Genomic DNA, 72,089 nt, shown 5'->3' with positions numbered 1-72,089 from the left:
GCTTTTTTAAGTTGTTATGGTAACAATGGAATAAGTGTTTAATTCGATTTTTTAAAGAACGTGCTTTATCCCCATCAATCGAATAAATCTGGTCTTGCGGGTATTGTGGTCCACTTAAAAGCCATTACCTCAATATTCCACTGTAAATACAACTAGATTATAGACTATAATCAGTATTTTAGTGTTACCCATTCAAAGAAATAAAATTAGGACATAATATATTAGACTTAAATGTAATATTTAATAGAATCACAACTAAAATATGTTAATAGAAAGATTATTATGAAATCCTGATCAGACACTGACCGACAAAGGCAGTAGGCGGGAGAGTGAAAAATAAAAAGTGAAAAGTAGGCCATGTCCATTTGCCTTGTTTACCTGCCTCATTTCCTACTCCGATATTTCACATTCTAGAAAATCGTGCTCGAGAGTATAGTTCTAATAATTAAAACAAATTTCAAGTAAAAACAAATTTCAAGTAAAAATGACCAATCCTGACTGGCCTAACTTTAATAAACCGGGAAACGGCAAGTTTAAAAAATTTGCCCAAAAACTGAAGGTTCCAAAGATGGCCTTAGATTGGCGCCAAAGTGGAAGGATGCACCAAAATGTGCTAAATTGAATGCGGAAAAAGTTAAACCTAAGATCCAAGCGAAAAAGGCGGTAATTTCCCCTAATACGGAAGTAATGGTGATGGCTCCTTTTGGCCACGTTTCCCGTGAGGTGCGCCCACTCACTAGAAGTCCGACTTCCAAACCAAGGAGTATCAAGAAAAAACATCGTGTGGCCGATAACGTGAAAAAAATGGCGGTCAAAATCCTGAAGTCAGATGGTAAAGAAGTACAAAAAATAAGAAAAAAAAAAGAATGGCTTAAGGCCGCAACTAAGGTCGATCAACTGGAAAAGTTCAAGAAAATCGTTAATAAACATCCCCGAGAGCTGGCCATACGAAAAGGACACACCAAGATAAATATCGCTAAAAATGACCAAAAAGATTTGGTTAAAGTGAAGAAAGAAGAGGACAAAGCAAATAAAAGAAAATAAGGCTTATGTATATATTGAATTTTTTTTGCATTAGAAATGACAACGATTCTACAAATTTTTTAAAATTTCTGTAATGACTTTTTTCAACCCATATTTGTATTAGAAAATAAGTAAAAATCTGGATTGTTATTTTATATCTTTTGCTCTTTACAATGGGGAAATTTGGTTGCTTGGTAGTTCGATTGGGCGTCCCGAGGAGCTCATCTTATTTTGGACCGGAATTCATCCAATTTTATATCTTTTGCTCTTTACAATGGGGAAATTTGGTTGCTTGGTAGTTCGATTGGGCGTCCCGAGGAGCTCATCTTATTTTGGACCGGAATTCATCCAATTAGCTATTGCTTTCAGAGAGCTAAAAACAGGCGGACATGGCCAATTTTTCTAGCTAGCAGACTGATGTACATTTTTACATTTGAGCAGTGACAGAAATCGATATGTATAATTGATTATAAGTTTAAGTCATATTTTTTTACTTGATAGTTTGAATAAGAAGTAGATGCACGAATATCCAAGTAAATGGTGGAAAGGTTTATCTTGAATAGACCCAAATATGTAATAATTAGGAAGTAACCCCAAAAGCTTTCCTAAGTTGTAACAATATAAAAAGTGTTTAATACGATTTTTTAAAGAACGTGCTTTATCCTCATCAATCGAATAAATCTGGTCTTGCGGGTATTGTGGAGCCACTTAAAAGCCATTAACTCAATATTCCACTGTAAATACAACTAGTTTATAGACTAAAATCAGTTCTTTACCGACAAAGGCAGTAGGCGGGAGAGTGAAAAATAAAAAGTGAAAAGTAGGCCATGTCCATTTGCCTAGTTTACCTGCCTCATTTCCTACTTCTATATTTCACATTCTAGAAAATCGTGCTCGAGAGTATAGTTCTAATAATTAAAACAAATTTAAAGTAAAAATAAATTTCAAATAAAAATGCCCAATCCCTATTGGCCTAACTTTAACAAAAACGGCAAGTTTAAAAAATTTGCCCAAAAACTGAAGGTTCCCAAAAAAATGGCTACAGATTGGCGCAGACAAATTATGAAGCCCAAGCCAAAGTGGAAGGATGCACCAAAATGTGCTAAATTTAATGCTCGTCCAAAATTCAAAGGTTTTAAAGCGGATAAAGTTAAACCTAGAACCAAAACGGAGAAGGCGGTATTTTCGCCTAATACGAAAGTAGCAGTGATTGCCCCTTTTGGCCACGTTTCCCGTGAGTCCTACTCCCAAACCAAGAAGTATCAAGAAAAAACATCGTGTGGCCGATAACGTAAAAAAAATGGCGGTCAAAAGCCTGAAGTCAGATGGTAAAGAAGTACAAAAAATAAGAAATGAAAAAGAATGGCTTAAGGCCGCAACTAAGGTCGAACAACTGGAAAAGTTCAAGAAAATCGTTAATAAACATCCCCGAGAGCTGGCCATACGAAAAGGACACACCAAGATAAATATCACTGGAAATGACCAAAAAGTTTTGGTTAAGGTGAAGAAAGATGAGGACAGAGCAAATAAAAGAAAATAAGGCTTACGTATATATTGAATTTTTTTGCATTAGAATTGACAACGATTCTATAAATTTTTTTAAATTTCTATAATGACTTTTTTCGACCCAAATTTGTATTTAAAAATAAGTAAACATCTGGATTGTTAATGCAATTTTATATCTTTTGCACTTTACAATGGGGAAATTTGGTTGCTTGGTAGTTCGATTGGGCGTCCCGAGGAGCTCATCTTATTTTGGAACGGAATTCATCCAATTAGCTATTGCTTTCAGAGAGCTAAAAACAGGCGGACATGGCCAATTTTTCTATCTAGCAGACTGATGTACATTTTTACATTTGAGCAGTGACAGAAATCGATATGTATAATTGATTATAAGTTTAAGTCATATTTTTTTACTTGATAGTTTGAATAAGAAGTAGATGCACGAATATCCAAGTAAATGGTGGAAAGGTTTATCTTGAATAGACCCAAATATGTAATAATTAGGAAGTAACCCCAAAAGCTTTCCTAAGTTGTTATGGTAACAATATAAAAAGTGTTTAATACGATTTTTTAAAGAACGTGCTTTATCCTCATCAATCGAATAAATCTGGTCTTGCGGGTATTGTGGAGCCACTTAAAAGCCATTAACTCAATATTCCACTGTAAATACAACTAGATTATAGACTAAAATCAGTTCTTTACCGACAAAGGCAGTAGGCGGGAGAGTGAAAAATAAAAAGTGAAAAGTAGGCCATGTCCATTTGCCTAGTTTACCTGCCTCTTTTCCTACTTCCATACTTCACATTCTAGAAAATCGTGCTCGAGAGTATAGTTCTAATAATTAAAACAAATTTAAAGTAAAAACCAGAGGGCCGGGGCTAACTTCGACCGCGTCAAAGTTTGTATACCCTTGCAACTTTTTTGGTAACTGTTTCCTTACCTATAGCCATCAGAGTGGAAAAACGTTTAAGCTAAAAGGGCTAATGTGTCCGAAAGAACGGCCTACAACCTTAGCATAGGAAATAACGAAGATATTGATCAAAGTCACTGTTTTCCACCGATCGTTCCTATGGGTGCTATATGATATAGTAACACGATCTTTATCAAATTCGGCACAGTCATTAACAGATATATTAAACTAACAAATGTTTAATTTGAAAGCAATCGCGTCAAAAGTAACGAAGTTATTGACAAAAGTCACTGTTTTCGAAAGATCGTTCCTATGGGAGCTATATGATATAGTCACCCGATCTTGATCAAATTTGGCATGGTCGTTTATATGTGTAATTAACTTACCAATATTAAATTTCACGACAATACTTCAGAAAATAACAAAGTTATTGAGAAAAGTCACTGTTCGTGACTTTGTCATTTGTATGGGAGCTATATGATGCAGTGATCCGATCCGGCTGAATCCGAGATATACAACGCCTGCAGTATATACAAGCCTACATGCAAAATTTCAGCTCTGTAGCTCTTACGGTCTAGGAGGAGTTTGCGTTGATCCAGACGGACGGACAGACGGACAGACGGACGGACGGACGGACGGACGGACGGACGGACGGACGGACATGGCTATTTCAACTCGTCTCGTCGTGCTGATCAAGAATATATATACTTTATATGGTCGGAAATGCTTCCTTCTATGCGTTGCACACTTCTGACCAAAATTAATATACCCTTTTTGCAAGGGTATAATAAATTTCAAATAAAAATGCCCAATCCCTATAGGCCTAACTTTAACAAAAACGGCAAGTTTAAAAAATTTGCCCAAAAACTGAAGGTTCCCAAAAAAATGGCTACAGATTGGCGCAGACAAATTATGAAGCCCAAGCCAAAGTGGAAGGATGCACCAAAATGTGCTAAATTTAATGCTCGTCCAAAATTCAAAGGTTTTAAAGCGGATAAAGTTAAACCTAGAACCAAAACGGAGAAGGCGGTATTTTCGCCTAATACGAAAGTAGCAGTGATTGCCCCTTTTGGCCACGTTTCCCGTGAGGTACGCCCACTCACTAGAAGTCCTACTCCCAAACCAAGAAGTATCAAGAAAAAACATCGTGTGGCCGATAACGTAAAAAAAATGGCGGTCAAAAGCCTGAAGTCAGATGGTAAAGAAGTACAAAAAATAAGAAATAAAAAAGAATGGCTTAAGGCCGCAACTAAGGTCGAACAACTGGAAAAGTTCAAGAAAATCGTTAATAAACATCCCCGAGAGCTGGCCATACGAAAAGGACACACCAAGATAAATATCGCTAAAAATGACCAAAAAGTTTTGGTTAAAGTGAAGAAAGAAGAGGACAAAGCAAATAAAAGAAAATAAGGCTTATGTATATATTGAATTTTTTTGCATTAGAAATGACAACGATTCTACAAATTTTTTAAAATTTCTGTAATAACTTTTTTCAACCCATATTTGTATTTGAAAATAAGTAAACATCTGGATTGTTAATGCAATTTTATATCTTTTGCTCTTTACAATGGGGAAATTTGGTTGTTTGGTAGTTCGATTGGGCGTCCCGAGGAGCTTATATTATTTAGGACCGGATTTCATCCAATTAGCTATTGCTTTACTGCGGACATGGCAGCTTGACAATCTTACTAGAGAATACATTTCAAAATGCTTTCTCCTCTCCTTGATCCGACCAATTTTGTGATACCCTCCGGATATTTCTTAGTTTTGGCCCATGTGGAAAGAGTATCAAAACAACGACATTGACGAAGGTCTTTTCTTCGTATTTGTTTGTGGATTTATTTTATATAATTTGTTATGGGCCAAATAATTGATAAACAACAATACAGCTGTTATCGATGGGGCTGGCTCGTTAGCTAGAAAATTAGCTGGGAATTTGGCGCGAAAAAACCAAGAGAACCGAGCTTGTTCTGGGAGCGGTTCCGGTTCCGGGAACAAAATTTGAATTTTTTGGAATCTAAGAGAGTGGAGGAGTTGAGTCTTTTTTGGAAAAAAAGAGGAAGAGGACGAAGAAAAAAAAAGAGGAGTTAAGTTCTAGAAGGCACGTGGAGTTGTTAAGTTGTGCAAGAAGAAAAAAAAACTGAAAAGTGCGTGTGCCTAGAAGGAGCATCCCACCCATCCTTGAAGACCAAGAATTGCATGCAAGACGCAGGACGGACACACACAGGAGCCTTCGGACAGCCAATTCGACGGGATCCAATCGGACACCCAGGTCCGGGTGCTCCAGGTTTTTTTTCTCCATTTAACCTCAACATTAGGCTGTTAGAATAAGTAATTGTATTTTGTTTATTTATATAATTTATTTAATTTATATTTGTATACGTCCCAGTGGTACCCTGGTTAGGCTCAGTCAATATTGTAAAAAAAATGTGAAATTGTTTAATATAATATATGTGTAATGAAAAAAGGAGAAATGTCTGAGTAGAGTATGACGACGGGATAGTCCACAGAACATGGGGGCTGCCAGGGAGTACGGGGCCCAAGGTAGGGTGGGTAGATCCTAGTTAATATACCAGCTAATTGTTAATTCCATAGTCCATCTTCCCGTCCGAGTGTAACGTTTTTTGTATAATTTTTTGTTACCCGATTAATCCATCCATCGAGGTCGAATCCATTTCTGAGCCATGCGAGTTAGCCGGTGATCGATGATGGATTGCAGAAGAAAAATAATCGGATTATAACAAATTCGGTTAACTAAGCACCTGCTCACCCAGTTTAAATAAACGTTTGAAAAATAAGTGCAACAGTTTGAAGTGCATTTGCACTCTGTGTGTCAGAGTGTTTGAGTGTGTTTGTGTGTGTGTGTGTTACATTTACCCAGTTTGTTGAGTTTGTTTTGACTGCCCACCCGAAAATCCACTTTAATTACAGCTACAGTTTTACTGTCACTGGTCTGAGCAGGTTGCATACAATAATGCAAATAATAAAGGAAAGATATTCGAACCAGTTTTAAAAGCGTTTATTTTTGATTTCGTTTGCTATCTGGTTTTTGGATTTTGCCAACATATTCAAACGAGTCATTCCGACATGATACAAATATGATATCCGCCTTTTGGCCAAGAAATATTTATGCTAATCAATCATTTAAATTTTGTTGTTTTGTTTTTTTGTGTACAAGGACACCTTGGCCCGACAATTAGAATCCGCAAAACTGATTTATATAGAACGTGGCCAACACCCGCACAAGAGGAAATGGAATGCCGTTGGCCAAATCAAACAACATTCTAAACTGAAGAAACCCGTTTATGAGTTGTATGTTACGTTTTGTCGTTGTTTGGCAATTATTTTTCCGTAATTGTATTTAATTTGCCCAGCACTTCACAGCATTAAGAGAAGGGCTGGAACAAGAGTGCTGTAAAGGGGGTGTTTGGCGTTGTCTGTATTTGTATCAATAATAAATTGACACTTGACTTAAACATTGTGGGTGTGGATAACCACGGTCTATGTTCGTGTCCACAAACCTCATAAACTGCATTCCTTAGAATCGCCACACTTCACTTTACTTCCTAGATTTTACTCTTGATATAGAGTTTGACATTTTAATGATGGATTAATTTTGTGCCGAGCCCCATGAACAAATGGGTTAGAAATACACGAAAAAAACTTATATTTCTGGTTCATCCCTTTTCCTTTTAAAAACAACTAATCAATAAAGTATAACTAATCCATGTTATTTTACACTTAATTGTATTCTTATCATAATGCTTTATATTTTAAATTTATATTTCTAACTAGCAATCCTCCGTATATGAGTTGTCTAAGTGGCCCAGTCATTTAGTCAACTGAACAACGAGGATCCGGGTTCGAACTTCTTCTGGGGAATAAAAGTCTTTATAAAATAGGCTTAGTAAGAAATATCGAATGATATAGAAAAATCGTATGAAATACAGAAATCTTTGAGAAACGTAACTTATGCAAAAAAATAAAGATTTTAAAAAGGATCGCACTGCAAGGGTATATAAACTTCGTTGCAGTCAAAGTTAGCTTATTTTTTATTTGTTTTTCAATCTCATCCTTAAAACTTTATAGAACAAAAGTGTACTGTACTTTTTGTATTTTTCTTTTAACCACTTAAAGTTCAAATAAAATCTTCTGAAATTAATAAATACACAAACAAGTTGCCTCGCATGATGTTTGCCAATTATCTAGCATCATCAAATCATACGATTTCCAAGATTAAAGATAATTGTTTCTTGTTTAAGATGCAACTCAATAATTTGAGGTTTTCCAAAAAAGAAAAAAAAAACTTTCGAAGCGAAGAATGCCAACGAATAGAGTTCACCATTTAGCAACAAATTAATATAAATTATAGAAAGCTAATTTGCTGTACACTCAGTTATTGACGTTCGGCACACATGCATACATACATACATGCATACACGAATCGCTGTATGCCACCTAATTGGTAGCACTTTTCTGTTTTGTTGGCACATGTAAAGCTTTTAGTGGAGTAGTAGACAAACTTTGCGCATTTTGCTCCTACATGCATAAATGTTTGCATATGTATATCACTCTCAACCACCAGCTCGAGCTCCAGCACCGTCACCACCGCCCCATATTTGTTTAAACAATGGCCAACACACGCACACACACACAAAGCGGGCGAAGCAAGTTAAAAAAAACCAGCTGGAGAGCTTTGGCGCAATAGTTTTATTTTTTTTCTTTCTGTTTGTTTCTATGTTTTCTTTGTTTTGGTTTCTGTGTTGCTCGCTTTTCGGTTTGTTTTGTGTAACAAGTTTGCATATGTAATTAACCAACAGCTAACGTATTAGTAAATATAATTAAAACTAAAATTGGAATGTAATCGTCTATTATTTCTCCCTCACTGTATGAGTTGTGTGCATTTCATTTATAAATGATGCAACAAAAAATTCTTCAATAAAAATCAAAAGACTTAGGCCACAAACTTGCCGACTAAAAGAATTTCTTTCAACTCAATTTTTTTTTAGCTGATTCATTAAACTTCTACATAACTTACCTTTCTCTATCTTTGTCTCTCTTTCTGAATATCTCGCTTGACATTGACCTTCATCGGTGTATTATTTTCTAATTAACAACTCCCCCGGGCTAGAGAATATACCAAAGAGGAAGCGAATTCGTGCCCAATTCTTGAAAGATTTTTTCGATATACCCTAACGATAAGTGGGTATAGTGCTTATATTGCAGAGATATCACGTCTATATATTTGCTCGATTTGTTGCTATGCTTTAATGTCATCTTAACAAAATTCAAAAGGTATGAAAATATCGTATGCAGTTAACAAGACATTAACTGCCTCATTACTTTTTCATGTGCCGAAATCGATTCAGCATCATTATATCAAAATTCTTGCGACTTTTATCACTCATCAAAGACCTAGCCAAACCCTCCTTTGGTTGCCCTTCTTTTGATTGCCCTTCTTTTGATTGCCCTTGATTTGATTGCCCTTCTTTTGATTGCCCTTCTTTGGTTTGAGTAACATCAGATTTTGGACTTCCGCAATCTTGCGTCTTACCATAAGGATATAGTGCATGCGTTTAGGTGGCGGCAGATTATACCAGGCCAGACGTGACAGACGACCAATTTGTCGCTTGCTGAGTCTAGCCACTTGACGAGCATCCATGGCAGTGACATAGTCCTTGTGGAAAAACTTATAGGGATGCAAACTTTTTATGTATTTTTTCATGTCTTCTATTGTTGGTGCCACGGGCTGCTTTGCAGGTAGCACGGGATGCTTTGTAGGGCGTCTTGGAAACATCGTGCGTGAGAGTGGGACTCCTTTCTTCTTGTTAATATTATAAATACTAAAAATTTAGTTAAAACGTTGATAACAAATTTAGAAAAATACTTTTTTTAAGGGATTTTTCAACCGATTTGTTTGTTTCTATCTTTCAGACTGAAATGAATTTGAAGTTACATTTTTACATTTGAGCAGTGACAGAAATCGATATGTATAATTGATTATAAGTTTAAGTCATATTTTTTTACTTGATAGTTTGAATAAGAGGTAGATGCACGAATATCCAAGTAAATGGTGGAAAGGTTTATCTTGAATAGACCCAAATATGTAATAATTAGGAAGTAACCCCAAAAGCTTTCCTAAGTTGTTATGGTAACAATATAAAAAGTGTTTAATACGATTTTTTAAAGAACGTGCTTTATCCTCATCAATCGAATAAATCTGGTTTTGCGGGTATTGTGGAGCCACTTAAAAGCCATTAACTCAATATTCCACTGTAAATACAACTAGATTATAGACTAAAATCAGTTCTTTACCGACAAAGGCAGTAGGCGGGAGAGTGAAAAATAAAAAGTGAAAAGTAGGCCATGTCCATTTGCCTAGTTTACCTGCCTCATTTCCTACTTCCATATTTCACATTCTAGAAAATCGTGCTCGAGAGTATAGTTCTAATAATTAAAACAAATTTAAAGTGAAAATAAATTTCAAATAAAAATGCCCAATCCCTATTGGCTTTAAGGCCGCAACTAAGGTCGATCAACTGGAAAAGTTCAAGAAAATCGTTAATAAACATCCCAGAGAGCTGGCCATACGAAAAGGACACACCAAGATAAATATTGCTAAAAATTACCAAAAAGTTTTGGTTAAAGTGAAGAAAGAATAGGACAAAGCAAATAAAAGAAAACAAGGCTTATGTATATATTGAATTTTTTTGCATTAGAAATGACAACGATTCTACAAATTTTTTAAAATTTCTGTAATGACTTTTTTCAAGCCATATTTGTATTTGAAAATAAGTAAACATCTGGATTGTTAATGCAATTTTATATCTTTTGCTCTTTACAATGGGGAAATTTGGTTGTTTGGTAGTTCGATTGGGCGTCCCGAGGAGCTTATATTATTTAGGACCGGATTTCATCCAATTAGCTATTGCTTTACTGCGGACATGGCAGCTTGACAATCTTACTAGAGAATACATTTCAAAATGCTTTCTCCTCTCCTTGATCCGACCAATTTTGTGATACCCTCCGGATACTTCTTAGTTTTGGCCCATGTGGAAAGAGTATCAAAACAACGACATTGACGAAGGTCTTTTCTTCGTATTTGTTTGTGGATTTATTTTATATAATTTGTTATGGGCCAAATAATTGATAAACAACAATACAGCTGTTATCGATGGGGCTGGCTCGTTAGCTAGAAAATTAGCTGGGAATTTGGCGCGAAAAAACCAAGAGAACCGCGCTAGTTCTGGGAGCGGTTCCGGTTCCGGGAACAAAATTTGAATTTTTAGGAATCTAAGAGAGTGGAGGAGTTGAGTCTTTTTTGGAAAAAAAGAGGAAGAGGACGAAGAAAAAAAAAGAGGAGTTAAGTTCTAGAAGGCACGTGGAGTTGTTAAGTTGTGCAAGAAGAAAAAAAAACTGAAAACTGATCGATGATGGATTGCAGAAGAAAAATAATCGGATTATAACAAATTCGGTTAACTAAGCACCTGCTCACCCAGTTTAAATAAACGTTTGAAAAATAAGTGCAACTGTTTGCACTCTGTGTGTCAGAGTGTTTGAGTGTGTTTGTGTGTGTTACATTTACCCAGTTTGTTGAGTTTGTTTTGACTGCCCACCCGAAAATCCACTTTAATTACAGCTACAGTTTTACTGTCACTGGTCTGAGCAGGTTGCATACAATAATGCAAATAATAAAAGAAAGATATTCGAACCAGTTTTAAAAGCGTTTATTTTTGATTTCGTTTGCTATCTGGTTTTTGGATTTTGCCAACATATTCAAACGAGTCATTCCGACATGATACAAATATGATATCCGCCTTTCGGCCAAGAAATATTTATGCTAATCAATCATTTAAATTTTGTTGTTTTGTTTTTTTGTGTACAAGGACACCTTGGCCCGACAATTAGAATCCGCAAAACTGATTTATATAGAACGTGGCCAACACCCGCACAAGAGGAAATGGAATGCCGTTGGCCAAATCAAACAACATTCTAAACTGAAGAAACCCGTTTATGAGTTGTTTGTTACGTTTTGTCGTTGGTTGGCAATTATATTGCCGTAAATGTATTTAATTTGCCCAGCACTTCACAGCATTAAGAGAAGGGCTGGAACAAGAGTGCTGTAAAGGGGGTGTTTGGCGTTGTCTGTATTTGTATCAATAATAAAGTGACACTTGACTTAAACATTGTGGGTGTGGATAACCACGGTCTATGTTCGTGTCCACAAACCTCATAAACTGCATTCCTTAGAATCGCCACACTTCACTTTACTTTCTAGATTGTACTCTTGATATGAATATAGAGGTTTGACATTTTAATGATGGATTAATTTTGTGCCGAGCCCCATGAACAAATGGGTTAGAAATACACGAAAAAAACTTATATTTCTGGTTCATCCCTTTTCCTTTTAAAAACAACTAATCAATAAAGTATAACTAATACATGTTATTTTACACTTTATTGTATTCTTATCATAATGCTTTATATTTTAAATTTATATTTCTAACTAGCAATCCTCGGTAGATGAGTTGTCTAAGTGGCCCACTCATTTAGTCAACTGAACAACGAGGATCCGGGTTCGAACTTCTTCTGGGGAATAAAAGTCTTTTTAAAATAGGCTTAGTAAGAAATTTCGATTGATATAGAAAAATCGTATGAAATACAGAAATCTTTGAGAAACGTAACTTATGCAAAAAAATAAAGATTTTAAAAAGGGTCGCACTGCAAGGGTATATAAACTTCGTTGCAGTCAAAGTTAGCTTATTTTTTATTTGTTTTTCAATCTCATCCTTAAAACTTTATAGAACAAAAGTGTACTGTACTTTTTGTATTTTTCTTTTAACCACTTAAAGTTCAAATAAAATCTTCTGAAATTAATAAATACACAAACAAGTTGCCTCGCATGATGTTTGCCAATTATCTAGCATCATCAAATCATACGATTTCCAAGATTAAGATATTTGTTTCTTGTTTAAAATGCAACTCAATAATTTGATGTTTTCCAAAAAACAAAAAAAAAACTTTCGAAGCGAAGAATGCCAACGAATAGAGTTTACCATTTAGCAACAAATTAATATAAATTATAGAAAGCTAATTTGCTGTACACTCAGTTATTGACGTTCGGCACACATGCATACATACATACATGCATACACGAATCGCTGTATGCCACCTAATTGGTAGCACTTTTCTGTTTTGTTGGCACATGTAAAGCTTTTAGTGGAGTAGTAGACAAACTTTGCGCATTTTGCTCCTACATGCATAAATGTTTGCATATGTATATCTCTCTCAACCACCAGCTCGAGCTCCAGCACCGTCACCACCGCCCCATATTTGTTTAGACAATGGCCAACACACACACACACACACACAAAGCGGGCGAAGCAAGTTAAAAAAAAACCAGCTGGAGAGCTTTGGCGCAATAGTTTTATTTTTTTTTGTTTCTGTTTGTTTCTATGTTTTCTTTGTTTTGGTTTCTGTGTTGCTCGCTTTTCGGTTTGTTTTGTGTAACAAGTTTGCATATGTAATTAACCAACAGCTAACGTATTAGTAAATATAATTAAAACTAAAATTGGAATGTAATCGTCTATTATTTCTCCCTCACTGTATGAGTTGTGTGCATTTCATTTATAAATGATGCAACAAAAAATTCTTCAATAAAAATCAAAAGACTTAGGCCACAAACTTGCCGACTAATAGAATTTCTTTCAACTCAATTTTTTTTAGCTGATTCATTAAAACTTCTACATAACTTCCCTTTCTCTATCTTTATGTCTCTCTATCTGAATATCTCGCTTGACATTGACCTTCATCGGTGTATTATTTTCTAATTAACAACTCCCCCGGGCTAGAAGCAATAGAGAATATACCAAAGAGGAAGAGAATTCGTGCCCAATTCTTGAAAGATTTTTTCGATATACCCTAACGATAAGTGGGTATAGTGCTTATATTGCAGAGATATCACGTCTATATATTTGCTCGATTTGTTGCTATGCTTTAATGTCATCTTAACAAAATTCAAAAGGTATGAAAATATCGTATGCAGTTAACAAGACATTAACTGCCTCATTACTTTTTCATGTGCCCAAATCGATTCAGCATCATTATGTCAAAATTCTTGCGACTTTTATCACTCATCAAAGACCTAGCCAAACCCTTCTTTTGATTGCCCTTCTTTTGAATGCCCTTGATTTGATTGCCCTTCTTTGGTTTGAGTAACATCAGATTTTGGACTTCCGCAATCTTGCGTCTTACCATAAGGATATAGTGCATGCGTTTAGGTGGCGGTAGATTATACCAGGCCAGACGTGAGAGACGACCAATTTGTCGCTTGCTGAGTCTAGCCACTTGACGAGCATCCATGGCAGCGACATAGTCCTTGTGGAAAAACTTATAGGGATGCAAACTTTTTATGTATTTTTTCATGTCTTCTATTGTTAGTGCCACGGGCTGCTTTGCAGGTAGCACGGGATGCTTTGTAGGGCGTCTTGGAAACATGGTGCGTGAGAGTGGGACTCCTTTCTTCTTGTTAATATTATAAATACTAAAAATTTAGTTAAAACGTTGATAACAAATTTACAAAAATACTTTTTTTTAGGGATTTTTCAACCAATTTGTTTGTTTCTATCTTTCAGACTGAAATGAATTTGTAGTTACATTTTTACATTTGAGCAGTGACAGAAATCGATATGTATAATTGGTTATAAGTTTAAGTCATATTTTTTTACTTGATAGTTTGAATAAGAACTAGATGCACGAATATACAAGTAAATGGTGGAAAGGTATATCTTGACTAGGCCCAAATATGTAATAATTAGGAAGTAACCCAAAAAGCTTTCCTAAGTTGTTATGGTAACAATATAAAAAGTGTTTAATACGATTTTTTAAAGAACGTGCTTTATCCTCATCAATCGAATAAATCTGGTCTTGCGGGTATTGTGGAGCCACTTAAAAGCCATTAACTCAATATTCCACTGTAAATACAACTAGATTATAGACTAAAATCAGTTCTTTACCGACAAAGGCAGTAGGCGGGAGAGTGAAAAATAAAAAGTGAAAAGTAGGCCATGTCCATTTGCCTAGTTTACCTGCCTCATTTCCTACTTCCATATTTCACATTCTAGAAAATCGTGCTCGAGAGTATAGTTCTAATAATTAAAACAAATTTAAAGTAAAAATAAATTTCAAATAAAAATGCCCAATCCCTATTGGCTTTACAAAACTTTAACAAAAACGGCAAGTTTAAACAATTTGCCCAAAAACTGAAGGTTCCCAAAAAAATGGCTACAGATTGGCGCAGACAAATTATGAAGCCCAAGCCAAAGTGGAAGGATGCACCAAAATGTGCTAAATTTAATGCTCGTCCAAAATTCAAAGGTTTTAAAGCGGATAAAGTTAAACCTAGAACCAAAACGGAGAAGGCGGTATTTTCGCCTAATACGAAAGTAGCAGTGATTGCCCCTTTTGGCCACGTTTCCCGTGAGGTACGCCCACTCACTAGAAGTCCTACTCCCAAACCAAGGAGTATCAAGAAAAAACATCGTGTGGCCGATAACGTGAAAAAATGGCGGTCAAAAGCCTGAAGTCAGATGGTAAAGAAGTACAAAAAATAAGAATAAAAAAGAATGGCTTAAGGCCGCAACTAAGGTCGATCAACTGGAAAAGTTCAAGAAATCGTTAATAAACATCCCGAGAGCTGGCCATACGAAAAGGACACACCAAGATAAATATTGCTAAAAATGACCAAAAAGTTTTGGTTAAAGTGAAGAAAGAATAGGACAAAGCAAATAAAAGAAAATAAGGCTTATGTATATATTGAATTTTTTTGCATTAGAAAAGACAACGATTCTACAAATTTTTTAAAATTTCTGTAATGACTTTTTTCAACCCATATTTGTATTTGAAAATAAGTAAACATCTGGATTGTTAATGCAATTTTATATCTTTTGCTCTTTACAATGGGGAAATTTGGTTGTTTGGTAGTTCGATTGGGCGTCCCGAGGAGCTTATATTATTTAGGACCGGATTTCATCCAATTAGCTATTGCTTTACTGCGGACATGGCAGCTTGACAATCTTACTAGAGAATACATTTCAAAATGCTTTCTCCTCTCCTTGATCCGACCAATTTTGTGATACCCTCCGGATACTTCTTAGTTTTGGCCCATGTGGAAAGAGTATCAAAACAACGACATTGACGAAGGTCTTTTCTTCGTATTTGTTTGTGGATTTATTTTATATAATTTGTTATGGGCCAAATAATTGATAAACAACAATACAGCTGGTATCGAATTCTTCAATAAAAATCAAAAGACTTAGGCCACAAACTTGCCGACTAATAGAATTTCTTTCAACTCAATTTTTTTTAGCTGATTCATTAAAACTTCTACATAACTTCCCTTTCTCTATCTTTATGTCTCTCTTTCTGAATATCTCGCTTGACATTGACCTTCATCGGTGTATTATTTTCTAATTAACAACTTCCCCGGGCTAGAAGCAGTAGAGAATATACCAAAGAGGAAGAGAATTCGTGCCAAATTCTTGAAAGATTTTTTCGATATACCCTAACGATAAGTGGGTATAGTGCTTATATTGCAGAGATATATTTATTTGCTCGATTTGTTGCTATGCTTTAATGTCATCTTAACAAAATTCAAAAGGTATGAAAATATCGTATGCAGTTAACAAGACATTAACTGCCTCATTACTTTTTCATGTGCCCAAATCGATTCAGCATCATTATGTCAAAATTCTTGCGACTTTTATCACTCATCAAAGACCTAGCCAAACCCTTCTTTTGATTGCCCTTCTTTTGATTGCCCTTCTTTTGATTGCCCTTGATTTGATTGCCCTTCTTTTGATTGCCCTTCTTTGGTTTGAGTAACATCAGATTTTGGACATCCGCAATCTTGCGTCTTACCATAAGGATATAGTGCATGCGTTTAGGTGGCGGTAGATTATACCAGGCCAGACGTGAGAGACGACCAATTTGTCGCTTGCTGAGTCTAGCCACTTGACGAGCATCCATGGCAGCGACATAGTCCTTGTGGAAAAACTTATAGGGATGCAAACTTTTTATGTATTTTTTTATGTCTTCTATTGTTGGTGCCACGGGCTGCTTTGCAGGTAGCACGGGATGCTTTGTAGGGCGTCTTGGAAACATGGTGCGTGAGAGTGGGACTCCTTTCTTCTTGTTAATATTATAAATACTAAAAATTTAGTTAAAACGTTGATAACAAATTTACAAAAATACTTTTTTTTTAGGGATTTTTCAACCAATTTGTTTGTTTCTATCTTTCAGACTGAAATGAATTTGTAGTTACATTTTTACATTTGAGCAGTGACAGAAATCGATATGTATAATTGGTTATAAGTTTAAGTCATATTTTTTTACTTGATAGTTTGAATAAGTAAATGGTGGAAAGGTTTATCTTGAATAGACCCAAATATGTAATAATTAGGAAGTAACCCTAAAGCTTTCCTAAGTTGTTATGGTAACAATATAAAAAGTGTTTAATACGATTTTTTAAGGAACGTGCTTTATCCTCATCAATCGAATAAATCTGGTCTTGCGGGTATTGTGGAGCCACTTAAAAGCCATTAACTCAATATTCCACTGTAAATGCAACTAGATTATAGACTAAAATCAGTTCTTTACCGACAAAGGCAGTAGGCGGGAGAGTGAAAAATAAAAAGTGAAAAGTAGGCCATGTCCATGTCCTAGTTTACCTGCCTCATTTCCTACTTCCATATTTCACATTCTAGAAAATCGTGCTCGAGAGTATAGTTCTAATAATTAAAACAAATTTAAAGTAAAAATAAATTTCAAATAAAAATGCCCAATCCCTATTGGCCTAACTTTAACAAAAACGGCAAGTTTAAACAATTTGCTCTAAAGCTGAAGGTTCCCAAAAAAATGGCTACAGATTGGCGCAGACAAATTATGAAGCCCAAGCCAAAGTGGAAGGATGCACCAAAATGTGCTAAATTTAATGCTCGTCCAAAATTCAAAGGTTTTAAAGCGGATAAAGTTAAACCTAGAACCAAAACGGAGAAGGCGGTATTTTCGCCTAATACGAAAGTAGCAGTGATTGCCCCTTTTGGCCACGTTTCCCGTGAGGTACGCCCACTCACTAGAAGTCCTACTCCCAAACCAAGAGTATCAAGAAAAAACATCGTGTGGCCGATAACGTGAAAAAAATGGCGGTCAAAAGCCTGAAGTCAGATGGTAAAGAAGTACAAAAAATAAGAAATAAAAAAGAATGGCTTAAGGCCGCAACTAAGGTCGATCAACTGGAAAAGTTCAAGAAAATCGTTAATAAATATCCCCGAGAGCTGGCCATACGAAAAGGACACACCAAGATAAATATTGCTAAAAATGACCAAAAAGTTTTGGTTAAAGTGAAGAAAGAATAGGACAAAGCAAATAAAAGAAAATAAGGCTTATGTATATATTGAATTTTTTTGCATTAGAAATGACAACGATTCTACAAATGTTTTAAAATTTCTGTAATGACTTTTTTCAACCCATATTTGTATTTGAAAATAAGTAAACATCTGGATTGTTAATGCAATTTTATATCTTTTGCTCTTTACAATGGGGAAATTTGGTTGTTTGGTAGTTCGATTGGGCGTCCCGAGGAGCTTATATTATTTAGGACCGGATTTCATCGAATTAGCTATTGCTTTACTGCGGACATGGCAGCTTGATAATCTTACTAGAGAATACATTTCAAAATGCTTTCTCCTCTCCTTGATCCGACCAATTTTGTGATACCCTCCGGATACTTCTTAGTTTTGGCCCATGTGGAAAGAGTATCAAAACAACGACATTGACGAAGGTCTTTTCTTCGTATTTGTTTGTGGATTTATTTATATAATTTGTTATGGGCCAAATAATTGATAAACAACAATACAGCTGTTATCGATGGGGCTGGCTCGTTAGCTAGAAAATTAGCTGGGAATTTGGCGCGAAAAAACCAAGAGAACCGAGCTAGTTCTGGGAGCGGTTCCGGTTCCGGGAACAAAATTTGAATTTTTAGGAATCTAAGAGAGTGGAGGAGTTGAGTCTTTTTTGGAAAAAAAGAGGAAGAGGACGAAGGAAAAAAAGAGGAGTTAAGTTTAGAAGGCACGTGGAGTTGTTAAGTTGTGCAAGAAGAAAAAAAAGCTGAAAAGTGCGTGTGCCTAGAAGGAGCATCCCACCCATCCTTGAAGACCAAGAATTGCATGCGAGACGCAGGACGGACACACACAGGAGCCTTCGGACAGCCAATTCGACGGGATCCAATCGGCCACCCAGATCCGGGTGCTCCAGGTTTTTTTTCTCCATTTAACCTCAACATTAGGCTGTTAGAATAAGTAATTGTATTTTGTTTATTTATATAATTTATTTAATTTATATTTGTATACGTCCCAGTGGTACCCTGGTTAGGCTCAGTCAATATTGTAAAAAAAATGTGAAATTGTTTAATATAATATATGTGTAATGAAAAAAGGAGAAATGTCTGAGTAGAGTATGACGACGGGATAGTCCACAGAACATGGGGGCTGCCAGGGAGTACGGGGCCCAAGGTAGGGTGGGTAGATCCTAGTTAATATACCAGCTAATTGTTAATTCCATAGTCCATCTTCCCGTCCGAGTGTAATGTTTTTGTATAATTTTTTGTTACCCGATTAATCCATCCATCGAGGTCGAATCAATTCCTGAGCCATGCGAGTTAGCCGGTGATCGATAATGCATTGCAGAAGAAAATAATCGGATTATAACAAATTCGGTTAACTAAGCACCTGCTCACCCAGTTTAAATAAACGTTTGAAAAATAAGTGCAACAGTTTGAAGTGCATTTGCACTCTGTGTGTCAGAGTGTTTGAGTGTTTTTTTTTTTTTTTTTTTTATTCCTTTATTGATAGGTATAGATAGTATAGATAGATATATACAGAGGAAAAAGAAAAATATGCCATAAAGGGAGCTTGATCCTAGGGGACGTCCTCGTGGGAATTGCTTCCTAGGGTCGGTGGCTCTCTCTACGACGCTTCAGCTCTCATGCGTTCGGATTGTCGCAGATCCCGCATTACATATGCTGCAAAGCTGTTGACCGCTTCCCATGTTTGTGGGCTGCCAACCATTGAATCCACGAGGTTGTTCACCGTTAATCCAGCCCCTGCAGTGAGTTCTAGGTGCCTTCTTTGGGACTCATAGCGCCGACACCTGAAAAGAATATGTTGTGCGTCTTCTACGCTGTTATCGCTGCAGACTGTGCACATAGGCGATTCTTCGTGACCAAAGCGATGGAGATATTGCCTAAAGCATCCATGACCGCTTAGTATCTGGGTTAGGTAGAAATTTACTGACCCATGCTTTCTGCCTAACCACTTCTCTATATTTGGGATCAGCAGGTGGGTCCATCTGCCCTTCTGTGACGCATCCCATCTTCTCTGCCATGTTATTAGGCTTCTGCCTCTAGCCTGTGCGCGTGCCAGTTTCTTCGAGGGCTCATCACTAGGTGCTGCAGCTACGACTGTGTCTTCATCCGCCTGAATGTCAAGTGGCAGCATCCCAGCTAACACTAATACTGCGTCGTCAGATACCGTTCTAAACGCGCAGCAGACTCTGAGTGCACAAAGTCTGTGGGTTGACCGTACGCCCCTGCTGTAGCTTTCTACTAATAAAGCCGATTTCCAGATCCGAGCCGCATAAAGTACAATGGAGCTGTGAACTGTCGTCAGCAGCTTTCTCGTCTCTTGTTTTGGGCCCCTCGTGTTTAAGAGGATCCTTGACAACGAACGCACGCATACCGATGCCTTCTCCTGAATGTTGGCTAGGTGTTCTCGAAAGGTTAGTCGAGTGTCTATCCACACGCCAAGATAGCGGATAGCTCTTTTGGACTGGACCGTAGTCCCCTCAACAGTAATTTGTGCTGTCTCAACAAGTTTCCTGCTTGAAATTAGAACGGCCTCTGTTTTTGCGCCGCTAATTTGAGTCCTACGGAGCCCAGCCATTCTACTATCTTTGCGATGGCCATGTTTGCTGCAGCCTCTGCTTGCTTAATCTCTTTTTAACAACGACTAGTGCAACATCATCTGCATAGATGATGAGAGAGTGTTTGAGTGTGTTTGTGTGTGTGTGTGTTACATTTACCCAGTTTGTTGACTTTGTTTTGACTGCCCACCCGAAAATCCACTTTAATTACAGCTACAGTTTTACTGTCACGGGTCTGAGCAGGTTGCATACAATAATGCAAATAATAAAAGAAAGGTATTCGAACCAGTTTTAAAAGCGTTTATTTTTGATTTCGTTTGCTATCGGTTTTTTGGATTTTGCCAACATATTCAAACGAGTCATTCCGACATGATACAAATATGATATCCGCCTTTCGGCCAAGAAATATTTATGCTAATCAATCATTTCAATTTTTTTGTTTTGTTTTTTTGTGTACAAGGACACCTTGGCCCGACAATTAGAATGAGCAAAAATGATTTATATAGAACGTGGCCAACACCCGCACAAGAGGAAATGGAATGCCGTTGGCCAAATCAAACAACATTCTAAACCGAAGAAACCCGTTTATGAGTTGTTTGTTACGTTTTGTCGTTGGTTGGCAATTATTTTGCCGTAATTGTATTTAATTTGCCCAGCACTTCACAGCATTAAGAGAAGGGCTGGAACAAGAGTGCTGTAAAGGGGGTGTTTGGCGTTGTCTGTATTTGTATCAATAATAAATTGACACTTGACTTAAACATTGTGGGTGTGGATAACCACGGTCTATGTTCGTGTCCACAAACCTCATAAACTGCATTCCTTAGAATCGCCACACTTCACTTTACTTTCTAGATTATGCTCTTGATATGAATATAGAGGTTTGACATTTTAATGATGGATTAATTTGGGTTAGAAATACACGAAAAACACTTATATTTCTGGTTCATCCCTTTTCCTTTTAAAAACAACTAATCAATAAAGTATAACTAATCCATGTTATTTTACACTATATTGTATTCTTATCATAATGCTTTATATTTTAAATTTATATTTCTAACTAGCAATCCTCGGTATATGAGTTGTCTAAGTGGCCCAGTCATTTAGTCAACTGAACAACGAGGATCCGGGTTCGAACTTCTTCTGGGGAATAAAAGTCTTTATAAAATAGGCTTAGTAAGAAATATCGAATGATATAGAAAAATCGTATGAAATACAGAAATCTTTGAGAAACGTAACTTATGCAAAAAAATAAAGATTTTAAAAAGGATCGCACTGCAAGGGTATATAAACTTCGTTGCAGTCAAAGTTAGCTTATTTTTATTTGTTTTTCAATCTCATCCTTAAAACTTTATAGAACAAAAGTGTACTGTACTTTTTGTATTTTTCTTTTAACCACTTAAAGTACAAATAAAATCTTCTGAAATTAATAAATACACAAACAAGTTGCCTCGCATGATGTTTGCCAATTGGCAACGATAATTATCTAGCATCATCAAATCATACGATTTCCAAGATTAAAGATAATTGTTTCTTGTTTAAGATGCAACTCAATAATTTGATGTTTTCCAAAAAAGAAAAAAAAACTTTCGAAGCGAAGAATGCCAACGAATAGAGTTTACCATTTAGCAACAAATTATTATAAATTATAGAAGGCTAATTTGCTGTACACTCAGTTATTGACGTTCGGCACACATGCATACATACATACATGCATACACGAATCGCTGTATGCCACCTAATTGGTAGCACTTTTCTGTTTTGTTGGCACATGTAAAGTTTTTAGTGGAGTAGTAGACCAACTTTGCGCATTTTGCTCCTACATGCATAAATGTTTGCATATGTATATCTCTCTCAACCACCAGCTCGAGCTCCAGCACCGTCACCACCGCCCCATATTTGTTTAGACAATGGCCAACACACACACACACACACACAAAGCGGGCGAAGCAAGTTAAAAAAAAACCAGCTGGAGAGCTTTGGCGCAATAGTTTTATTTTTTTTTGTTTCTGTTTGTTTCTATGTTTTCTTTGTTTTGGTTTCTGTGTTGCTCGCTTTTCGGTTTGTTTTGTGTAACAAGTTTGCATATGTAAATAGAAAATATAATTAAAACTAAAATTGGAATGTAATCGTCTATTATTTCTCCCTCACTGTATGAGTTGTGTGCATTTCATTTATAAATTATGCAACAAAAAATTCTTCAATAAAAATCAAAAGACTTAGGCCACAAACTTGCCGACTAATAGAATTTCTTTCAACTCAATTTTTTTTAGCTGATTCATTAAAACTTCTACATAACTTCCCTTTCTCTATCTTTATGTCTCTCTTTCTGAATATCTCGCTTGACATTGACCTTCATCGGTGTATTATTTTCTAATTAACAACTTCCCCGGGCTAGAAGCAGTAGAGAATATACCAAAGAGGAAGAGAATTCGTGCCCAATTCTTGAAAGATTTTTTCAATATACCCTAACGATAAGTGGGTATAGTGCTTATATTGCAGAGATATCACGTCTATATATTTGCTCGATTTGTTGCTGCTTTAATATCATCTTAACAAAATTCAAAAGGTATGAAAATATCGTATGCAGTTAACAAGACATTAACTGTCTCATTACTTTTTCATGTGGCCAAATCGATTCAGCATCATTATGTCAAAATTCTTGCGACTTTTATCACTCATCAAAGACCTAGCCAAACCCTTCTTTTGATTGCCCTTCTTTTGATTGCCCTTGATTTGATTGCCCTTCTTTTGGTTGCCCTTCTTTGGTTTGAGTAACATCAGATTTTGGACTTCCGCAATCTTGCGGACATAGTCCTTGTGGAAAAACTTATAGGGATGCAAACTTTTTATGTATTTTTTTATGTCTTCTATTGTTGGTGCCACGGGCTGCTTTGCAGGTAGCACGGGATGCTTTGTAGGGCGTCGTGGAAACATGGTGCGTGAGAGTGGGACTCCTTTCTTCTTGTTAATATTATAAATACTAAAATTTAGTTAAAACGTTGATAACAAATTTAGAAAAATACTTTTTTTTTTAAGGGATTTTTCAACCGATTTGTTTGTTTCTATCTTTCAGACTGAAATGAATTTGTAGTTACATTTTTACATTTGAGCAGTGACAGAAATCGATATGTATAATTGATTATAAGTTTAAGTCATATTTTTTTACTTGATAGTTTGAATAAGAAGTAGATGCACGAATATCCAAGTAAATGGTGGAGAGGTTTATCTTGAATAGACCCAAATATGTAATAATTAGGAAGTAACCCAAAAGCTTTCCTAAGTTGTTATGGTAACAATATAAAAAGTGTTTAATACGATTTTTTAAAGAACGTGCTTTATCCTCATCAATCGAATAAATCTGGTCTTGCGGGTATTGTGGAGCCACTTAAAAGCCATTAACTCAATATTCCACTGTAAATACAACTAGATTATAGACTAAAATCAGTTGTTTAATAATTAATAATTATCTAATATCTAATAATTAAAACAAATCTCCAGTTAAGACAAATTTCAAGTTAAAATGCCCAATCCCGATTGGGCTTGCCAAAAACGGCAAGTTTAAAAAATTTGCCCAAAAACTGAAGGTTCCCAAAAAAATGGCTACAGATTGGCGCAGACAAATTATGAAGCCCAAGCCAAAATTTAATTTAAATTTAATGCTCGTCCAAAATTCAAAGGTTTAAAGCGGATAAAGTTAAACCTAGAACCAAAACGGAGAAGGCGGTATTTTCGCCTAATACGAAAGTGGCAGTGATTGCCCCTTTTGGCGGCAACGTGAACAAAATGGCGGTCAAAAGCCTGAAGTCAGATGGTAAAGAAGTACAAAAAATAAGAAATAAAAAAGAATGGCTTAAGGCCGCAGCTAAGGTCGATCAACTGGAAAAGTTCAAGAAAATCGTTAATAAACATCCCCGAGAGCTGGCCACACGAAAAGGACACACCAAGATAAATATCACTGGAAATGACCAAAAAGTTTTGGTTAAGGTGAAGAAAGATGAGGACAAAGCAAATAAAAGAAAATAAGGCTTACGTATATATTGAATTTTTTTGCATTAGAATTGACAACGATTCTATAAATTTTTTAAAATTTCTATATTTACTTTTTTCAACCCATATTTGTATTTGAAAATAAGTAAACATCTGGATTGTTAATGCAATTTTATATCTTTTGCTCTTTACAATGGGGAAATTTGGTTGCTTGGTAGTTTGATTGGGAGTCCCGAGGAGCTCATCTTATTTTGGACCGGAATTCATCCAATTAGGTATTGCTTTCAGAGAGCTAAAAACAGGCGAACATTGCCAATTTTTCTAGCTAGCAGACTGATGTACATTTTTACATTTGAGCAGTGACAGAAATCGATATGTACTTATAATTGATTATAAGTTTAAGTCATATTTTTTTACTTGATAGTTTGAATAAGAAGTAGATGCACGAATATCCAAGTAAATGGTGGAAAGGTTTATCTTGAATAGACCCAAATATGTAATAATTAGGAAGTAACCCCAAAAGCTTTCCTAAGTTGTTATGGTAACAATATAAAAAGTGTTTAATACGATTTTTTAAAGAACGTGCTTTATCCTCATCAATCGAATAAATCTGGTCTTGCGGGTATTGTGGAGCCACTTAAAAGCCATTAACTCAATATTCCACTGTAAATACAACTAGATTATAGACTAAAATCAGTTCTTTACCGACAAAGGCAGTAGGCGGGAGAGTGAAAAATAAAAAGTGAAAAGTAGGCCATGTCCATTTGCCTAGTTTACCTGCCTCATTTCCTACTTCCATATTTCACATTCTAGAAAATCGTGCTCGAGAGTATAGTTCTAATAATTAAAACAAATTTAAAGTAAAAATAAATTTCAAATAAAAATGCCCAATCCCTATTGGCCTAACTTTAACAAAAACGGCAAGTTTAAACAATTTGCCCAAAAACTGAAGGTTCCCAAAAAAATGGCTACAGATTGGCGCAGACAAATTATAAAGCCCAAGCCAAAGTGGAAGGATGCACCAAAATGTGCTAAATTTAATGCTCGTCCAAAATTCAAAGATTTTAAAGCGGATAAAGTTAAACCTAAAACCAAAACGGAGAAGGCGGTATTTTCGCCTAATACGAAAGTAGCAGTGATTGCCCCTTTTGGCCACATTTCCCGTGAGGTACGCCCACTTACTAGAAGTCCTACTCCCAAACCAAGGAGTATTAAGAAAAAACATCGTGTGGCCGATAACGTGAAAAAAATGGCGGTCAAAAGCCTGAAGTCAGATGGTAAAGAAGTACAAAAAATAAGAAATAAAAAAGAATGGCTTAAGGCCGCAACTAAGGTCGATCAACTGGAAAAGTTCAAGAAAATCGTTAATAAACATCCCCGAGAGCTGGCCATACGAAAAGGACACACCAAGATAAATATCACTGGAAATGACCAAAAAGTTTTGGTTAAGGTGAAGAAAGATTGAGGACAAAGCAAATAAAAGAAAATAAGGATTACGTATATATTGAATTTTTTGCATTAGAATTGACAACGATTCTATAAATTTTTTTAAATTTCTATAATTACTTTTTTCGACCCATACTTGTATTTAAAAATAAGTAAACATCTGGATTATTAATGCAATTTTATATCTTTTGCTCTTTACAATGGTGAAATTTGGTTGCTTGGTAGTTCGATTGGGCGTCCCGAGGAGCTCATCTTATTTTGGACCGGAATTCATCCAATTAGCTATTGCTTTCAGAGAGCTAAAAACAGGCGGACATGGCCAATTTTTCTAGCTAGCAGACTGATGTACATTTTTACATTTGAGCAGTGACAGAAATCGATATGTATAATTGGTTATAAGTTTAAGTCATATTTTTTTACTTGATAGTTTGAATAAGAAGTAGATGCACGAATATACAAATAAATGTTGGAAAGGTATATCTTGACTATGCCCAAATATGTAATAATTAGGAAGTAACCCCAAAAGCTTTTTTAAGTTGTTATGGTAACAATGGAATAAGTGTTTAATTCGATTTTTTAAAGAACGTGCTTTATCCCCATCAATCTAATAAATCTGGTCTTGCGGGTATTGTGGAGCCACTTAAAAGCCATTCCCTCAATATTCCACTGTAAATACAACTAGATTATAGACTAAAATCAGTTCTTTACCGACAAAGGCAGTAGGCGGGATAGTGAAAAATAAAAAGTGAAAAGTAGGCCATGTCCATTTGCCTAGTTTACCTGCCTCATTTCCTACTTCCATATTTCACATTCTAGAAAATCGTGCTCGAGAGTATAGTTCTAATAATTAAAACAAATTTACAAATTGTGAGGTACGCCCACTCACTAAAAGTCCTACTCCCAAACCAAGGAGTATCAAGAAAAAACATCGTGTGGCCGATAACGTGAAAAAAATGGCGGTGAAAAGCCTGAAGTCAGATGGTAAAGAAGTACAAAAAATAAGAAATAAAAAAGAATGGCTTAAGGCCGCAGCTAAGGTCGATCAACTGGAAAAGTTCAAGAAAATCGTTAATAAACATCCCCGAGAGCTGGCCATACGAAAAGGACACACCGAGATAAATATCACTGTAAATGACCAAAAAGTTTTGGTTAAGGTGAAGAAAGATGAGGACAAAGCAAAGAAAAGAAAATAAGGATTACGTATATATTGAATTTTTTTGCATTAGAATCGACAACGATTCTATAAATTTTTTTAAATTTCTATAATTACTTTTTTCGACCCAAATTTGTATTTAAAAATAAGTAAACATCTGGATTGTTAATGCAATTTTATATCTTTTGCTCTTTACAATGGGGAAATTTGGTTGCTTGGTAGTTCGATTGGGCGTCCCGAGGAGCTCATCTTATTTTAGACCGGAATTCATCCAATTAGCTATTGCTTTCAGAGAGCTAAAAACAGGCGGACATGGCCAATTTTTCTAGCTAGCAGACTGATGTACATTTTTACATTTGAGCAGTGACAGAAATCGATATGTATAATTGGTTATAAGTTTAAGTCATATTTTTTTACTTGATAGTTTGAATAAGAACTAGATGCACGAATATACAAGTAAATGGTGGAAAGGTATATCTTGACTAGGCCCAAATATGTAATAATTAGGAAGTAACCCAAAAAGCTTTCCTAAGTTGTTATGGTAACAATATAAAAAGTGTTTAATACGATTTTTTAAAGAACGTGCTTTATCCTCATCAATCGAATAAATCTGGTCTTGCGGGTATTGTGGAGCCACTTAAAAGCCATTAACTCAATATTCCACTGTAAATACAACTAGATTATAGACTAAAATCAGTTCTTTACCGACAAAGGCAGTAGGCGGGAGAGTGAAAAATAAAAAGTGAAAAGTAGGCCATGTCCATTTGCCTAGTTTACCTGCCTCATTTCCTACTTCCATATTTCACATTCTAGAAAATCGTGCTCGAGAGTATAGTTCTAATAATTAAAACAAATTTAAAGTAAAAATAAATTTCAAATAAAAATGCCCAATCCCTATTGGCCTAACTTTAACAAAAACGGCAAGTTTAAACAATTTGCCCAAAAACTGAAGGTTCCCAAAAAAATGGCTACAGATTGGCGCAGACAAATTATGAAGCCCAAGCCAAAGTGGAAGAATGCACCAAAATGTGCTAAATTTAATGCTCGTCCAATATTCAAAGGTTTTAAAGCGGATAATGTTAAACCTAGAACCAAAACGGAGAAGGCGGTATTTTCGCCTAATACGAAAGTAGCAGTGATTGCCCCTTTTGGCCACGTTTCCCGTGAGGTACGCCCACTCACTAGAAGTCCTACTCCCAAACCAAGGAGTATCAAGAAAAAACATCGTGTGGCCGATAACGTGAAAAAAATGGCGGTCAAAAGCCTGAAGTCAGATGGTAAAGAAGTACAAAAAATAAGAAATAAAAAAGAATGGCTTAAGGCCGCAACTAAGGTCGATCAACTGGAAAAGTTCAAGAAAATCGTTAATAAACATCCCCGAGAGCTGGCCATACGAAAAGGACACACCAAGATAAATATCACTGGAAATGACCAAAAAGTTTTGGTTAAGGTGAAGAAAGATTGAGGACAAAGCAAATAAAAGAAAATAAGGATTACGTATATATTGAATTTTTTTGCATTAGAATTGACAACGATTCTATAAATTTTTTTAAATTTCTATAATTACTTTTTTCGACCCATATTTGTATTTAAAAATAAGTAAACATCTGGATTATTAATGCAATTTTATATCTTTTGCTCTTTACAATGGTGAAATTTGGTTGCTTGGTAGTTCGATTGGGCGTCCCGAGGAGCTCATCTTATTTTGGACCGGAATTCATCCAATTAGCTATTGCTTTCAGAGAGCTAAAAACAGGCGGACATGGCCAATTTTTCTAGCTAGCAGACTGATGTACATTTTTACATTTGAGCAGTGACAGAAATCGATATGTATAATTGGTTATAAGTTTAAGTCATATTTTTTTACTTGATAGTTTGAATAAGAAGTAGATGCACGAATATACAAATAAATGTTGGAAAGGTATATCTTGACTATGCCCAAATATGTAATAATTAGGAAGTAACCCCAAAAGCTTTTTTAAGTTGTTATGGTAACAATGGAATAAGTGTTTAATTCGATTTTTTAAAGAACGTGCTTTATCCCCATCAATCTAATAAATCTGGTCTTGCGGGTATTGTGGAGCCACTTAAAAGCCATTCCCTCAATATTCCACTGTAAATACAACTAGATTATAGACTAAAATCAGCTCTTTACCGACAAAGGCAGTAGGCGGGAGAGTGAAAAATAAAAAGTGAAAAGTAGGCCATGTCCATTTGCCTAGTTTACCTGCCTCATTTCCTACTTCCATATTTCACATTCTAGAAAATCGTGCTCGAGAGTATAGTTCTAATAATTAAAACAAATTTAAAGTAAAAATAAATTTCAAATAAAAATGCCCAATCCCTATTGGCCTAACTTTAACAAAAACGGCAAGTTTAAACAATTTGCCCAAAAACTGAAGGTTCCAAAAAAAATGGCTACAGATTGGCGCAGACAAATTATGAAGCCCAAGCCAAAGTGGAAGGATGCACCAAAATGTGCTAAATTTAATGCTCGTCCAAAATTCAAAGGTTTTAAAGCGGATAAAGTTAAACCTAGAACCAAAACGGAGAAGGCGGTATTTTCGCCTAATACGAAAGTAGCAGTGATTGCCCCTTTTGGCCACGTTTCCCGTGAGGTACGCCCACTCACTAGAAGTCCTACTCCCAAACCAAGGAGTATCAAGAAAAAACATCGTGTGGCCGATAACGTGAAAAAAATGGCGGTGAAAAGCCTGAAGTCAGATGGTAAAGAAGTACAAAAATTAAGAAATAAAAAAGAATGGCTTAAGGCCGCAGCTAAGGTCGATCAACTGGAAAAGTTCAAGAAAATCGTTAATAAACATCCCCGAGAGCTGGCCATACGAAAAGGACACACCAAGATAAATATCACTGGAAATGACCAAAAAGTTTTGGTTAAGGTGAAGAAAGATGAGGACAAAGCAAAGAAAAGAAAATAAGGATTACGTATATATTGAATTTTTTTGCATTAGAATCGACAACGATTCAATAAATTTTTTTAAATTTCTATAATTACTTTTTTCGACCCAAATTTGTATTTAAAAATAAGTAAACATCTGGATTGTTAATGCAATTTTATATCTTTTGCTCTTTACAATGGGGAAATTTGGTTGCTTGGTAGTTCGATTGGGCGTCCCGAGGAGCTCATCTTATTTTAGACCGGAATTCATCCAATTAGCTATTGCTTTCAGAGAGCTAAAAACAGGCGGACATGGCCAATTTTACTAGCTAGCAGACTGATGTACATTTTTACATTTGAGCAGTGACAGAAATCGATATGTATAATTGGTTATAAGTTTAAGTCATATTTTTTTACTTGATAGTTTGAATAAGAAGTAGATGCACGAATATACAAGTAAATGGTGGAAAGGTATATCTTGACTAGGCCCATATATGTAATAATTAGGAAGTAACCCCAAAAGCTTTTTTAAGTTGTTATGGTAACAATGGAATAAGTGTTTAATTCGATTTTTTAAAGAACGTGCTTTATCCCATCAATCGAATAAATCTGGTCTTGCGGGTATTGTGGAGCCACTTAAAAGCCATTCCCTCAATATTCCACTGTAAATACAACTAGATTATAGACTATTTGAAATATCTTAGAATGTTTATTGATTAGGTGATATTAAAATTACATATATATATATCGCCTAATACGAAAGTAGCAGTGATTGCCCCTTTTGGCCACGTTTCCCGTGAGGTACGCCCACTCACTAGAAGTCCTACTCCCAAACCAAGGAGTATCAAGAAAAAACATCGTGTGGCCGATAACGTGAAAAAAATGGCGGTGAAAAGCCTGAAGTCAGATGGTAAAGAAGTACAAAAATTAAGAAATAAAAAAGAATGGCTTAAGGCCGCAGCTAAGGTCGATCAACTGGAAAAGTTCAAGAAAATCGTTAATAAACATCCCGAGAGCTGGCCATACGAAAAGGACACACCAAGATAAATATCACTGGAAATGACCAAAAAGTTTTGGTTAAGGTGAAGAAAGATGAGGACAAAGCAAAGAAAAGAAAATAAGGATTACGTATATATTGAATTTTTTTGCATTAGAATCGACAACGATTCAATAAATTTTTTTAAATTTCTATAATTACTTTTTTCGACCCAAATTTGTATTTAAAAATAAGTAAACATCTGGATTGTTAATGCAATTTTATATCTTTTGCTCTTTACAATGGGGAAATTTGGTTGCTTGGTAGTTCGATTGGGCGTCCCGAGGAGCTCATCTTATTTTAGACCGGAATTCATCCAATTAGCTATTGCTTTCAGAGAGCTAAAAACAGGCGGACATGGCCAATTTTACTAGCTAGCAGACTGATGTACATTTTTACATTTGAGCAGTGACAGAAATCGATATGTATAATTGGTTATAAGTTTAAGTCATATTTTTTTACTTGATAGTTTGAATAAGAAGTAGATGCACGAATATACAAGTAAATGGTGGAAAGGTATATCTTGACTAGGCCCAAATATGTAATAATTAGGAAGTAACCCCAAAAGCTTTTTTAAGTTGTTATGGTAACAATGGAATAAGTGTTTAATTCGATTTTTTAAAGAACGTGCTTTATCCCCATCAATCGAATAAATCTGGTCTTGCGGGTATTGTGGAGCCACTTAAAAGCCATTCCCTCAATATTCCACTGTAAATACAACTAGATTATAGACTATTTGAAATATCTTAGAATGTTTATTGATTAGGTGATATTAAAATTACATATATATATATCGCAAGTTTATAACGCGTGTGCTTGCTGCGAACGACCGGCTGAACTGTCCATGGCGTCAAGCCAGCAGAGTTGCCAGATGGCTAACGTATGATAGGGCTGCATACACAACACCCCTTAACACCCAGATGATTCATAGAATTGAGTGGGTCGTCTCATGCGAGCAGAACGTCGTAGCATCGGTGAGGCATGCAATGACTGTGGATCATCTTGAATAGGACTCTCTGGCCTAGAGTGGTTACTGGAAGCAGGATCTTCCGTGTTGTCATCAGTTGCTGATGGTGCCTGATGTGATATGTTTACATCTGTTTGTTCAACTCGGCTTCGAATTTGGTTATAATGACGCTTTATGATGCGATTGTCTGTCAGACGAACTTTGTAAGACACTGGTCCTGTTTGCTCGGATATGTAGGCTTCTATCCATTTTGGACCCGGTGCATAGTTTCGTACCCAAACGGATTTGCCTGTATCAAAACATTTCGATTGATTAATAAATGGCTCTGCTCCATTAGAAATTTCTTGTGGCTGTAGTTTATCAAAGTAGGACTTTAACTCCCGATTTAACAATAGCTGAGCTGGCGAGCGATTTGTCGTTGCATGTGGAGTTATGTGTTGATTAAACAAAAATCGAGCAAGGCTTATTTCCATATTATTGCTCGGAGATAGTTTTTTAAGGTAGTTTTTGGTGGTCTGCACCATGCGCTCTGCTTGGCCGTTTGTTGCTGGGTGAAACGGTGCTGATCTAATGTGTCGAATTAGATTGTTGTGGAGGAATTATATTGTTGTGTGCCATTGTCTGACACTAACTGATCTGGTAACCCATGCGTAGCAAACAGTTGCCTGAGAACTTTAATTGTAGCCGCTGTAGAAGTGGAGCTAACAACCGCAACCTCTAGCCATTTTGAGTAAGAATCCACGACCAGAAGAAAGGTTTTTCCTTGAAAAGGTCCTGCAAAATCGATGTGTAGACGGGACCACGGCCGCTTGGCTGACTCCCAATGATGCACCGGTGCCTCTGAATGATCGTTACGATTCTGCTGGCATGGAATACATTTCTTAACAATAAGCTCAATCTCAGCGTCAATGTTTGGCCACCAAACATAGCTACGCGCTAACGCCTTCATTTTTACAATGCCTGGATGAGCGGCATGTAGAGCAGCTAAAATTGTTGCTCTGGATTTCGGTGGAACTACGGCGCGATTTCCCCAAATCAAAACTCCTTTATTTGTAGAGAGCTGTTCCCGACGGCAATAGTATGGATATGCAATATCTGATTGCTCCAATTTCATGTCAGGCCATCCCCTTAACACCCAGTTTGATACTTTCGCCAATAAGGGGTCCTTCGATGTTTGAGCGGCCATCGCCTCAGCACTTATGATTGGCGTTGCTGCTAATTCGATCATTAGCACATCGTCGGTGCTAACAGCGTCCGATGCTGCTGACAGTGGACAACGACTTAGAAAATCCGCATTGCCCATTTTTAATCCGGAGCGGTGTACTAGCTCGAAAGTATATGCTGACAGGAACAAAGATCGACGTAGCATCTGATTTGAAATAATGTTTGGGATTGCTTTCGATGTGGTAAAAATACCCAACAGAGGTCGATGATCGGTGATTAGTGTGAAAGTACGACCGTAGACGTAGTTGTGGAACTTCTTTACTCCTGCTACCAAAGCAATAGCTTCTCGATCAATCTGAGCATAATTTCGCTCAGCTTTGGATAAGGTACGGGAGTAAAAAGCGATGGGTTTCTCCGCTCCATTCGGCATTTTGTGACTTAAAACTGCACCGAGTCCATATGGTGACGCATCACAAGCTAGCACTAGTGGCAATGAACCATCATAATGCACTAGTACGTCGTCTGACCCAATAAGTTCCTTAAGTGTAGAAAAAGCCTTCTCACACTGTTTGTACCACCTCCAAGTTGCATTTTTATCCAAAAGACGATGTAAGGGTTCTGCCACTGTTGCTTTATGTGGCAAAAATGAGTGATAAAAATTTAGTAGTCCTAAGAAAGCCTGCAACTGCTTTTTATCCTTAGGTGCTGGTGCGTCTTTGATTGCCGAGACTTTATCGGCACATGGTCTTATACCAGTTGAGTCAATTTTGAAACCTAAAAACTCAACGAATGGTACTCCGAATTGGCATTTGTCCTTGCGTAGTCGCAGTCCGGCTTTGTCAAAACGTATAAACAGTTCCTGTAATCTAGTTGCCAACTCCGTTTCCGTTTTTCCAATTATTACAATGTCATCAAAATATGGTAAGACTCCGGAAATATTCTGTACCACATTCTCAATACAGCTTTGAAAAATGCCTGGTGCTGATGAAATGCCGAATTGCAATCGAGTAACTTTGAATGCACCCTTATGTGTACTGATTGTTTGCAGCAAAGACGAGTTTTCGTCGACTACTAACTGCTGATAAGCTTGAGCCAGATCAATTTTGGCAAAAATCGATCCACCTTCCATAGATGCCAGCAAAGTGTTGATCGCCGGTATTTGATGGCAGTGCGGCTTAACCGCTTTGTTTAAAGTTGATTTATAGTCGCCGCAAATACGAATTGAACCGTCCTTCTTGATAACTGGTACAATAGGAGTGGCCCAATCTGAATACTCCACAGGTTTAAGAATCCCTTGCTTGCATTGGCGATCCAGCTCCTCTTCGACTAGTCCCTTTAGAGCATATGGAATTCGGCGTGGAGGTAGTCGCACTGGTGGCACTGTAGCATCAATGTTTAATATGACTGGCGGACCAGTGTAACAACCAAGTTCTGTTGAGAATAAGTGTTCGAACTTATTCAGAATGCCTGCGATCTGTACGTCACTGCCCACTGAATGTATGCCCTTGATACTGATGCCTAGTGGGTCGAACCAGTTACAACCCAGAAGGTCGCTACAACCGCTTTTAGTGACGATGACTGGTAGATTATCAATATTACGACCGTTGTAATAAATTGATACATCAAAAACTCTTACTTAGTATCTGGATTGGGTTGTGTTGGTAGTCACTAAACCCCGGATCGTAGTTGTAAACTTTAGGCTTGTTTGTTGGCCAGATGCGATCATAAGTCCGCAACGTCATCATAGTTACGTCAGATCCAGAATCCACTTCAAAAGTACACGATTTTCCATTAATCTGTACCGTGATACGTTTCTTCAGGCTCACCAGATTAGATATGAGGTTTACCGATTTCCCACGTGAATTTTGCCCTTTACTGGATGAACATCGTTCGACGAGTCATTACTCCGGCAGACACGCTTAAGATGGCCCTTCCGGCCACAGCCGTGACATATTGCTTCACGATAAGGGCATTGCTGCCGGCCGTGTGCACCGGCACAACCCGCACATTGTTGTCCTTTTCCTTTATGTGGTTGTTGAGGGCGCTGTGATTTGATGCTGTGGATAGTCTCGTTAGGCTGTCTGATAGCCTTTGCACTCGCTGCTGCAGCTTCACTAGTAGTTGCTCTCTCCAAAACTTTCTGCACTGTCAATTCAGTGTCTGCAAGAAAACTTCTCTGTAAGCTTTCATCCCTCATGCCGCATACAAAACGACCACGCAGCATTCTGTCCAACGCTGCTCCAAAATTGCAACCCACTGCCAATGCTGCGAGATAGTTTCCGACGGTCTCATCCGGATGTTGATCACGTTTGTGAAAATGATAAAATGCCGCGATTTCCGATGGACGTGGACATAGATGATCAGTTAGAATCTTCTCAATTTGGTCTAACGGTAATGTACTGACCTGGTTTGGAAACGCCAATGATGTCAAAAGATCGTAGACTGGTGCTCCGACCAATGTGAGGAAAGATGCTTTTTTGCGACCCTCGTCGTTGACATCATTGGCAAGCAGGAACAATTTAAATCGCTCCAAATATGAGCCCCATTTATTTGGCTGTCCCAAATCAAACGGTTCCAAAATTCCAACTGTCGTCATAATTGGGTTCCGTTGAGTATATTTAGCACTCGTAGAATCAATTACTTCCTTGAAGAGGAGTTCAGCACCGCAAAAACTGAAAGCCCAACTTCATCACTTGAATTCAAAATATGAACTGATTTTATTGAAAAACGTCTTGTGTACATCAAAGAATTCTTAGACTCTAAGAGGCGACAATTGTTCTTAAAAATGCTTACTCTAATGTTTATATTAATGCTTGTTTATATCATGCACAGCGTTGGCGACTTGATATTGCGCCGTTATTAAAATCTTGAGTGCTTTCCCACAGAGTGTGGATGCATGTTTTGTTTATTTCTTTGTTCAATCTGATTTGGTGAAGCCGTTTCAGATGAACGCGATGTTTATTCTTAAACATTCTGCGAAGGGCCGCCAAATGCGACGTTTAGGAATTGCCGTCTAATCTTACATTGTCTTATACAAATTATTATTAATATTAAAATTAGTAAGATAACTAATATTAAGGAAACATGACCGGTTACATGATGGAAGTTTAAACCTTGTAATTCAATATGATGTTCCTTTAATGCTTGTAGCTGGTTTCCTACTTTCTCCAATTCTGCTGAATGGTTCACTATATTTGCTTCTACTGGATTCCAAATTATATTTGCCATGTTACTAATATCGCCCACGTGCGCCGTTTTAATGGCTATATACGACTCTGACTGTATGCTATGATGAGCCACTATAACTTTATCTTCTGTCCTAGCTGTGCAGCCTGATCTGAGGCTCAAAATTCCTTGCTCTGGTATAGCCATTATCTCTTGCTGTTCATTACCGCATTGGACTCTAGCGTTAGTTCTAGGTGGAACCTTAAATAACCAACTCCTGCTACTATCTAATTCTACCCAGTAAGACTTTGTTTCCATAATCGTTGTGTATATGCAGTTAGATTTGGTATTTTGTTTAAGAGCTGTCAGTTCACAGACATTATCATTGGCACTACTCCATGGCCAACTTCCTTCACATGTTCTCCTATGCGACTGCCAATTCTGACATTTTTGCAATGCTGATTCGGACATTAAATGGTACGAATCTATTTCAAAATTATAAATTAAGTACTGGCTGTCTATACGGACCATTACCATTTGGTTATTGTTTAATCGTACAGGCAGTGGAATAACTTTATAGAGAAAAGACGGATGTCTACCAAAAAGTGGTATTTTTGCATTTATAATTAGTTTTCTGTCAATAAAAATACCTTTTGCCGTCAACAGAGTGTATACATCTTTTAATTCAGTACCTGTTCTTTTACCTGGTAATACTAATGTTTCGGACAACTTGTCCTTAATTTTTGTTATTTCCAACTTCAACTGGCTTGGTTTTAAAATGTTAGGGTTCAACCTACCATGGTTAATGTCTATTAAAAGATTTATAACTCCTGTTTGAATTTTTTCACATTCATCGATCACGGAACTCAGTTGCCTTACAATCATGAAGAATTGCATGGATTCTCTATATACGTAATAGCTTTCTTTTAGTACTTCTGTCATATTTTCAATCCGGTTGTTCATGTTGCGAAAGTTAACATTTATTTCGTCTATAGTTGTCTTAAGAATGTTTGCCGTGGAGTCCACTATCGATGTCTGCCTTTCTTCTAGGTGTTTCAAATTTTGCTGATTTGTCAGTAAATTTCTCATGTTTTCTTCCATCTGTACTCTGTCATCTGCATCCATGATGCCGAATAATATGTGGTACAATGAACCCATGAATTCAAACGGTGCCCGCTTGCTTCTTGGCTTATTCTGACTCATAAACAATCTATTATTTTCTTCGATTTCCGTTATTCGTTTTACCATGTTGTCTAATACGAAATGACACTGGTCTTCAAAATTATATAACTTTTGACATAAATCCCTCATTTTAGGAATCAACCTGTCACCTTTATTAAGCATTTCAAAATACGCCGACATGTCATAGTATATTACCAGATCCCATGAGGACGCTACTACTTCCACCTCACCCATTGGATCTAAGTACAACGCGGCTGTTGCGTTTAGTTCTTTTACCGTAATTTTTGGTCGATTATCTCTAATGCTTGCTGCATTCGAAAGTTGACAAAGCAGCATTAACATTGCTAACATCATTACGGTTCCTGCTTTGGACAGATGACCGAATCTGTTACTTTTCCGATATCGATTCTCCTCAATTTCTTCGGATGATTTTACCCTAATAAGTGGACAGATTTTATTTATAGGCCTTGTAATTGACCCATCTTGCAATTTGATTTTGACCACTCTTACTTTATCGTCCCTGCCTTTATGAATTTCCTCAATCTTGCCCAGAGGCCACCTGGCTGGGTGACAATTTTCATCTTTGATCAGCACGACCTGTCCATTCTCTAAATTCTCGGTGGTTCGTCGCCACTTATTTCTTTGCTGGAGAGTATATAGATATTCGTCTTTCCACTTCGCCCAGAAATCTTTTTTCATTTTTTGAATTAATTTCCATCTGTCTAAATTTCCAATTTTTTCTTCTGATATGGACTCGGCTGCTTCTAATGTCGGTCTTCCAATTAAGAAATGACCGGGAGTTAACACCTCGTTGTTGTCCATATCTTCACCCGTCGTATATAACGGACGTGAATTTAGCACGGCTTCTATTTGGCACAACAATGTTGCCAGTTCCTCATATGTCAGGTTATTGTCTCCTATGACTCTTTTCAGATGATACTTAACGGATTTGACCCCAGCTTCCCATATACCTCCGAAGTGAGGTCCTGCCGAGGGGCTAAAATGCCAGCTAATCTGTTCTCGCTCTAGAACAGGGGCAACCTGGACGTTATCTTGAACTGCTTTTTTGAATTCTTCATCCAGCTTCCTAGCCGCTCCCACAAAATTTGCACCGTTGTCAGAATATATGTTCGCGCATTTACCCCGTCTTGCCACAAATCTTCGAAATGCTGCTAGGAAGGCATCAGTTGTCAAGTCACTAACAACTTCCAAATGAATTGCCTTAGTTGACAAACACACAAATACTGCTATGTACCCTTTGAATGTTTTTTGTCCCCGATTTTTTGAGCATCTTATATGATATGGGCCCGCAAAATCAATCCCGGTGTTATGAAATGGGAATGAGACCGTTACCCTACTTTTGGGTAGATTACCCATAATTTGCTCCGCAGTTACTTGGCGATATCTGGCACAAGTGACGCATTCCCTTAGGTATTTTTTAAGAGCGTTTCTTAAACCGAAAATCCAAAATTTCCTTTGAATTTGGCTTCTCATAAGGTTAATTCCTCCGTGTAAGGTTTCCTTATGAGCATTTTTAATCAACAACATTATTAGATTTGATTTATCTAAAATAATTGGATGTTTCGTATCAAAAGATATGTTGGCATTTTGCAATCTTCCCCCTACGCGCAATATTCCATCGTTATCCAAAAATGGATTTAAGCTCAAAATTTTGCTTTTCATGTCAATTTGCTTGTTCTGCGTAAGACATGAAATCTCTCTGCTAAATTGACATGCTTGTTGGTGTTTAATTATAAAATTTTTAGCATTCTTAAGCTCATTGACGGTTAGATATGATGGGTACGCATTATCTTTTCTTTTAGTGCCAATAAATCTAAATACATATGCCGTAATTCTGACCAGTTTATTTATACAGGAATACTTTTCAATTAGCTCCTGCATAATACTACTTTCTGTATTTAATAGTACGGAATTTACCATCACCTTGTCATCATCTGTTTTTTGTTTAGGCCATTTGTCTTTTGCCTCAACGAGCCACTTTGGCCCATTCCACCACAAATCGCAATCTTTTAACTTATTTGGACAAATACCCCTTGAAGCTACATCTGCAGGGTTATCTTCAGATTTTACATGGTTCCACGTTATTTCTCTGATTTTTAGGATATCCTCTATGCGACGCCTTACAAATTTTTCCTTACTAGCACCGTTCTTTATCCAGCACAGCGTAATAGTAGAGTCACTCCAAGCGTATATTTCAGAAGGAGCAGCAATAGATTGCTGGACTCTTTGTAGCAATTGCGATAGCAAGTGTGCTGCACATAATTCCAATTTAGGAATAGTTTTTCTATTTTTGATAGGGTTAATTTTGTTCTTACTGGCTATTAAGGTAACTGCCCCACCAATTTTGGCATATACTACCGCTGCATACGCCTTTTCTGACGCGTCAGCAAAACCATGAATCTGTAACAACATATCAGGCTGTGTCTTGATCCATCGGGGTAATCTGACTTCTTCCAGATACACTAAATTGTCCCTGAAAAATTTCCATTCTGTTGCGTCGATATCGGACAACTCTTGATCCCAATTTTTCTCAGCTAGCCACAACTTTTGCAAGAATAACTTGCCTATTACTGTTACTGGTGCTAGCCAACCTAGTGGATCATAAATCTTGGCAAGTGTGGATAGCACACCTCTTTTATTCACCTTTCTGTTCTCGTCACAGTGTACCTTAAACTTAAATTCGTCTTTAATTGGTTCCCACTGCAACCCCAAGGTTTTAATTGCCTCGTTCTCATCAATTTTTAATACTTTATTATCGCCTGTATCAATAACCTCTTCAACAATTTCGGACTTATTCGAAATCCATTTTCTCAAATTCATTCCTGCTTTTTCCAGCTCTCTGGAAACCTGTTGAACTTTGTGTTTTGATTCTTCTACGGTATTACCTCCAGTCATTAAATCATCCATGTAGAATTCATCTCGGATAATTTCACTAATTACTTTATCTTGACATCTGTTTGCTATCTCTGCAAGTACCCTTGTAGCTAAATAAGGTGCTGATGCCGTACCGTACGTTACTGTTGTCAATTTATATATTCTTAATTTTTTCTGCGGTGATATTCGCCACAAAATATGCAAATATTTTTGATCGTTTAGATCAATGTTTATCTGCCGATACATTTTTTCAATATCTGCAGATGCTACGTACTGCCATTTTCGCCATTTTAGTATTATGTCAAATATGTCTTTTTGAAGTCGCGGCCCGATCCACATCACGTCATTGAGACTTCTGTTATTCGTAGTTTTCGCGGAAGCGTCAAATACAACTCTTAGTTTAGTTGTCAAACTTGCTTCTTTTACTACTGCTTGATGTGGCAGGTAGTACGTTCCTTCATCCTTAGTTTCGACCATATGGCCTAAGTCCAAATATTCTTTAATAAATTTTTTGTACTCTTCCTTAAGTTTTGGATTTTTCTGAAATTTTTTCTCCAGGCTAAGAAACCGCGCAGTTGCTTGCGCCTTTGATTCACCTAACTCCTTTTCTTTCTTAAACGGGATCGTTACCACATACCTTCCAGAATCATTAATCTTTGTTGTCTTGCTAAAATTTTCTTCACATTCATTAGCTTCTATATCGTCTTTTTCATCTGCCTCCATTTCCCAAAAACGCTCCATATCTGTGATGTCTATTGTTGTAGCTACTATGGACTCATCTCCTTTTGACTTCGTACATCCCGACACGATCCAGCCAAATTGAGTATTTTGCCCTAGCAGACCATTAATCTTGGCCACTCCACTTTTTAAGATGTGGGTATATACGTCTACCCCTATTATCAAATCTACCCTCCCAGGTTTATTAAAGTTGGGGTCAGCTAGCACGTAAGTTTGCCATTTTGACATATCCACGTTTGCTATTTTTAATGGAAGAGCTTTCATTAATTGCGGCAATACAATTGCCTCAACCTTAAGGAGTTCTTTTTGAGAATCACGCGTCTTCATTTCAATATTTACCTTATATTTTGAAGTTCTAGATTTTGTTGAAGATACTCCACTTATTTCGGTTTGTTTTTTGATCTTGGGTAGTTTTAACATTTGAGCGGCTTCTTCAGATAAAATAGTGCTTTGAGATCCACTATCAATCAAGGCTCTTAACGTTTCATATTCTCCATTTATTTTTTTAACTTGAATTAGGGCTGTGGCCAACAATTTTTGTTGTGCCGTAACACAAGTATTTACCTTTGCCTGTTTTTCCCCAAAATGAAGAAGGGTATGGTGTCCCTTGCTGCACAATGAGCAGACAATTTCATTAGTGCATCTCTTGTTGCTTGAGTGCTTCAAGCATCGTGTACACAATTGCACTTTTTTGGCTATTTCCACCCTTTCTTTAGGTGTTAGCGCTTTAAACTTATAGCATATAAGTGCGCTATGCCAAGGACCTTTGCAGATCGGACAACTATCTTTAAAACCCGCAGCCGACGTTTTTTGTAACGGTTTTTTATCTTCCTTCCTCATGGCACTTAGCGAGCAATATCTTTGCTCTAAGTATTCCATGACATCAGACAGCAACTGTATTTGCCTGGTTTTTCTGATCTGACTCTCATATAATTGTAGAGTCTCTCTGTCAAATTTCCGAAGTATGTGTTGAGCGAGTATTACGTCAACTTCATCGGACAAATTTGCTTTAATTTTAATTAAGTGTATTGACTCATTGATTATGTCAATCACTCCTTTTACACTCTTTGCGGATTCATTGTTGATCATCGGTAAATCAACGATCCGATTTAACTGTTCGGAAAATACCCTCCGATTGTTTTCATACCGCTTGGTTAATAGTTCCCAAGCGGCACTATAATTGTCAGCTGAACCTGACAGTAAATGAGCTACCATGCTCCTCGCTTCTCCCTTTAATGCGGATTTTAAATAATTGAATTTAAGAGTAAGACTTAAATCTTCTCTATTCTCAATTAATTCTGCAAATAACTCTACAAACAGGTCCCATTCTCTAGGTTCTCCAGAAAATGTGGGTACCTGTATTTTTGGCAACACCGGTAGTTCGCCTCTCACGGTAACATTCTCAACTTTCAAATCTTTCTGATCCTTTGTTTTCTCTTCTAATGCTACCAAGGTATTCTGAAGGTCGAACTCCAATTCTTCTATGACCTCTTTAAATGTTTCATTGTCTCTGTATAGTTCATGTGTATAAGCTTGGCACACCTGTACCTTCCTGAACAAGAATTTTATTTTCTTAATATACATTTCGCCTGTTCTATTGTCTATCGTACGTAAATCTTTGCTCACCATCTCCAAATATTGCTGGAGATGACGAACCTTTTCTTCAAACTTTTCCTGGTTCTCAATACTGGAGGTCGCGTTTCCCCGACTCTCCGTTGCTGCCTTCAACATTTTCTGACATTGTTGCATCTGCTTCAATGGTTTCAGAAACAACAGTGCTCTGCCTGCTAGACTCTCCTTTGGCTAGTAATTTGGCTGCCATATCTAAACCTTCCTCATACTTCCCATCTGTGAAATAGTAGTGTTGAGTTACACCACTCTCTAGCATTTGACTATGGTAACTAATCCATAGCTTCTGTATCTCATTTACTTCGTTAATAATCTTGCTAGTAAACTTACTAGCATCTAACTCTTCTAGCTTTTTTAATCTTTTATGCAACTCGTGTTGCTTCGCTAATAGTTTTTCAGTTTTTGTGGGGAACATTTTTGTCTTATTCAAATATTAGTATATTGGTATAAGAGTATAAGTATATATAATAATATAATATTAATAATATAATATAATATAAACTATTTTAATTTATATCTTATCTGATGATCCTGTTGTAGACACCGTTCGCCACTGTTGTCCGCCAAGTAGAGTTATCTGCCGCTGCTTGTCTGCCGCTGCGTAGCGAAAGTTTGCTCGCCTTTTTTGTTTTCTATCTCGATCAGCTGCTGTTGTCCAGGCCTATGGGCTCAGGCGGTACCGGTGCCGGACATCGCACCAGAATTTTTTATACTGCCACTGCACGTTCTTCAGTTTCTTCTTTGCAGCTATGTATCTTGATGCTCTGCTGCTGTTGGTAGTTGCCGACTTGCAACTACATATAGTTCACTTTTTTTTCGATATTAGGGCTTCGAATACGCCACACACCAACTTTATATTTTCATATATATTTTTTCTCACTTTATATATATCTGGGCTTCGAATTAGCCACACACCAACTTTATATCTTTATATTTTTTTTTTTCACTTTATATATATCTGGGCTTCGAATTAGCCACACACCAACTTTATATCTTTATATTGTTTTTTTTTTTTTTCACTTTATATATATCTGGGCTTCGAACTAGCCACACACCAACTTTATATTTTTATATTGTTTTTTTTACTTTATATATATCTGGGCTTCGAACTAGCCACACACCAACTTTATATTTTTATATTGTTTTTTTTTTGTTCACTTTATATATATCTGGGCTTTGAACTAGCCACACACCAATTTTATCTTTATTTGTTTTTTTTTTTCACTTTCGATATCTGGGCTTCGAATTAGCCACACACCAACTTTATATCGTTTTTTTTTTACCGCCGCCGAAATTATTGCAGTTGCTCGACTAGCCAAACTGCCTTTATATATTCGGTCGCACGCACTTTTTTATTTATTAAGCAATATTTTGCTTTTATATTATACTCTGTCTCTTACCACTGGTGGGGGAAAACAAGAGTTTTTTTTTTATTTTGCTACCTTTATCTGATCTTATCATAAGAATTCAGACCTTAAGGAGCTGATTCATCCTCTGAGTCTCTTACCACTGGTGGGGGAAAACTCAGAGTTCCTTTTTATCGAAGGACCAAAATGAAGAGGAGTTCAGCACCGCAAAAAACTGAAAGCCCAACTTCATCACTTGAATTCAAAATATGAACTGATTTTATTGAAAAACGTCTTGTGTACATCAAAGAATTCTTAGACTCTAAGAGGCGACAATTGTTCTTAAAAATGCTTACTCTAATGTTTATATTAATGCTTGTTTATATCATGCACAGCGTTGGCGACTTGATATTGCGCCGTTATTAAAATCTTGAGTGCTTTCCCACAGAGTGTGGATGCATGTTTTGTTTATTTCTTTGTTCAATCTGATTTGGTGAAGCCGTTTCAGATGAACGCGATGTTTATTCTTAAACATCCTTCTTTTCCTCAAAAACGCCGGCCAATCTAATCTCTCCAAATTCACCAGCAAGCGACTCTGCCATGCAAATGTGTGTGTAAACGTTTGCAAAATTTCACCACAGCATGTATATGTAAACGTATATGTATGCTTTTGTGCGTGACAATTTTTTGATATTTTGCGTTAATAATTCCAAGTTTATTTCGGATGATAATTAGCATCCCATCCTCGTCGCCAGTTTGAAATATCTTAGAATGTTTATTGATTAGGTGATATTGAAATTACATATATGTATATATATCGCAAGTTTATAACGCGTGTGCTTGCTGCGAACGACCGGCTGAACTGTTCATGGCGTCAAGCCAGCAGAGTTGCCAGATGGCTAACGTATGATAACCATTCAAAGAAATAAAATTAAGACATAATATATTAGACTTAAATGTAATATTTATAGAATCACAACTAAAATATGTTAATAGAAAGATTATTATGAAATCCTGATCAGACACTGACCGACAAAGGCAGTAGGCGGGAGAGTGAAAAATAAAAAGTGAAAAGTAGGCCATGTCCATTTGCCTTGTTTACCTGACTCATTTCCTACTCCGATATTTCACATTCTAGAAAATCGTGCTCGAGAGTATAGTTCTAATAATTAAAACAAATTTCAAGTAAAAACAAATTTCAAGTAAAAATGACCAATCCTGACTGGCCTAACTTTAATAAACCGGGAAACGGCAAGTTTAAAAAATTTGCCCAAAAACTGAAGGTTCCAAAGATGGCCTTAGATTGGCGACAAAGTGGAAGGATGCACCAAAATGTGCTAAATTTAATGCGGAAAAAGTTAAACCTAAGATCGAAGCGAAAAAGGCGGTAATTTCCCCTAATACGAAAGTAATGGTGATGGCTCCTTTTGGCCAAGTTTCCCTTGAGGTGCGCCCACTCACTAGAAGTCCGACTTCCAAACCAAGGAGTATCAAGAAAAAACGGCGTGTGGCCGATAACGTAAAAAAATGGCGGTCAAAAACCTGAAGTCAGTTGGTAAAGTACAAAAAATAAGAAATAAAAAAGAATGGCTTAAGGCCGCAACTAAGGTCGATCAACTGGAAAAGTTCAAGAAAATCGTTAATAAACATCCCCGAGAGCTGGCCATACGAAAAGGACACACCAAGATAAATATCACTGGAAATGACCAAAAAGTTTTGGTTAAGGTGAAGAAAGATGAGGACAAAGCAAATAAAAGAAAATAAGGATTACGTATATATTGAATTTTTTTGCATTAGAATTGACAACGATTCTATAAATTTTTTTAAATTTCTATAATTACTTTTTTCGACCCAAATTTGTATTTAAAAATAAGTAAACATCTGGATTGTTAATGCAATTTTATATCTTTTGCTCTTTACAATGGGGAAATTTGGTTGCTTGGTAGTTCGATTGGGCGTCCCGAGGAGCTCATCTTATTTTGGACCGGAATTCATCCAATTAGCTATTGCTTTCAGAGAGCTAAAAACAGGCGGACATGGCCAATTTTTCTAGCTAGCAGACTGATGTACATTTTTACATTTGAGCAGTGACAGAAATCGATATGTATAATTGATTATAAGTTTAAGTCATATTTTTTTACTTGATAGTTTGAATTAGAAGTAGATGCACGAATATCCAAGTAAATGGTGGAAAGGTTTATCTTGAATAGACCCAAATATGTAATAATTAGGAAGTAACCCCAAAAGCTTTTTTAAGTTGTTATGGTAACAATAAAATAAGTGTTTAATTCGATTTTTTAAAGAACGTGCTTTATCCCCATCAATCGAATAAATCTGGTCTTGCGGGTATTGTGGAGCCACTTAAAAGCCATTCCCTCAATATTCCACTGTAAATACAACTAGATTATAGACTAAAATCAGTTCTTTACCGACAAAGGCAGTAGGCGGGAGAGTGAAAAATAAAAAGTGAAAAGTAGGCCATGTCCATTTGCCTAGTTTACCTGCCTCATTTCCTACTTCCATATTTCACATTCTAGAAAATCGTGCTCGAGAGTATAGTTCTAATAATTAAAACAAATTTAAAGTATAAATAAATTTCAAATAAAAATGCCCAATCCCTATTGGCCTAACTATAACAAAAACGGCAAGTTTAAACAATTTGCCCAAAAACTGAAGGTTCCCAAAAAAATGGCTACAGATTGGCGCAGACAAATTATGAAGCCCAAGCCAAAGTGGAAGGATGCACCAAAATGTGCTAAATTTAATGCTCGTCCAAAATTCAAAGGTTTTAAAGCGGATAAAGTTAAACCTAGAACCAAAACGGAGAAGGCGGTATTTTCGCCTAATACGAAAGTAGCAGTGATTGCCCCTTTTGGCCACGTTTCCCGTGAGGTACGCCCACTCACTAGAAGTCCTACTCCCAAACCAAGGAGTATCAAGAAAAAACATCGTGTGGCCGATAACGTGAAAAAAATGGCGGTCAAAAGCCTGAAGTCATATGGTAAAGAAGTACAAAAAATAAGAAATAAAAAAGAATGGCTTAAGGCCGCAGCTAAGTTCGATCAACTGGAAAAGTTCAAGAAAATCGTTAATAAACATCCCCGAGAGCTGGCCATACGAAAAGGACACACCAAGATAAATATCACTGGAAATGACCAAAAAGTTTTGGTTAAGGTGAAGAAAGATGAGGACAAAGCAAATAAAAGAAAAGGCTTATGTATATATTGAATTTTTTTGCATTAGAAATGACAACGATTCTACAAATTTTTTAAAATTTCTGTAATGACTTTTTTCAACCCATATTTGTATTTGAAAATAAGTAAACATCTGGATTGTTAATGCAATTTTATATCTTTTGCTCTTTACAATGGGGAAATTTGGTTGCTTGGTAGTTCGATTGGGCGTCCCGAGGAGCTCATCTTATTTTGGACCGGAATTCATCCAATTAGCTATTGCTTTCAGAGAGCTAAAAACAGGCGGACATGGCCAATTTTTCTAGCTAGCAGACTGATGTACATTTTTACATTTGAGCAGTGACAGAAATCGATATGTATAATTGATTATAAGTTTAAGTCATATTTTTTACTTGATAGTTTGAATTAGAAGTAGATGCACGAATATCCAAGTAAATGGTGGAAAGGTTTATCTTGAATAGACCCAAATATGTAATAATTAGGAAGTAACCCCAAAAGCTTTTTTAAGTTGTTATGGTAACAATGGAATAAGTGTTTAATTCGATTTGTTAAAGAACGTGCTTTATCCCCATCAATCGAATAAATCTGGTCTTGCGTGTATTGTGGAGCCACTTAAAAGCCATTCCCTCAATATTCCACTGTAAATACAACTAGATTATAGACTAAAATCAGTTCTTTACCGACAAAGGCAGTAGGCGGGAGAGTGAAAAATAAAAAGTGAAAAGTAGGCCATGTCCATTTGCCTAGTTTACCTGCCTCATTTCCTACTTCCATATTTCACATTCTAGAAAATCGTGCTCGAGAGTATAGTTCTAATAATTAAAACAAATTTAAAGTATAAATAAATTTCAAATAAAAATGCCCAATCCCTATTGGCCTAACTTTAACAAAAACGGCAAGTTTAAACAATTTGCCCAAAAACTGAAGGTTCCCAAAAAAATGGCTACAGATTGGCGCAGACAAATTATGAAGCCCAAGCCAAAGTGGAAGGATGCACCAAAATGTGCTAAATTTAATGCTCGTCCAAAATTCAAAGGTTTTAAAGCGGATAAAGTTAAACCTAGAACCAAAACGGAGAAGGCGGTATTTTCGCCTAATACGAAAGTAGCAGTGATTGCCCCTTTTGGCCACGTTTCCCGTGAGGTACGCCCACTCACTAGAAGTCCTACTCCCAAACCAAGGAGTATCAAGAAAAAACATCGTGTGGCCGATAACGTGAAAAAAATGGCGGTCAAAAGCCTGAAGTCAGATGGTAAAGAAGTACAAAAAATAAGAAATAAAAAAGAATGGCTTAAGGCCGCAGCTAAGGTCGATCAACTGGAAAAGTTCAAGAAAATCGTTAATAAACATCCCCGAGAGCTGGCCATACGAAAAGGACACACCAAGATAAATATCACTGGAAATGACCAAAAAGTTTTGGTTAATGTGAAGAAAGATGAGGACAAAGCAAATAAAAGAAAATAAGGATTACGTATATATTGAATTTTTTTGCATTAGAAATGACAACGATTCTACAAATTTTTTAAAATTTCTCTAATGACTTTTTTCAACCCATATTTGTATTTGAAAATAAGTAAACATCTGGATTGTTAATGCAATTTTATATCTTTTGCTCTTTACAATTGGGAAATTTGGTTGCTTGGTAGTTCGATTGGGCGTCCCGAGGAGCTCATCTTATTTTGGACCGGAATTCATCCAATTAGCTATTGCTTTCAGAGAGCTAAAAACAGGCGGACATGGCCAATTTTTCTAGCTAGCAGACTGATGTACATTTTTACATTTGAGCAGTGACAGTAATCGATATGTATAATTGATTATAAGTTTAAGTCATATTTTTTTACTTGATAGTTTGAATAAGAAGTAGATGCACGAATATCCAAGTAAATGGTGGAAAGGTTTATCTTGAATAGACCCAAATATGTAATAATTAGGAAGTAACCCCAAAAGCTTTTTTAAGTTGTTATGGTAACAATGGAATAAGTGTTTAATTCGATTTGTTAAAGAACGTGCTTTATCCCCATCAATCGAATAAATCTGGTCTTGCGTGTATTGTGGAGCCACTTAAAAGCCATTCCCTCAATATTCCACTGTAAATACAACTAGATTATAGACTAAAATCAGTTCTTTACCGACAAAGGCAGTAGGCGGGAGAGTGAAAAATAAAAAGTGAAAAGTAGGCCATGTCCATTTGCCTAGTTTACCTGCCTCATTTCCTACTTCCATATTTCACATTCTAGAAAATCGTGCTCGAGAGTATAGTTCTAATAATTAAAACAAATTTAAAGTATAAATAAATTTCAAATAAAAATGCCCAATCCCTATTGGCCTAACTTTAACAAAAACGGCAAGTTTAAACAATTTGCCCAAAAACTGAAGGTTCCCAAAAAAATGGCTACAGATTGGCGCAGACAAATTATGAAGCCCAAGCCAAAGTGGAAGGATGCACCAAAATGTGCTAAATTTAATGCTCGTCCAAAATTCAAAAGGTTTTAAAGCGGATAAAGTTAAACCTAGAACCAAAACGGAGAAGGCGGTATTTTCGCCTAATACGAAAGTAGCAGTGATTGCCCCTTTTGGCCACGTTTCCCGTGAGGTACGCCCACTCACTAGAAGTCCTACTCCCAAACCAAGGAGTATCAAGAAAAAACATCGTGTGGCCGATAACGTGAAAAAAATGGCGGTCAAAAGCCTGAAGTCAGATGGTAAAGAAGTACAAAAAATAAGAAATAAAAAAGAATGGCTTAAGGCCGCAACTAAGGTCGATCAACTGGAAAAGTTCAAGAAAATCGTTAATAAACATCCCCGAGAGCTGGCCATACGAAAAGGACACACCAAGATAAATATCACTGGAAATGACCAAAAAGTTTTGGTTAATGTGAAGAAAGATGAGGACAAAGCAAATAAAAGAAAATAAGGATTACGTATATATTGAATTTTTTTGCATTAGAATTGACAACGATTCTATAAATTTTTTTAAATTTCTATAATTACTTTTTTCGACCCAAATTTGTATTTAAAAATAAGTAAACATCTGGATTGTTAATGCAATTTTATATCTTTTGCTCTTTACAATGGGGAAATTTGGTTGCTTGGTAGTTCGATTGGGCGTCCCGAGGAGCTCATCTTATTTTGGACCGGAATTCATCCAATTAGCTATTGCTTTCAGAGAGCTAAAAACAAGCGGACATGTCCAATTTTTCTAGCTAGCAGACTGATGTACATTTTTACATTTGAGCAGTGACAGAAATCGATATGTATAATTGGTTATAAGCTTAAGTCATATTTTTTTACTTAATAGTTTGAATAAGAAGTAGATGCACGAATATACAAGTAAATGGTGGAAAGGTATATCTTGACTAGGCCCAAATATGTAATAATTAGGAAGTAACCCCAAAAGCTTTTTTAAGTTGTTATGGTAACAATGGAATAAGTGTTTAATTCGATTTTTTAAAGAACGTGCTTTATCCCCATCAATCGAATAAATCTGGTCTTGCGGGTATTGTGGAGCCACTTAAAAGCCATTCCCTCAATATTCCACTGTAAATACAACTAGATTATAGACTATAATCAGTATTTTAGTGTTAACCATTCAAAGAAATAAAATGAAGACATAATATATTAGACTTAAATGTAATATTTAATAGAATCACAACTAAAATATGTTAATAGAAAGATTATTATGAAATCCTGATCAGACACTGACCGACACAGGCAGTAGGCGGGAGAGTGAAAAATAAAAAGTGAAAAGTAGGCCATGTCCATTTGCCTTGTTTACCTGCCTCATTTCCTACTCCGATATTTCACATTCTAGAAAATCGTGCTCGAGAGTATAGTTCTAATAATTAAAACAAATTTCAAGTAAAAACAAATTTCAAGTAAAAATGACCAATCCTGACTGGCCTAACTTTAATAAACCGGGAAACGGCAAGTTTAAAAAATTTGCCCAAAAACTGAAGGTTCCAAAGATGGCCTTAGATTGGCGCCAAAGTGGAAGGATGCACCAAAATGTGCTAAATTGAATGCGGAAAAAGTTAAACCTAAGATCGAAGCGAAAAAGGCGGTAATTTCCCCTAATACGAAAGTAATGGTGATGGCTCCTTTTGGCCACGTTTCCCGTGAGGTGCGCCCACTCACTAGAAGTCTAGAAGTCCAAACCAAGGAGTATCAAGAAAAAACGTCGTGTGGCCGATAACGTAAAAAAATGGCGGTCAAAAACCTGAAGTCAGTTGGTAAAGAAGTACAAAAAATAAGAAATAAAAAAGAATGGCTTAAGGCCGCAACTAAGGTCGATCAACTGGAAAAGTTCAAGAAAATCGTTAATAAACATCCCCGAGAGCTGGCCATACGGAAAGGACACACCAAGATAAATATCGCTAAAAATGACCAAAAAGTTTTGGTTAAAGTGAAGAAAGAAGAGGACAAAGCAAATAAAAGAAAAGGCTTATGTATATATTGAATTTTTTTGCATTAGAAATGACAACGATTCTATAAATTTTTTTAAATTTCTATAATTACTTTTTTCGACCCAAATTTGTATTTAAAAATAAGTAAACATCTGGATTGTTAATGCAATTTTATATCTTTTGCTCTTTACAATGGGGAAATTTGGTTGCTTGGTAGTTCGATTGGGCGTCCCGAGGAGCTCATCTTATTTTGGACCGGAATTCATCCAATTAGCTATTGCTTTCAGAGAGCTAAAAACAGGCGGACATGGCCAATTTTCCTAGCTAGCAGACTGATGTACATTTTTACATTTGAGCAGTGACAGAAATCGATATGTATAATTGGTTATAAGTTTAAGTCATATTTTTTTACTTGATAGTTTGAATAAGAAGTAGCTGCACGAATATACAAGTAAATGGTGGAAAGGTATATCTTGACTAGGCCCAAATATGTAATAATTAGGAAGTAACCCCAAAAGCTTTTTTAAGTTGTTATGGTAACAATGGAATAAGTGTTTAATTCGATTTTTTAAAGAACGTGCTTTATCCCCATCAATCGAATAAATCTGGTCTTGCGGGTATTGTGGAGCCACTTAAAAGCCATTCCCTCAATATTCCACTGTAAATACAACTAGATTATAGACTATAATCAGTATTTTAGTGTTAACCATTCAAAGAAATAAAATTAAGATATAATATATTAGACTTAAATGTAATATTTAATAGAATCACAACTAAAATATGTTAATAGAAAGATTATTATGAAATCCTGATCAGACACTGACCGACAAAGGCAGTAGGCGGGAGAGTGAAAAATAAAAAGTGAAAAGTAGGCCATGTCCATTTGCCTTGTTTACCTGCCTCATTTCCTACTCCGATATTTCACATTCTAGAAAATCGTGCTCGAGAGTATAGTTCTAATAATTAAAACAAATTTCAAGTAAAAACAAATTTCAAGTAAAAATTACCAATCCTGACTGGCCTAACTTTAATAAACCGGGAAACGGCAAGTTTAAAAAATTTGCCCAAAAACTGAAGGTTCCAAAGATGGCCTTAGATTGGCGCCAAAGTGGAAGGATGCACCAAAATGTGCTAAATTGAATGCGGAAAAAGTTAAACCTAAGATCGAAGCGAAAAAGGCGGTAATTTCCCCTAATACGAAAGTAATGGTGATGGCTCCTTTTGGCCACGTTTCCCGTGAGGTGCGCCCACTCACTAGAAGTCCGACTTCCAAACCAAGGAGTATCAAGAAAAAACGTCGTGTGGCCGATAACGTAAAAAAATGGCGGAAGTACAAAAAATAAGAAATAAAAAAGAATGGCTTAAGGCCGCAACTAAGGTCGATCAACTGGAAAAGTTCAAGAAAATCGTTAATAAACATCCCCGAGAGCTGGCCATACGAAAAGGACACACCAAGATAAATATCGCTAGAAAAACCCAAAAAGTTTTGGTTAAAGTGAAGAAAGAAGAGGACAAAGCAAATAAAAGAAAATAAGGATTACGTATATATTGAATTTTTTTGCATTAGAATTGACAACGATTCTATAAATTTTTTTAAATTTCTATAATGACTTTTTTCGACCCAAATTTGTATTTAAAAATAAGTAAACATCTGGATTGTTAATGCAATTTTATATCTTTTGCTCTTTACAATGGGGAAATTTGGTTGCTTGGTAGTTCGATTGGGCGTCCCGAGGAGCTCATCTTATTTTGGACCGGAATTCATCCAATTAGCTATTGCTTTCAGAGAGCTAAAAACAGGCGGACATGGCCAATTTTTCTAGCTAGCAGACTGATGTACATTTTTACATTTGAGCAGTGACAGAAATCGATATGTATAATTGATTATAAGTTTAAGTCATATTTTTATACGATACACGCATAGGGTGAAATTGGCACACTTAAATTTAATACTAATATCTAGCAAAATACCAAATTTGATCAAAATCGGACAGTCAAAACAGTCGAGTTATGCATATAAACGTTTTTCCATAAGGCCGGAGTTGGCCGTTGGCTGGTGGGGGCGCTAGGGTGCTCGTATGATTGAGTGAGCGAGATACTATGATATGCTTGTAAGAAGCAAGTGAAAATGCATTTGTTTAATAAAGTTGAAATATTTGCTTTACTGGTGTATGGTATACCTAAGTCGGCGAGACGACTTACTTACTTCATTTTACTTGACAGTTTGAATAAGAAGTAGATGCACGAATATCCAAGTAAATGGTGGAAAGGTTTATCTTGAATAGACCCAAATATGTAATAATTAGAAAGTAACCCCAAAAGCTTTCCTAAGTTGTTATGGTAACAATATAAAAAGTGTTTAATACGATTTTTTAAAGAACGTGCTTTATCCTCATCAATCGAATAAATCTGGTCTTGCGGGTATTGTGGAGCCACTTAAAAGCCATTAACTCAATATTCCACTGTAAATACAACTAGATTATAGACTAAAATCAGTTCTTTACCGACAAAGGCAGTAGGCGGGAGAGTGAAAAATAAAAAGTGAAAAGTAGGCCATGTCCATTTGCCTTGTTTACCTGCCTCATTTCCTACTCCGATATTTCTCATTCTATAAAATCGTGCTCGAGAGTATAGTTCTAATAATTAAAACAAATTTCAAGTAAAAACAAATTTCAAGTAAAAATGACCAATCCTGACTGGCCTAACTTTAATAAACCGGGAAACGGCAAGTTTAAAAAATTTGCCCAAAAACTGAAGGTTCCAAAGTGGAAGGATGCACCAAATTGTGCTAAATTGAATGCGGAAAAAGTTAAACCTAAGATCGAAGCGAAAAAGGCGGTAATTTCCCCTAATACGAAAGTAATGGTGATGGCTCCTTTTGGCCACGTTTCCCGTGAGGTGCGCCCACTCAGTAGAAGTCCGACTTCCAAACCAAGGAGTATCAAGAAAAAACATCGTGTGGCCGATAACGTATAAAAATGGCGGTCAAAAACCTGAAGTCAGTTGGTAAAGAAGTACAAAAATTAAGAAATAAAAAAGAATGGCTTAAGGCCGCAACTAAGGTCGATCAACTGGAAAAGTTCAAGAAAATCGTTAATAAACATCCCCGAGAGCTGGCCATACGAACAGGACACACCAAGATAAATATCGCTAAAAATGACCAAAAAGTTTTGGTTAAAGTGAAGAAAGAAGAGGACAAAGCAAATAAAAGAAAATAAGGCTTATGTATATATTGAATTTTTTTGCATTAGAAATGACAACGATTCTACAAATTTTTTAAAATTTCTGTAATGACTTTTTTCAACCCATATTTGTATTTGAAAATAAGTAAACATCTGGATTGTTAATGCAATTTTATATCTTTTGCTCTTTACAATGGGGAAATTTGGTTGCTTGGTAGTTCGATTGGGCGTCCCGAGGAGCTCATCTTATTTTGGACCGGAATTCATCCAATTAGGTATTGCTTTCAGAGAGCTAAAAACAGGCGGACATGGCCAATTTTTCTAGCTAGCAGACTGATGTACATTTTTACATTTGAGCAGTGACAGAAATCGATATGTATAATTGATTATAAGTTTAAGTCATATTTTTTTACTTGATAGTTTGAATAAGAAGTAGATGCACGAATATCCAAGTAAATGGTGGAAAGGTTTATCTTGAATAGACCCAAATATGTAATAATTAGAAAGTAACCCCAAAAGCTTTCCTAAGTTGTTATGGTAACAATATAAAAAGTGTTTAATACGATTTTTTAAAGAACGTGCTTTATCCTCATCAATCGAATAAATCTGGTCTTGCGGGTATTGTGGAGCCACTTAAAAGCCATTAACTCAATATTCCACTGTAAATACAACTAGATTATAGACTAAAATCAGTTCTTTACCGACAAAGGCAGTAGGCGGGAGAGTGAAAAATAAAAAGTGAAAAGTAGGCCATGTCCATTTGCCTTGTTTACCTGCCTCATTTCCTACTCCGATATTTCTCATTCTATAAAATCGTGCTCGAGAGTATAGTTCTAATAATTAAAACAAATTTCAAGTAAAAACAAATTTCAAGTAAAAATGACCAATCCTGACTGGCCTAACTTTAATAAACCGGGAAACGGCAAGTTTAAAAAATTTGCCCAAAAACTGAAGGTTCCAAAGTGGAAGGATGCACCAAATTGTGCTAAATTGAATGCGGAAAAAGTTAAACCTAAGATCGAAGCGAAAAAGGCGGTAATTTCCCCTAATACGAAAGTAATGGTGATGGCTCCTTTTGGCCACGTTTCCCGTGAGGTGCGCCCACTCAGTAGAAGTCCGACTTCCAAACCAAAAAGTATCAAGAAAAAACATCGTGTGGCCGATAACGTAAAAAAATGGCGGTCAAAAACCTGAAGTCAGTTGGTAAAGAAGTACAAAAATTAAGAAATAAAAAAGAATGGCTTAAGGCCGCAACTAAGGTCGATCAACTGGAAAAGTTCAAGAAAATCGTTAATAAACATCCCCGAGAGCTGGCCATACGAAAAGGACACACCAAGATAAATATCGCTAAAAATGACCAAAAAGTTTTGGTTAAAGTGAAGAAAGAAGAGGACAAAGCAAATAAAAGAAAATAAGGCTTATGTATATATTGAATTTTTTTGCATTAGAAATGACAACGATTCTACAAATTTTTTAAAATTTCTGTAATGACTTTTTTCAACCCATATTTGTATTTGAAAATAAGTAAACATCTGGATTGTTAATGCAATTTTATATCTTTTGCTCTTTACAATGGGGAAATTTGGTTGCTTGGTAGTTCGATTGGGCGTCCCGAGGAGCTCATCTTATTTTGGACCGGAATTCATCCAATTAGGTATTGCTTTCAGAGAGCTAAAAACAGGCGGACATGGCCAATTTTTCTAGCTAGCAGACTGATGTACATTTTTACATTTGAGCAGTGACAGAAATCGATATGTATAATTGATTATAAGTTTAAGTCATATTTTTTTACTTGATAGTTTGAATAAGAAGTAGATGCACGAATATCCAAGTAAATGGTGGAAAGGTTTATCTTGAATAGACCCAAATATGTAATAATTAGGAAGTAACCCCAAAAGCTTTCCTAAGTTGTTATGGTAACAATATAAAAAGTGTTTAATACGATTTTTTAAAGAACGTGCTTTATCCTCATCAATCGAATAAATCTGGTCTTGCGGGTATTGTAGAGCCACTTAAAAGCCATTAACTCAATATTCCACTGTAAATACAACTAGATTATAGACTAAAATCAGTTCTTTACCGACAAAGGCAGTAGGCGGGAGAGTGAAAAATAAAAATTGAAAAGTAGGCCATGTCCATTTGCCTAGTTTACCTGCCTCATTTCCTACTTCCATATTTCACATTCTAGAAAATCGTGCTCGAGAGTATAGTTCTAATAATTAAAACAAATTTCAAGTAAAAACAAATTTCAAGTAAAAATGACCAATCCTGACTGGCCTAACTTTAATAAACCGGGAAACGGCAAGTTTAAAAAATTTGCCCAAAAACTGAAGGTTCCAAAGATGGCCTTAGATTGGCGCCAAAGTGGAAGGATGCACCAAAATGTGCTAAATTGAATGCGGAAAAAGTTAAACCTAAGATCGAAGCGAAAAAGGCGGTAATTTCCACTAATACGAAAGTAATGGTGATGGCTCCTTTTGGCCACGTTTCCCGTAAGGTGCGCCCACTCTCTAGAAATCCGACTTCCAAACCAAGGAGTATCAAGAAAAAACATCGTGTGGCCGATAACGTGAAAAAAATGGCGGTCAAAAGCCTGAAGATGGTAAAGAAGTACAAAAAATAAGAAATAAAAAAGAATGGCTTAAGGCCGCAGCTAAGGTCGATCAACTGGAAAAGTTCAAGAAAATCGTTAATAAACATCCCCGAGAGCTGGCCATACGAAAAGGACACACCAAGATAAATATCACTGGAAATGACCAAAAAGTTTTGGTTAAGGTGAAGAAAGATGAATAGAATTGACAACGATTATAGAAATTTTTTTGGAAATTTGGTTGCTTGGTAGTTCGATTGGGCGTCCCGAGGAGCTCATCTTATTTTGGACCGGAATTCATCCAATTAGCTATTGTAATAGGCTGTTTCGTTTGAATTGTATATATATATATTTATTATAAGTAAATGTAATCTATGATTTTTATCCTCGTTAGCACGACCGATCCGCAAGCTCGTTCAACCCAGACTGACTCGACGCTCTCTCGTACTTCGCTCTCATTTAGAGAACGACGAGCATGTTCTCTCTCTGAGACATGAGAGAGAGGTACTACCGTCTTACGTGAGCAAGCCTGCTACAATTCGGCCGTAGGTGGTATACATTATTTCATATCTTACGAGCTATACATTTTTTTTTGTTTATATTTTACAAACTATTACATACATTTTTTCTTTTATTTATATCTTACATCAATTATTAAAACAAAAGTTTATGATTACATTAAAGTCAACTATTTCAAGTTCTTAACCAGGGCTTAATATTTTGGCCACACCATACTCCCTGATAAGGGTTACGGGAAAGTTGAAATCCCTCTACATCTTTCAGTAAAAATCTGTTGTTTTTCAGGACTTTATCTACTACATATGGTCCTTTGTTTTTTGGTATTAATTTTCGAGATATTCCCGTTGTACTGTCGAAATTTTTAACCATGACATAGTCCCCTATTTTATATACTTTTTGCCCTGTTCTTTTACTATTGTAATACCTTTCATTGTATGCTTGTGCTTTTTGCTGGTTTAACGCTGCATTCTTTCTTATCATTTCAAGGTTTATTTGATTTTCTGTATTTCTTAGCTCTTTAATCTCTTCCTTCAGTTCGTCTGTAACTACTCCTCTTTGTTCTATGCCAAATAACATTATACTGGGGTACTGTTTTATACTTCTGTGAATTGTATTACTTAAAGCATACTCTACGTTTTCGACAACTGTATCCCAGTAATTCCCCTTATCTGGATCTGTCAACTTTGCCAGCATAGGCCCTAGACTCCTGTTTATTCTTTCTACTTGCCCATTGGCCTGAGGGGAACCCGTTGCTATTTTAACGTGCTGCACCTTTTGTTCAACCAAAAAAGATTCGAATTCAGACGAAGTGAAACAACTCCCTCTGTCAGATATTATGCATTTCGGCCTTCTATAGCTTCTAAAATACGCTTTTAAAGCATTTATTGCTTCTTTTGTTTTTGTGGTTTTTGTTGTATATAGCCTAACGAATTTCGTAAAACCGTCTACTACTGCAAATATGTGTTTTTTAGACCTTCCAGCTTCTATTGGTCCATAGTGATCGATATGGATTAACTCGAAAGGTTTATCGCCTTTCGGTATACTGTTGAGAAATCCATCGCCTTTGCCGCATTTAGGTGAGAATGCTATGCATCTCAGACAATTTTCTATATGTCTCGTTGCTTTATCCTTAAGACTTGGGAACCAATAACTTTTGCCTATTGCGTCCAACATTTTGTCTCTACCTACATGGCCTAATTCGTCGTGGTATTTGTATAAAACGTGATTTTCCATTTCTTTTGGAACGTAGAACAATATTTTCTTGTCATTGGACTTTCGGTATAATACTCCGTTTCTCATTTCAAACAATTTGTGCTCTGATTTTTCTAGCATTTCCTTTATTTTTTTCAGTTCTAAGTCTTTTGCTTGGCAAATAACTAGGTTGTGCTCGAAGCTATTCGGTTCTATTACCATGATATTGGTGCATCTGCTTAACGCGTCTACGTGCTGCATTTGCTTCCATGATCTATGCGCTAACTCGTAGTCGTACTCTTGGAGTTCAAGGGCCCATCTCGCGATCCTAGGGTTTAATTCTATCTTATTTAGTGTAAGAGTCAGAGAATTGCAGTCAGTTAAAATTTTAAATTTCTTTCCTTGGACATAAATAAATCCTAAATCTGCGCAGGGAGTACACAATCGCTAACGTTTCGAGTTCAAAACTGTGATACTTCGACTCAACCTCGCTTGTTCTCTTCGAAAAATAAAATATTGGGTGTAGTTTTTTATCCGCTTTCTTTTGTAATAAGACCGCCCCAAAACCTAATGCGCTTGCATCACAATGAAGCTCTGTATCGTCTCTGGGGTCAAATATCGCCAATACTGGTGCTTCCAATAGTATTTGCTTCAAGTTGAGAAAGCATTCTAATTCCTCTTTTCCGAATTGAAATTCTTTGTCTTTTTTCATCAAGTCGTACATAGGTTTAGCGATTATGGAAAAGTCTTTTATAAATATTCTAAAGTATGAGCACAAACCTAAGAAACTTTTCACTGCGTGTACATTGCCTGGCACTGGAAAGTTTTTTACTGCATCCAAACCTTTATCGTCAGCACATATTTTGTTTTCTGTGATTTTATATCCCAGGTATTTTATACTTGACATGAAAAACTCGCATTTGTCCATTCGTAGTTTTAATTTGTTTCTTACTAACCTATCAAAAACTTCTTCTAGAGTCTGTAGGTGCTCGGTTGTATTTGCACTGGCTATCATTATATCATCCATGTATACTAGGACCTGCCCTTTTCTGATCATGTCTTCAAAAATTCGGTTTATAAACCTTTGGAAAACATGTGATGCATTCTTGATCCCCATTGGCATTCTTAGGAACTCGTATTGACCAAGCGGCGTGATGAAAGACGTGTATTTTACTGACTCTTTATCGACGAATACATGAAAATACCCATTTTTAAGATCTAATTTGGAAAAAACACGTTTGTTGACTAGTCTGTCTAATAGATCGTTTTCGGAAATCTATGCATAATCTGATGTCCCCTGTTTTCTTTTTCACTAACACTACTGGAGACGCATACTCCGAATCGCTTGGTCTGATAATTTCTTCTCCTATATATTCATCTAACAATTTCTGTAGTTTTTCCTTTTCAGAATATGATAACCGTCTTGGTGCATAACTAAATGGTTTGCAATTTTCTAGGTTTAATTTCATTTCACATCTGATATTCGGTTTATCCGGTCTTTGCGCATTCACATACCTATCCCTGACTAGCTTATTAAAACTCTTAGCCGTTTTATAATCTATGTTTTCACCGATCACGTATTCTGGTTCTGGGTTTTCATTGTCGATGTAAAAAATTTCTAACATTCTCCTCTCAAAGTTATCTTCCATATTTGTTTCAGACTCACTACGGGGTTCCTTTAATTTAATTTCTTCAATCCTATACTTTTCCTCATTTGTACCTTTAATGATATTCTTTTCAAACTCTAAAGTCATTTCTTTGTCTATGCATGTCCTTTTGTTAATAACATTGTATTCAATAATTTCCTTATCTGCATTAACATTTTCTGTATTAATTTTATCATTTGCACTAATATTTTCGTTTTCTGTATTACCCGTTACACTTATATTAACAATTTCATTTTCCATATGTTCTGACGTCAACATTCCAATTTCTTTAAAATTAACTTTTCTTACGTTATCGTGGCTTTGAGAAGTTACTAGCGCACTTTTTTCAAAAGAATCTAAATCTAATTTAAGATTACATGATGTCAAAAAATCCCTTCCAAAAATTACATCGCGACTCATAGATTCGTCTGGGATAACGAGTAAATAAAAGTAAATCTTTATTGAATTTTTCACAACGTAACATAGTAATTTTCCCAATGTAATGAGAGGACTTCCATTTAGCCCTTGATAAGATTGCTCGACAGAATAAAGATATGAATGATTAGGTAAATGTTTCTTCTTGATTAAGGAAACTGGACTCCCCGAATCTATGAGGCACGCTGCAATAAAGGAATTACTTGGCGAATCTACAAAATGTATAATGAATTCTCTTACGAAATTGTTGCTGCTCTGGTTCGTACGGTTGAGTCCATTAGTTTCACGGCTGCCCTTCCTATCTGGACATTTGGCTGCCCAATGCTCCATTGATCCACAGATGAAACAAGAGCCTGGTACACGGTCCGGCCTGTTGCAGTCCTTCACCAGGTGTCCTCTAATGTTACATCTACGACAGCGCATCTCTTGGAGCTTGTTTGCTCTGCTAGTTTCGTTTTCATCTTTAGTTGCGCGTCGAATGTCCTCTAGATGTATCTCAGCGAAAGCAGCTAACATCTGCTTAGGGTTGGCGAAACATTGGATCCGTGCTTGAGTGCGTAATCCCTTGTCAGGTATACCCTCGATAACTTTATCAAGGAGCTCCTCTTCATCGATGTTAATATTGTTGGCTAACATTAGTTTGTCGTCCAGATAAACTGCAAACTTTTCGCCAAACTTCCAATTACGCTGTTCGAAATGACGACGCATTTGTGACTTGGACATCTTCTCTCCAAAAGCTGCCATTAACTGTTCGCATAGTACTGCTACTGGCTCGCGAATACGTGTAACCTCCGAATGAAGCCATGAATGCGCCTTGCCTTTCATCTTGCAAATGAATAGCATTCGTAAGTGAGTGTTGCCTATGTTATACACTTCACCGATATTTTTAAGCTGAGCCACCCACTTTTTGGAGCACGATTCGCCATTGAAGTCCATCAATACTTCCTTCGCCAGTGAAAAAGCTATACCCATCGATTCGCCGTTTGAGTTGCCAGAGTATTGGTTGGTGGCTTCGACTGTGGCGTTGCCATTGATGGGAATGCTGCTGTCATCGATATTCTCATTAGCTACGTTGTTATCGATAACATTGCCAGTGGCGTTGCCATTGTTTTCCGAATTCTGGAAAGATCTGCCCAAATCGTGGCCATGCTCGATTCTAGGAATCAGCAGTTGAAGTTGTTGTAGTAATTGTTGAACCAACGCGACATCGTTGTTGTTGTTGAAATTGGAGTTTACCGCTTCTTGTTGTACGCTTCTCGGAATTGCGTCGCCAATTGACGCTTCATTTAATTGGTCTGGGTTAGGCATCAATTGGATGTCGTCTAAATTATCATGTTCGTTCCAACCAGGTGGGGCAAGACCACGTGTTTCGACTGGCACCCTACACAAACGAAACACTAATTCGTTTCTTGAGCCGTTTGTTGGCATGTTTAAAGTTGATAGCCATTGTTTTAGTTGGTCGAGGGTAAAATCGGATAGTTGAACTGCGTTACTCATAGTTTTGGGTTAGGACCACTTCTGATATTGTAATAGGCTGTTTCGTTTGAATTGTATATATATATATTTATTATAAGTAAATGTAATCTATGATTTTTATCCTCATTAGCACGACCGATCCGCAAGCTCGTTCAACCCAGACTGACTCGACGCTCTCTCGTACTTCGCTCTCATTTAGAGACGAGCATGTTCTCTCTCTGAGACATGAGAGAGAGGTACTACCGTCTTACGTGAGCAAGCCTGCTACACTATTGCTTTCAGAGAGCTAAAAACAGGCGGACATGGCCAATTTTTCTAGCTAGCTGACTGATGTACATTTTTACATTTGAGCAGTGACAGAAATCTATATGTATAATTGATTATAAGTTTAAGTTATATTTTTTTACTTGATACTTAGAATAAGAAGTAGATGCACGAATATCCAAGTAAATGGTGGAAAGGTTTATCTTGACTCGGCCCAAGTATGTAATAATTAGGAAGTAACGCCAAAAGCTTTCTTAAGTTGTTATGGTAACAATGGAATAAGTGTTTAATTCGATTTTTTAAAGAACGTACTTTATCCTCATCAATCGAATAAATCTGGTCTTGCGTGTGTTGTGGAGCCACTTAAAAGCCATTCCCTCAATATTCCACTGTAAATACACCTAGATATTTAATAGAATCACAACTAAAATATGTTAATAGAAAGATTATTATGAAATCCTGATCAGACACTGACCGACAAAGGCAGTAGGCGGGAGAGTGAAAAATAAAAAGTGAAAAGTAGGCCATGTCCATTTGCCTTGTTTACCTGCCTCATTTCCTACTCCGATATTTCACATTCTATAAAATCGTGCTCGAGAGTATAGTTCTAATAATTAAAACAAATTTCATGTAAAAACAAATTTCAAGTAAAAATGACCAATCCTGACTGGCCTAACTTTAATAAACCGGGAAACGGCAAGTTTAAAAAATTTGCCCAAAAACTGAAGGTTCCAAAGTGGAAGGATGCACCAAAATGTGCTAAATTGAATGCGGAAAAAGTTAAACCTAAGATCGAAGCGAAAAAGGCGGTAATTTCCCCTAATACGAAAGTAATGGTGATGGCTCCTTTTGGCCACGTTTCCCGTGAGGTGCGCCCACTCAGTAGAAGTCCGACTTCCAAACCAAGGAGTATCAAGAAAAAACATCGTGTGGCCGATAACGTAAAAAAATGGCGGTCAAAAACCTGAAGTCAGTTGGTAAAGAAGTACAAAAATTAAGAAATAAAAAAGAATGGCTTAAGGCCGCAACGAAGGTCGATCAACTGGAAAAGTTCAAGAAAATCGTTAATAAACATCCCGAGAGCTGGCCATACGAAAAGGACACACCAAGATAAATATCGCTAAAAATGACCAAAAAGTTTTGGTTAAAGTGAAGAAAGAAGAGGACAAAGCAAATAAAAGAAAATAATGACTTTTTTCAACCCATATTTGTATTTGAAAATAAGTAAACATCTGGATTGTTAATGCAATTTTATATCTTTGGTCTTTACAATGGGGAAATTTGGTTGCTTGGTAGTTCGATTGGGCGTCCCGAGGAGCTCATCTTATTTTGGACCGGAATTCATCCAATTAGGTATTGCTTTCAGAGAGCTAAAAACAGGCGGACATGGCCAATTTTTCTAGCTAGCAGACTGATGTACATTTTTACATTTGAGCAGTGACAGAAATCGATATGTATAATTGATTATAAGTTTAAGTCATATTTTTTTACTTGATAGTTTGAATAAGAAGTAGATGCACGAATATCCAAGTAAATGGTGGAAAGGTTTATCTTGAATAGACCCAAATATGTAATAATTAGGAAGTAACCCCAAAAGCTTTCCTAAGTTGTTATGGTAACAATATAAAAAGTGTTTAATACGATTTTTTAAAGAACGTGCTTTATCCTCATCAATCGAATAAATCTGGTCTTGCGGGTATTGTGGAGCCACTTAAAAGCCATTAACTCAATATTCCACTGTAAATACAACTAGATTATAGACTAAAATCAGTTCTTTACCGACAAAGGCAGTAGGCGGGAGATTGAAAAATAAAAAGTGAAAAGTAGGCCATGTCCATTTGCCTAGTTTACCTGCCTCATTTCCTACTTCCATATTTCACATTCTAGAAAATCGTGCTCGAGAGTATAGTTCTAATAATTAAAACAAATTTAAAGTAAAAATAAATTTCAAATAAAAATGCCCAATCCCTATTGCCTTTACAAAACTTTAACAAAAACGGCAAGTTTAAACAATTTGCCCAAAAACTGAAGGTTCCCAAAAAAATGGCTACAGATTGGCGCAGACAAATTATGAAGCCCAAGCCAAAGTGGAAGGATGCACCAAAATGTGCTAAATTTAATGCTCGTCCAAAATTCAAAGGTTTTAAAGCGGATAAAGTTAAACCTAGAACCAAAACGGAGCAGGCGGTATTTTCGCCTAATACGAAAGTAGCAGTGATTGCCCCTTTTGGCCACGTTTCCCGTGAGGTACGCCCACTCACTAGAAGTCCTACTCCCAAACCAAGGAGTATCAAGAAAAAACATCGTGTGGCCGATAACGTGAAAAAAATGGCGGTCAAAAGCCTGAAGTCAGATGGTAAAGAAGTACAAAAAATAAGAAATAAAAAAGAATGGCTTAAGGCCGCAACTAAGGTCGATCAACTGGAAAAGTTCAAGAAAATCGTTAATAAACATCCCGAGAGCTGGCCATACGTAAAGGACACACCAAGATAAATATTGCTAAAAATGACCAAAAAGTTTTGGTTAAAGTGAAGAAAGAATAGGACAAAGCAAATAAAGAAAATAAGGCTTATGTATATATTGAATTTTTTTGCATTAAAATTGACAACGATTCTATAAATTTTTTTAAATTTCTATAATTACTTTTTTCGACCCATATTTGTATTTAAAAATAAGTAAACATCTGGATTGTTAATGCAATTTTATATCTTTTGCTCTTTACAATGGGGAAATTTGGTTGCTTGGTAGTTCGATTGGGCGTCCCGAGGAGCTCATCTTATTTTGGACCGGAATTCATCCAATTAGCTATTGCTTTCAGAGAGCTAAAAACAGGCGGACATGGCCAATTTTTCTAGCTAGCAGACTGATGTACATTTTTACATTTGAGCAGTGACAGAAATCGATATGTATAATTGATTGTAAGTTTAAGTCATATTTTTTTACTTGATAGTTTGAATAAGAAGTAGATGCACGAATATCCAAGTAAATGGTGGAAAGGTTTATCTTGAATAGACCCAAATATGTAATAATTAGGAAGTAACCCCAAAAGCTTTCCTAAGTTGTTATGGTTAATACGATTTTTTAAAGAACGTGCTTTATCCTCATCAATCGAATAAATCTGGTCTTGCGGGTATTGTGGAGCCACTTAAAAGCCATTAACTCAATATTCCACTGTAAATACAACTAGATTATAGACTAAAATCAGTTCTTTACCGACAAAGGCAGTAGGCGGGAGAGTGAAAAATAAAAAGTGAAAAGTAGGCCATGTCCATTTGCCTAGTTTACCTGCCTCATTTCCTACTTCCATATTTCACATTCTAGAAAATCGTGCTCGAGAGTATAGTTCTAATAATTAAAACAAATTTAAAGTAAAAATAAATTTCAAATAAAAATGCCCAATCCCTTTTGGCCTAACTTTAACAAAAACGGCAAGTTTAAAAAATTTGCCCAAAAACTGAAGGTTCCCAAAAAAATGGCTACAGATTGGCGCAGACAAATTATGAAGCCCAAGCCAAAGTGGAAGGATGCACCAAAATGTGCTAAATTTAATGCTCGTCCAAAATTCAAAGGTTTTAAAGCGGATAAAGTTCAACCTAGAACCAAAACGGAGAAGGCGGTATTTTCGCCTAATACGAAAGTAGCAGTGATTGCCCCTTTTGGCCACGTTTCCCGTGAGGTACGCCCACTCACTAGAAGTCCTACTCCCAAACCAAGAAGTATCAAGAAAAAACATCGTGTGGCCGATAACGTAAAAAAAATGGCGGTCAAAAGCCTGAAGTCAGATGGTAAAGAAGTACAAAAAATAAGAAATAAAAAAGAATGGCTTAAGGCCGCAAAGGTCGATCAACTGGAAAAGTTCAAGAAAATCGTTAATAAACATCCCCGAGAGCTGGCCATACGAAAAGCACACACCAAGATAAATATCACTGGAAATGACCAAAAAGTTTTGGTTAAGGTGAAGAAAGATGAGGACAAAGCAAATAAAAGGAAATAAGGCTTACGTATATATTAAATTTTTTTGCATTAGAATTGACAACGATTATAGAAATTTTTTAAAATTTCTATAATGACTTTTTTCGACCCAAATTTGTATTTAAAAATAAGTAAACATCTGGATTGTTAATGCAATTTTATATCTGTTGCTCTTTACAATGGGGAAATTTGGTTGCTTGGTAGTTCGATTGGGCGTCCCGAGGAGCTTAAATTATTTAGGACCGGATTTCATCGAATGGGGCTGGAAAATTAGCTGGGAATTTGACGCGAAAAAACCAAGAGAACCGAGCTAGTTCTGGGAGCGGTTCCGGTTCCTGGAACAAAATTTGAATTTTTAGGAATCTAAGAGAGTAAAGGAGTTAGTCTTTTTTGGAAAAAAGAAGAAGAGGACGAAGAAAAAAAAAGAGGAGTTAAGTTCTAGAAGGCACGTGGAGTTGTTAAGTTGTGCAAGAAGAAAAAAAAACTGAAAAGTGCGTGTGCCTAGAAGGAGCATCCCACCCATCCTTGAAGACCAAGAATTGCATGCGAGACGCAGGACGGACACACACAGGAGCCTTCGGACAGCCAATTCGACGGGATCCAATCGGCCACCCAGATCCGGGTGCTCCAGGTTTTTTTTCTCCATTTAACCTCAACATTAGGCTGTTAGAATAAGTAATTGTATTTTGTTTATTTATATAATTTATTTAATTTATATTTGTATACGTCCCAGTGGTACCCTGGTTAGGCTCAGTCAATATTGTAAAAAAAAAGTGAAATTGTTTAATATAATATATGTGTAATGAAAAAAGGAGAAATGTCTGAGTAGAGTCTTGTCTATGTGTGGTCTAGTCCACAGAACATGGGGGCTGCCAGGGAGTACGGGGCCCAAGGTAGGGTGGGTAGATCCTAGTTAATATACCAGCTAATTGTTAATTCCATAGTCCATCTTCCCGTCCGAGTGTAATGTTTTTTGTATAATTTTTGGTTACCCGATTAATCCATCCATCGAGGTCGAATCCATTCCTGAGCCATGCGAGTTAGCCGGTGATCGATGATGGATTGCAGAAGAGAAATAATCGGATTATAACAAATGGCGCCCAATTAAAAAAATAAAAATTTAAACAAAGAAACAAACGGAAGAGTATAACAAATTAAATGTCCCAAGTACTGCTAGCATTAAGAAGGCATAGCTTAGTCTGGTTCTGAAAAAGAAAGAAGAGAAACAGATCCTTTTTAATATTGAAGTAGCACGATATAAGACCAGATACTTATCTAAGACCAGAATCAGCATAGAAGCAATTCAGCCGTGAACCGTGGAGATTTCAAAGAAGAGATCACATAGATGTCCGACCTGAAATGATTTGTTGAAATGGTAAAGGTCAATAGTACGGAATGATGAGTACAGAGGAAATTAAAATCAAACAAATAGGATCAAGTTCAGGGGATTAAAGTTCTGGAATCATCTCACCTCCATTAACAAAGAATAAATAAAAAGAAAAAGAAAAAAAAGAAACAATCAAAGTATAGAACAAATAGAAAGGAATGTCAGTAGAAGAAAGAGATAGGATATCAAAAATCAGAAAATTTAGAAGAAGCTCGGAATACTTAAAGAATAGAGGAACAGAGGTAATGGGTCCGCCAATAACTCGATCCCAATCAGAAAACCGTGCAGACTCACGAATTTCAAACGTTTCACCGCCGACAGACTTCAACATGTCAACAGACCGAAAGATCAACGAAGAGGATGGGTGCCGTAGGGGGCAGCGGGGCAATCCCAAAACATAATATGGGAACAAGAATGATTCACCAGGCACGAGAAGGTGGATCATATATGGGACCGGAAAACCCACGGCCAGCCCTACCGACGGAAATCACATCGGCTATAAATCTAGCTGTAGCACAGGCGGAAGAGACGTACCGAGCGACAATGTCAGCAGAGAACTCTCGATTGCAATCACAAATTCGCCAAGAGATGCTAGATTTTATGAAGCAGATTCGGGAGGCGGTTCAAGGAGCGGCTCAGCAATCCACCACGATGAGATCCACCAATGTCCAAGGAGAGAGGGCTTCAATCCATCCTACAGAAGCCATAGATCAACGAGTATTGGAGCGACAGCAACGTGAGAATCTGGAAAGTCGTCCACCACAACAATCTTCCTGGCATTGGCCTGAAGATACGAGGCAACAATCTTGAGTGCCAATAACAACGGAACAACGTCCCGAAATGGTACATCCGAGAAGATGGGGTCTGGTTTTTGATGGAGGATCAAAAGGAATGCCAGTAAATGAATTTATATTTCGTCTGGAGCACTTACAGACGGTGTACCAAGTAAGTTGGGGCGAAGTACTGCAAGATTTCCACTGCTTGGTAGAAGGGCAGGCCAAGGACTGGTACTGGATGCACGTACGCTCGGCAGGACCAGCAGATTGGCCAAATATGAAGCACGCACTGCAGCAGAGATTCCAGACGCAACGATCAAACTTTGAGCGGGAACGTGAGTTGAGAGAGAGGCGACAAAGGACAGGAGAAAGCGTGGATGAATACCTCCAAGCGATGTTTAGCCTCCGATCACGCTTAGAAAGCAACTCCTCGGACCATGACCTGATCAGAGTAATTAAGGTTAATATCAAAGACAGTATATCAAAAATTATTTATCCAATATGGATAACAAACCTGGAGAAGTTGCGAGAGGAATGTCATGAGGCGGAGAGACTCTTAGCAACTAGATGGTCTCGTGTAGCGGGAGGAGCGGAGCCGCATAGAGTGCAGAGGGATCGGCATCAACTACATGAAGCGGTTTTGGCCGAACCCGAAGGTCATGAAGTGGAGTTTGTTGAAGCGGTGTATAAGCCACGCGAAGGCAGCAAGGATCGGCCAGAACTCGCCTGTTGGAACTGTGCGGAGAAGGGCCATACATTTTGGGAGTGCAAGAGTGTAGTTCGCAAGATATTCTGCTACAAATGCGGACTACCAGGAGTAGTGTTACCCAAATGCCCCAAATGCCAGGCGGGAAACGCGATGCGGAGCAAAACAAGGGAGGAGTTGCGCTCAATGCCGCGGAAGAACGAGTGAAAACATCCAAAAATTGCATGTTAGAAATAGATATTGTTAATAGATTAAGGCCAATATATAATAAATTAGAATATAAACAATCTAACCTACCCATATCAGCATATTCTTACCAGCAATTTAGTGAAAAACGGAACCCATTTGGATTGGTAGAAGGAACCAATAGGAAAAAGGCCATATCTAGCCGAGTCAAGCGTGTGAGAGAGCGGTACAGACAACGAAGAACAAAACGCCAAGAGGTTTGTTCGGCCTTAGAAGCAGTGTCAAGGCAAAAGCAGAATCAGGCATTCGCTACGGTAAAGATGCAATAGTTTCACGTAGAAGGTCTGCTAGACACGGGAGCTTCAGTGAGTTTCCTGGGCGACGGATGTGAAGAGCTGGTGAATAAACTGGAATTAAAAAGAAAAACATCTTACTCGAAAGTTCAAACGGCAGGAGGAGTGAATCATGCTATAACGGGAAATATTATAATAATATAATGCATATTACGTATCGAGGTAGAATACAAGAAATGACGCTGTACCTGTGCCCGTCACTGCGTCAAAGGCATAGATTTCTGCCGCAAATTCGAGCTCGCACCTGATCTCTTGGGAGTAGAGGAGTTGTCCATCGAGGATGAGGAGTTTAATTCCAAAAAGGAGCCGATGGAACCACATGTCCTCAACGAGACGCAACAAGAGGTCCTGGCAGAAGTCTGTGAGAAGTTTCAGGCGGACTCGGACGTACCACATTAGAAGAGCACACGATCCAACTGCTGGATACAGTGCCAGTGAAAGAGAGATTCTATCCAGTATCACCACCAAAGCAGAAGTTGTTGTTCCAAGAGGTCGACGAAATGCTCAAATTGGGAGTGATCAAACTGAGCGAAAGCCCGTGGAACAATAGGGTAACATTGGTGCAGAAACCTGGGAAAAATAGACTTTGTTTAGATGCACGGAAATTGAATAAAGTAACAATCAAAGATGCTTACCCGTTGCAAAATATTGAGTCCATTCTGAGCCGGGTGGAGGATACGATCTTCATTAGTAGTGTTGACCTAAGGCACGCGTTCTGGCAGGTAGAGTTGGAGGTGGAAAGTCGGAAATACACGGCGTTTACCATCCCGGGACGCCCGCTGTATCAGTTCCGCAGAATGCCTTTCGGGCTTTGCAATGCGGCGCAGCGCTTGTGCCGCCCATGGATAAGGTCATCCCCCAAGGCTTGAGAAGCCACGTATTCGTATATCTGGATGATCTTCTGATTATATCCCGCACATTTGAAGAGCACATGAAGCATCTGGAGGCAGTAGCTGAATGTTTGAAGAAGGCCAATCTAACTATCGGATTAATAAAATCAAAATTTTGCTTCAGATTCCTTAAATACCTGGGATTTGTGATCGGAGATGGAAAATAAAAAACAGATCCCGATGGAAAATAAATAAAGCGATCACGGAAATTCCATTGCCAAACACCGTGAGACAGCTCCGTAGCTTTTTAGGGACGGCCGGCCTGAAATCAAAAGGAAAATTCAAGTTAACAAAGGAGGCTACCGAGTCATTTAATTTACTAAAACAAGCTCTAACCAACGCTCCAGTATTAGTACATCCTGATTTTAGCCGCAGATTCTTCATTCAGTGTGATGCGAGCCATGTAGGATTGGGAGCCGCCCTGTTCCAGCAGGATGACGAAGGAAACGAGAGGCCTATCTCATTCTTTTCACAGAAGCTACGAGGAGCCCAGTTAAATTATACGGTAACGGAGAAGGAATGTTTAGCAGCAGTCAAGGCGATAGAGAGATTCCGTCCATATGTAGAGCTTATGCCGTTTACCGTCATCACAGATCATTCGAGTCTCCAGTGGTTGATGACGCTGAAAGATTTAAATGGGAGATTAGCTCGCTGGTCATTGGCATTGCAGTCATACGATTTCGTGATAGAGCATAAGAAAGGAAAGGACAACGTTGTGGCAGATATGTTGTCGTGGACCGCGGTAATCGAGGAATTGAATTTTTTTTGATTTTGAGACTACCGAATTTGAGAGCGAGGAGTACCGGCAACGATACAAGTGCGTGCTGTCCAATCCAGATAAATTTCCGGACCTACATGCAGAGGACGGATTGGTACTGAAGAGGATACGGATTACCGAT

The 72,089-nt window shown here is 36.9% G+C and overlaps 3 protein-coding genes across 5 annotated transcripts; all 3 read right to left on the bottom strand.

The window, feature by feature from the left end:
• Positions 1–16,039: 16,039 nt before the first annotated feature.
• LOC124461176 lies at positions 16,040–23,393 on the bottom strand. Its single transcript, XM_047012726.1, has 2 exons — positions 23,228–23,393; positions 16,040–16,477 (listed from the first exon to the last, which is right to left on the bottom strand). Exons 1-2 carry the CDS (start codon positions 23,345–23,347, stop codon positions 16,139–16,141), a joined length of 459 nt encoding a protein of 152 aa, XP_046868682.1. The 5' UTR covers positions 23,348–23,393; the 3' UTR covers positions 16,040–16,138.
• Positions 23,394–31,881: 8,488 nt separating this feature from the next.
• On the bottom strand, positions 31,882–34,810 carry LOC124461175 (uncharacterized protein K02A2.6-like). The gene is made up of 3 exons (XM_047012725.1): positions 34,702–34,810; positions 32,534–34,643; positions 31,882–32,011 (listed from the first exon to the last, which is right to left on the bottom strand). The coding sequence occupies exons 1-3, from the start codon at positions 34,808–34,810 to the stop codon at positions 31,882–31,884; spliced, it is 2,349 nt and encodes a 782-aa protein (XP_046868681.1).
• Positions 34,811–61,174: 26,364 nt separating this feature from the next.
• On the bottom strand, positions 61,175–62,748 carry LOC124461177. Of its 3 annotated transcripts, none has more exons than XM_047012727.1 (2): positions 61,421–62,748; positions 61,175–61,353 (listed from the first exon to the last, which is right to left on the bottom strand). In XM_047012727.1, the coding sequence occupies exons 1-2, from the start codon at positions 62,675–62,677 to the stop codon at positions 61,330–61,332; spliced, it is 1,281 nt and encodes a 426-aa protein (XP_046868683.1). In that variant the 5' UTR covers positions 62,678–62,748; the 3' UTR covers positions 61,175–61,329. The 3 variants fall into 3 exon arrangements, with proteins under 3 accessions (XP_046868683.1, XP_046868684.1, XP_046868685.1); XM_047012728.1 differs by having other exon boundaries at positions 61,175–61,365; positions 61,421–62,747; XM_047012729.1 differs by having other exon boundaries at positions 61,175–61,338; positions 61,421–62,747.
• Between the last annotated feature and the right edge of the window lie 9,341 nt (positions 62,749–72,089).

The sequence above is a fragment of the Drosophila willistoni genome, unplaced genomic scaffold (assembly GCF_018902025.1).
Source record: "Drosophila willistoni isolate 14030-0811.24 unplaced genomic scaffold, UCI_dwil_1.1 Seg24.1, whole genome shotgun sequence".
Classification (NCBI taxonomy): domain Eukaryota; kingdom Metazoa; phylum Arthropoda; class Insecta; order Diptera; family Drosophilidae; genus Drosophila; species Drosophila willistoni.
Note: the sequence above shows the minus strand (reverse complement) of the source record. Positions and strands in the feature narration are given on the sequence as shown.

What these genes read in the sequence shown, in the direction of transcription:
- LOC124461175 (XM_047012725.1), bottom strand. Translation starts at nt 34,810, where the DNA reads ATGATGACGTTGCGGACTTATGATCGCATCTGGCCAACAAACAAGCCT. An exon ending in CAACCCAATCCAGATACTAA is followed by an intron (nt 34,644 to 34,701) that starts GTAAGAGTTTTT and finishes ATAATCTACCAG; the next exon opens with TCATCGTCACTAAAAGCGGT. An exon ending in ACGCATGGGTTACCAGATCA is followed by an intron (nt 32,012 to 32,533) that starts GTTAGTGTCAGA and finishes ATATCACATCAG; the next exon opens with GCACCATCAGCAACTGATGA.
- LOC124461176 (XM_047012726.1), bottom strand. Translation starts at nt 23,347, where the DNA reads ATGTTTCCACGACGCCCTACAAAGCATCCCGTGCTACCTGCAAAGCAG. An exon ending in CCTATAAGTTTTTCCACAAG is followed by an intron (nt 16,478 to 23,227) that starts GACTATGTCCGC and finishes TTTTTCCACAAG; the next exon opens with GACTATGTCGCTGCCATGGA.
- LOC124461177 (XM_047012727.1), bottom strand. Translation starts at nt 62,677, where the DNA reads ATGAGTAACGCAGTTCAACTATCCGATTTTACCCTCGACCAACTAAAA. An exon ending in ACCAGAGCAGCAACAATTTC is followed by an intron (nt 61,354 to 61,420) that starts GTAAGAGAATTC and finishes CGTGCCTCATAG; the next exon opens with ATTCGGGGAGTCCAGTTTCC.